Source organism: Cucumis melo, chromosome 7 (genome assembly GCF_025177605.1).
Source record: "Cucumis melo cultivar AY chromosome 7, USDA_Cmelo_AY_1.0, whole genome shotgun sequence".
NCBI lineage: Eukaryota > Viridiplantae > Streptophyta > Magnoliopsida > Cucurbitales > Cucurbitaceae > Cucumis > Cucumis melo.
The window spans coordinates 3,355,295-3,427,383 of record NC_066863.1 but is presented as its reverse complement, the minus strand read 5'-3'; the positions used below and the strand labels follow the sequence as shown (position 1 = coordinate 3,427,383).

The 72,089-nt window shown below is 39.6% G+C and overlaps 1 protein-coding gene and 1 long non-coding RNA gene across 6 annotated transcripts; both read right to left on the bottom strand.

Moving 5' to 3' along the window:
* Nucleotides 1-46,653: 46,653 nt before the first annotated feature.
* Nucleotides 46,654-50,443, bottom strand: LOC127150264 (uncharacterized). Of its 4 annotated transcripts, none has more exons than XR_007822478.1 (5): nt 49,937-50,442; nt 49,730-49,816; nt 49,027-49,171; nt 47,457-47,577; nt 46,654-46,964 (listed from the first exon to the last, which is right to left on the bottom strand). XR_007822478.1 is itself a non-coding variant. In XM_051087664.1 (5 exons), exons 1-5 carry the CDS (start codon nt 49,988-49,990, stop codon nt 46,891-46,893), a joined length of 435 nt encoding a protein of 144 aa, XP_050943621.1. In that variant the 5' UTR covers nt 49,991-50,443; the 3' UTR covers nt 46,654-46,890. The 4 variants fall into 4 exon arrangements, 1 of the variants encoding a protein (XP_050943621.1); XM_051087664.1 differs by having other exon boundaries at nt 46,654-46,956; nt 49,027-49,133; nt 49,937-50,443; XR_007822480.1 differs by lacking the exon at nt 49,730-49,816 and having other exon boundaries at nt 49,937-50,443.
* A 3,733-nt stretch (nt 50,444-54,176) lies between these two features.
* LOC127150269 (uncharacterized) lies at nt 54,177-55,342 on the bottom strand. 2 transcript variants are annotated; one of them, XR_007822495.1, is made up of 4 exons: nt 55,193-55,326; nt 55,045-55,092; nt 54,422-54,603; nt 54,177-54,330 (listed from the first exon to the last, which is right to left on the bottom strand). It is a non-coding gene; the product is annotated as an uncharacterized LOC127150269 (long non-coding RNA). The 2 variants fall into 2 exon arrangements; XR_007822494.1 differs by lacking the exon at nt 54,177-54,330 and having other exon boundaries at nt 54,372-54,603; nt 55,193-55,342.
* Between the last annotated feature and the right edge of the window lie 16,747 nt (nt 55,343-72,089).

Here is a 72,089-nt window from a genome sequence, read left to right as displayed (position 1 = left end):
GATCCTGGAACCAAAGCCCTTCTGTGGGGCAAGAGACGCGAAGGCCCTAGAAAACTATATCTTTGACCTGGAGCAGTACTTCAGGGCTACAAACACGGTTACAGAGGAAGCCAAAGTCACATTGGCGACGATGCATCTGTCTGAGGATGCCAAGTTATGGTGGAGGTCCCGATTTGTTGACATGTAGGAGGGACGTTGCATGATAGATACTTGGGACGATTTGAAGAGAGAACTTCGCTCACAATTCTTCCCTAAAAATGTCGAGATCTTGGCTCGACGAAAGTTACGTGAGCTGAAACACACCGGTAGTATTCGGGAGTATGTGAAACAGTTCGCGAGACTGATGTTGGATATACGCGATCTGTCCGAGAAAGACAAAGTTTTCTGTTTTGTCGAACAAAGAGTTCAAGACCTCACCTCTGCGTACGCTGGAGCCGAACGGCTGTTTGACCTGTCTAATGACTCTCAGGATGCGAGACGTCATCCAAGTTCCTCATCTGGAGGAAGTAGGAACAACCGCCTAAGTTCTCCTAAAACTACGGGAGGGGACAGACGCTTTAATGGAGATCGTAGGTCCCATCAATCGAATACTGGAAACTCCTGGCGAGGACCAAGTAACCAGAATGTGTCCCCAATCGTCCTCTTAGTTGCTTCATATGTAAGGGACCACACTTGGTCAGGGAATGCCCAAATAAAACTGCTTTCAATGCATTCCAGGCATCTTTAGCCTCAGATTCAGACAATCAACTAAGTCAGACCAAGAGGAAAGTAGACCAGACAGAAGAAGTTGATAACCCTCGAATGGGGGCCTTGAAATTTTTGTCCTCTCTCCAGAAAAAGGTGGGGGAGACGAACACACCAGTGGAAAGGGGCTTAATGTACGTTGACACCTGGATAAACCAGAAGCCAACCAAAAGCACTATGGTTGACTCCGGTGCCACCCACAATTTCATAACAGAAGCAGAAGCTAAACGTTTGAATCTCCCCTGGGAGAAGGATGCAGGAAGAATGAAAGCCGTGAATTCTGCTGCCCTACCTATCATCGGACTAGTGAAACGAACGATGATAAGAATGGAAGGATGGAGTGGCCTCGTAGACTTTGTAGTAGTAAAAATGGATGACTTTGATGTGGTGTTGGGAATGGAGTTCCTACTCGAACATCAGGTAATCCCAATGCCTTATGCCAAATGCTTGGTGATCACTGGATCTACCCCCTCGGTTGTACAGACTGACCTACGTCAGCTAGATGGGTTGAAAATGATCTCGGCCATGCAATTAAAGAAGGGTCTCTCTCGAGACGAACCAACGTTTATGGCCATCCCACTCAATTCGTTAGAGAACTCAGGGGAGACGGTCCCTAAAGAGATTATGTGCGTGTTAGAGAAGTACCGTGATGTGATGCCCAATAGTTTGCCAAGTCTTTGCCACCTCGGAGAATGATCGATCATGAGATCGAGTTGGTGCCAGGGGCAAAACCGCCTGCAAAGAATGCTTATCGTATGGCGCCTCCGGAGTTAGCTGAACTTCGGAAACAGTTAAATGAGTTACTGAATGCAGGGTTCATTAGGCCTGAAAAAGCTCCGTATGGGGCCCCAGTTCTTTTCCAGAAGAAGAAAGATGGGAGTTTACGATTGTGCATTGATTATCATGCCCTGAATAAGCTCACAGTTCGCAACAAGTATCCACTTCCTATAATTACTGACTTGTTCGATCGCTTACATGGGGCGAAGTATTTTTCAAAGTTAGACTTGCGGTCGGGATACTACCAAGTGAGAATTGCAGAGGGAGATGAGCCGAAGACAACCTGTGTCACCCGATATGGTGCGTTCGAATTCCTTGTAATGCCATTTGGTCTCACCAATGCCCCTTCAACCTTCTGTACGTTAATGAACCAGGTCTTCTACGAATATCTCGATAAATTCGTAGTAGTCTACCTGGATGATATAGTGGTCTATAGTACGACCATGGAGGAACATAGAGACCACCTGCAAAAGGTTTTTCAGAAATTGAAGGAGAATCAACTGTATGTCAAAAGAGAAAAATGCTCTTTTGCACAAGAGCGGATAAACTTCTTGGGCCATGTGATAGAGTATGGCCGAATTGGAATGGAAGAAGGGAAGATTGCTACGATACGCGACTGGGCAATGTCGAAATCAGTCTCGGAGTTATGCTCCTTCCTCGGACTGGTAAACTACTATAGTCAATTTGTCGAGGGATTCTCCAAACGAGCAAGCCCACTGACTAAACTACTGAAAAAAGACGTTCACTAGAATTGGAACCCCGAGTGCCAAGCCGCCTTCGACGGCCTAAAACAATCCATGATGGAGGAGCCACTTCTAGGGATTGCGGATGTGACCAAACCTTTCGAAGTCGAGACAGATGCGTCTGATTATGCGTTGAGGGGTGTGCTCCTGCAGAATGGGCACCCGATCGCATATGAAAGTCGAAAATTGAATGCAATCGAAAGGAGGTATACTGTGTCCGAAAAAGAAATGCTCGCAGTAGTACATTATTTAAGGGCCTGGAGACAATACCTACTAGGTTCGTCGTTTGTAGTTAAGACGGACAACAGTGTAACCTGCCACTTCTTTACCCAGCCAAAGTTGACTTCGAAACAAGCAAAATGGCAGGAATTTCTGGCCATGTTCGACTTTGAATTTGAACACAAGAAGGGGTCGAGCAACCAGGCTACTGGTGCCCTAAGTCGAAAACAAGAACATGTAGCCATATGCCTGTTAGCTCACCTCCGGGGGAGCGAGATTGGTGGGTCGGTTAGAGACACCTTGAGAGAGTTCCTACAGAAAGATCATGCCGCTCAGAATGTCATGAATTTAGTGAAGGCGGGCAAAACACAACAGTTTTGGGTCGAGGAAGACTTGTTAGTCACAAAGGGCAATCGGCTATATGTTCCAAAAGCAGGAGACTTAAGGAAGAAATTGTTGTATGGGTGTCACAACACTCTATGGGCTGGCCATCCTGGATGGCAGCGGACGTACGCCTTGTTGAAGAAGGGCTACTTTTGGCCGAATATGAGAGATGATGTCATGCAGTACCTACAGCCATGCCATGCCACTCTCACTCTCTCATAGCCACGATCACTTTCAGGAATTTAAAAAATATATATAAAAAAAAAAAAAAACATATGTTGATAAAAGGCAAACTGTGAAGCCAAACCAAACCACATAATGCAATTTGATTTTCGATTTTGGTCTGATTTTATTCTAGAAAACACAAGCTCCAACAAACTATAAACACACCCATATATAATAGGGTAGATTATTAGTTTAGTCTCTTTTTTTCACTTTTTTTTCAAAATATTTAATAACACATTAATGTTAACACTATTAAGCCAACCAATAATAATAACAATTAAATTTATAGCTACATGATTTTATGTATCAATACTTCATCTATCTAACTTATTTGTTCAACCATCAAATATTGCTTATGTTTATGGATGTCTCTTAGCAATTGCCAAATAACATGGCTAATTAAGCAATAATTAAAATCTCATATACTGTTCAACAAGTCACTATAATTTTGATCCCAGGGAATTTGAGACTTTGTATTGAAAAGAAACAAAGGCAGGTAAGTGTAAACGATGTATACATCGATAATTATGTAGAAAAAAAGTAGTCCATGAAACCGTTGATTAATTAAATAATTTATAAATACACTAAAGTCTAAATTGAGCTGGGCCATATATTCCAATGTTAGGGACTGCACGAAGGTTTTCATATAGATAATTCGCCAATTCTTCCTGTTAGCATACAACACCTCCTCGTCGTTAGACTAAAGTCTTAAAACTAGTAAACATATTTATCATATCATTCTGAATTTTCAGTGTTCCAGGTAACCTAGTTGATAGAAAAATAATACATAAATTCCTTGATTAAAGAAAAAAATTATATTACTAACTTACTATGAAGGTATTTATTTAGTTGATACCCTGATTTAGTTGCTTCACGCATTTTTCACCGCCCAAAAATTCTCAAACAAAGGGTATATACCAAATTTCAATCACCTCACTTCGTAACTATGAATTTTTTGCATTTCGATCCTAGATAAATAATCAATAGCAGCTCCCAAACCTATTGCTTCTCCAATTGCAGGCGTCCCAGCATCAAATCTAACGAAGGGGCTATGGATATATACATCTAACAAAGATTAATGATTTTTGTTAAAAAAAAATAATGTTATCTATTAACTAATCAAATGGTCCAAAGTTTAACATGGTATAGTTGTCAGAAAGTGAGCATCAAAATGACAGATTGTTAGATGTATATATCTCAGTAACTAAGAGTTGTTAAGAACTTCAATGTATGATCAAGCTTTTGATTTCTTATCATGCTTGCTGGGGCTATGGATATATCTTTAGCATTCGGTAGAAATTCCAAGACATGGGTGGGTAAAAAAAGTTTCCTAGTTTTATATCTGCTCTTTGTGAGAAAAAAGAAAAATGCAAGAGAGGCCTTAACTAGAAAGACAATAAAATTAAAAGTAATAGTATTAAGGGCAGAATTTTTTCATCACCTTATGAAATTGTACTTGGATTGGAAAACCACGTGAACGACTTAATTAGGACTTGAGGAATGATCTAGGATTAGGAAAACCACAAATCTTTTTCCCTTTTTTTTTCACAACCACCAACTGAACAGAACACTCTATCTCCATTAATGAGTGAATATTTATAAGGCAAAGATCTCAAACTGATGCACAGTTCATTATTTGAACTTCCTTCAAAAACTATCTACGAATCTAATCTTGCTTTTGTACTTACCATTGGATACATGTACTCCATTTGGATTTTAAACCTAATTGTCATATTAACTAGATTTTCAATCTACTATATTGTCTACAAAGATAGATTGTAAAAACTCAAAATGGATCATTTATGGGTCTACTCACTTACCTTCTCTGTATTTTGTTCATTCAAAGACAAGGGCATAACTTGTTCAACTACAATAATGTCTCTATGTTACGAGACTTATGACTAATGACAAATATTATAATTTTCTTTCTTTCTTTTTTGTTTATTGTAGTATGACTAATATTGACTTTAATAACTCTTTGCTCCACATGGGCTAATTGACTTCAAGTGTAAAGAAGTAACTAGTAGCTGGGAGGTAGTTATACATTTCATTGAATTGGGATACTTTATGTTTTTTTTTTACGGTAGGATTCTTGTACTCAAACTGATGTTTTATTGATTTTACAATATCAGATTATGTATATGACTATTTAATTCCCCAGATCATTTTCCAATAATTCAAAAGAATGTCTATTCTTGCTATTATGAATCTATAGAACGAGAAATAATTAGGGACATGCATAATAATAATAATAATGCTTCAGAACCAACTTCCTTTCTTTGTTCTTCAAGCTATGTATGACCAGCTAGTTTCGTCAAATAAATATTTTCCAACGAACATAACCAAGGTTGGGATATATGATGGAAGAAGGTGATGTTCGAAAAAAGAAAAGAAGGAAGAAGAGCATCCATAGCTACGAATTCACATGAAGAAGAGGAACTCGACAAACTCAAATGGCAAATCGGAGGAGTGGGTAGCAAATTAGAGAGATGGAGAGAGTTTTCGTGGAAGGGGAAGGGTAATTTCACAAATAATCAAAGACAAACCTTTTTTATTACCAACCAATTTTTAAAGATTTTATTAGGTATGACAAAATATAAATCTATATTGTTACCTTTATCTATTCAATTTTATTCAACTTAACTTTATGTTTTCTTTTTCTCTCCATCTAACTTTTTCGATGATCACCTCCCTCACTCACTCACACCTCACCTCACCTCCGACGATCACACCACTTTCAGTCTCTTAAATCTGGTTGTCTCCACTCCAACATCTCTCACTCTTACCGCTACCCGCCATGCCATGCCACTCTCACTCTCTCATAGCCATGATCACTTTCAGGAATTTAAAAAATATATAAAAAAAATATGTTGATAAAAGGCAAACTGTGAAGCCAAACCAAACCACATAATGCAATTTGATTTTCGATTTTGGTCTGATTCTATTCTAGAAAACACAAGCTCCAACAAACTATGAACACACCCATATATAATAGGGTAGATTATTAGTTTAGTCTCTTTTTTTCACTTTTTTTTCAAAATATTTAATAACACATTAATGTTAACACTATTAGGCCAACCAATAATAATAACAATAAAATTTATAGCTACATGATTTTATGTATCAATACTTCATCTATCTAACCTATTTGTTCAACCATCAAATATTGCTTATGTTTATGGATGTCTCTTAGCAATTGCCAAATAAGATGGCTAATTAAGCAATAATTAAAATCTCATATACTCAACAAGTCACTATAATTTTGATCCCAGGGAATTTGAGACTTTGTATTGAAAAAAAACAAAGGCAGGTAAGTGTCAACAATGTATACATCGATAACTATGTAGAAAAAATGTAGTCCATGAAACCGTTGCTTAATTAAATAATTTATAAATACACTAAAGTCTAAATTGAGTTGGGCCATATATTCGAATGTTAGGGACTGCACGAAGGTTTTCATATAGATAATTTGCCAATTCTTCCTGTTAGCATACAACACCTCCTCTTCGTTAGACTAAAGTCTTAAAACTAGTAAACATATTTATCATATCATTCTGAATTTTCAGTGTTCCAGGTAACCTAGTTGATAGAAAAATAATACATAAATTCCTTGATTAAAGAAAAAAATTCTATTACTAACTTACTATGAAGGTATGTATTTAGTTGATACCCTGATTTAGTTGCTTCACGCATTTTTCACCGCCCAAAAATTCTCAAACAAAGGGTATATACCAAATTTCAATCAACTCACTTCGTAATTATGAATTTTTTGCATTTCGATCCTAGATAAATAATCAATAGCAGCTCCCAAACCAATTGCTTCTCCAATTGCAGGCGTCCCAGCTTCAAATCTAAAACGACTTTGGAAAGGGGAGGACTCACTTATTCGGTCCATGTTGATTAATAGTATGGAACCACAGATCGACAAGCCTCTACTATCTGCTGCCACAGCAAAAGATTTATGGGATACAACTCAAACCCTTTACTCGAAACGACAGAATGCCTCTCGGTTGTATACACTGCGAAAATAGGTCCACAATTGCAAACAAGGGACTCTGAACGTGACTACCTAATTTAACAAGCTCTCTCTCCTCTGGAAAGAGATGGATTTGTGCAGAGAGACAGTTTGGGACACACCAAATGACGGTACTCAATATGCTAAACTTGAAGAGGTTGACCGTGTTTATGACTTCCTTGCAAGACTTAATCCCAAATTTGATACTGTTTGTGGTCGTATACTCGGACAAAGACCTCTTCCCTCCCTAATGGAAGTTTGTTTTGAAGTCTGCCTGGAAGAGGATCGCACTAATGCCATGGGTGTACTACTACCCCTACCATTGACTCCGCTGCCTTTAGCGCTCGGTCCTCAAATCATGACAATGACAAGAATAATGGGAAGTCAATTCCTGTGTGTAAGCACCGCAAGAAACAATGGCACACCAAGGATCAGTGTTGGAAACTCCACAGTCGTCCCCTAAGAGGTAACAAACGATCCTCCAACGAGAAACAGAACTCAGGACGTGCATACATTAGTGAGACTACCCCTGCCAGCACCTCTCAATCAACTGATCCTACTGCGAGCCAGACCAAGACTCCGACTCTGGGTGCCATTGCTCAGTCAGGTATGCCTCAGTCCCTTGGGCTTATTAGCGTTGATGGGAAGAATCCCTGGATCTTAGACTCAAGGGCTATAGATCACTTGAAAGGTTCTTTGAAACACTTTATCTCTTATGCCCCGTGTGCCGGTAATGAAAAAATTCGAATAGCTGATGGCTCTCTAGCTCTAATCGCTGACAAAGGACAAATAGTTCCCTCTGACGGTTTTACTCTCCAGAGTGTTTTGCATGTCCCTAAACTGTCTTACAATTTGTTGTCTATAAGCAAGATCACTCGTGAGTTGCATTGTAAAGCTATCTTCTTATCTGTATCGGTTTATTTTCAGGACATGAGCTCGAGGAGGACGATTGGCACTGCTTGACATAGCAGGGGACTTTACATCCTTGATGATGATACCTCCTATAGTAGTTTGTCTAGGGTTAGTTTACTGTCATCTTACTTTAGCACTTCTGAACAAGACTGTATGTTGTGGCATTTTCGACTGGGCCACCCAAACTTTACATATATGCAATATTTATTTTCCCACCTTTTTTCTTAACTTGATGTCTCTTCTCTATCTTGCGATATGTGTATCTGGGCTAAACAACATCGGGTCTCTTTTCCCTCACAACCATATAAACCTACACAACCGTCTACCCTCATCCATAGTGACCTTTGGGGTCCTTCCAAGGTCACCACCTCATCAGGAAAGCGGTGGTTTGTAACTTTCATCGATGACCATACCCGTCTTACCTGGGTCTACCTTATAACAGATAAATCCGAGGTTTCATCCATTTTCCAAAACTTCTATCATACTATTGAAACATAATTTCATAAAAAATAGCAATTCTTCGAAGTGATAATGGTCGGGAATTCCAAAACCATAACCTTAGTGAATTCCTAACCTTCAAAGGGATTGCTCACCAAACCTCATGTGCCTACACTCCTCAACAAAATGGAGTGGTCGAACAAAAAAAACCGTCACCTTGTGGAAGTAGCTCGCTCCCTTATGCTTTCCACTTCCCTTCCATCATACCTGTGGGGAAATGCTATTCTTACAGCCACTCACTTAATCAATAGAATGCCTTCTCGTATCCTCCACCTTCAGACTCCCTTAGATTGTCTTAAGGATTCTTACCCCTCTACTCGCCTTGTGTTTGAGGTTCCTCTTCGTGTGTTTGGGTGTACCACTTATGTCCATAATTTTGGCCCTAATCAGACTAAATTTACCCCTCGGGCTCAGGCCTGTGTGTTTGTTGGATATCCCATTCACCAAAGCGGGTATAAATGTTTCCACCCGCCGTTCAGAAAATACTTTGTCACTATGGATGTTACTTTCTGTGAGAACCGACCCTACTTTCCCGTTAGCCATCTTCAGGGGGAGAGTGTGAGTGAAAAGTCTAACAACACTTTCGAATTTACTGAACCTACTCCTAGTACTGTATCTGACGTTGATCCTCATCCCATAATCTTACCTGCAAACCAAGTTCCTTGGAAAACATATTACAGGAGGAATCTCATAAAGGAAGTTGGGTCCCCTACTAGTCAACCGCCGGCTCCAGTCCAAGACTTCGAACCTTCTCGAGACCAAGGTATGGAAAACCCTACAGAACCTTGTACTAATAATACGATGAGTGAGAATGACAAGTCTGATGTTGCTGTTCTTGAAAATATGGAAGAAAAGAACCGTGGTGATGACATTGAGGTTAGAATAGAAATCAGTAATGATGAAGCAGAACAGGGTCATACAAGGAAACTTGATGAGTATGATCCCTCTCTTGACATTCCCATTGCTTTGAGAAAAGGTACCAGATCCTGCACTAAACATCCCATTTGCAACTATGTTTTCTATGATAATCTCTCTTCACAGTTTAGAGCGTTTACAGCAAGCCTTGACTCTACCATAATACCGAAAAATATCTACACTGCTCTAGAGTGTCCTGAATGGAAAAATGTTGTTATGGAAGAGATGAAGGTTCTTGAAAAGAATAGAACTTGGGAGATCTGTGCTCTACCCAAGGACAAAAAACTGTAGGATGCAAATGGGTGTTTTCTCTCAAATACAAAGCAGATGGTACACTTGATAGACACAAGGCAAGGTTAGTTGCAAAAAGATTTACTCAGACCTATGATATTGACTATTCAGAAACCTTTTCTCCAGTTGCTAAGTTGAATACTGTTAGAGTCTTGCTATTTGTTGTTGTGAACAAAGATTGGCCTCTATACCAGCTAGATGTTAAGAATGCTTCTTTGAATTGAGACCTTGTGGAGGAAGTCTACATGAGCCCCCCGCCAAGATTTGAAGCCCAATTTGGTCAGTAGGTGTGTAAACTCCAAAAATCCCTATATGGTCTGAAAAAGTCTCCGAGAGCATGGTTTGACAGATTCACTATCTTTGTCAAGTCTCAAAGGTATAGACAAGGGCACTCTAATCATACTCTATTTACAAAGGTTTCCAAGACAGGAAAGATTGCTATTCTAATAGTTTATGTAGATGACATTGTTTTGACCGGAGATGATCAAACAGAAATCAATCAATTAAAACTGAGAATGGGTGATGAATTTGAAATCAAGGATTTGGGAAATCAGAAATATTTCCCTAAAAAAGCACTTCAAGACCTAGAATGCCAAGTGTGTAAGTGCAACAAACTTAGATTCAAACAAACCAAACAAACTTAGATTCAAACCAACCAAACAAACTTAAAAAGTGTTCCAACCGAGTCTACGTATCACTTGTAATTTCGTAAACCATAACCTACCAAAAAATTCAAAAAGTGTGAAAAAAGCACTTCAAGACCGAAAATGGCAACCAAGTGTGTTAGTGCCACAAACTTTGTTTCAGACCAACCTAAAAAGAGTTCAAAACGTGTGTAAGCTTTCAAAACGATCGAACAATGCTTAAGTATAAGTTCGCAAATCACAACCGACCAAAATTCCAAAAAGTGCGATAAAAGCACTCTAACACCCAACATGTCAGCCAAGTGTGCAAGTTCAACAAACTTAGTTCCAAACCAAAATAAAAAAGAGTTTAAAACCTCTGAACATTGCTTGAGTGTAAATTCGTAACTCATAACCGACTAAAAAGTTCAAAAAAGAGTGAAAAAAGCACCGAGGACCTAAAATGGCACAACCCGACCAAGCATGTAAGTGCAACAGACTTAGTCTCAAACAAACTTAAAAAGTGTTCCAACCGAGCCTACGTATCACTTGACCTTTAAAAGAAACCTCACAAAGTTTAAGTGTAAGTTTACAACTCCCAACGTACCAAAAAGTCAAGAACCGTGAAAAAAGCACTTCAAAGACCACAAAAGAAATGGCAACCAAATGTGTAAGTACAACAAACTTACCCTCAAACCAACCTTAAAAGTGTTCAAAACGAGTCTAATTATCACTTGAATTTTAGAAACGATCTAACAAAGCTTAAGCGTAAGTTGGTTACTCATAACCTAGCAAAAAGTTAAAAAAGTGAGAAAAGAGCCTTTCAAGACCCAAAATGGCAACAAAGTGCGTAAGTTCAACAAACTAAGTTTAAAACAAACCTAAAAGGTGTTGAAAACATGTCTACGTATCGCTTGGACCTTAAAAAACGACCTAAGACATCTTAAGTGTAAGTTCATAGCTCACAACCTAGCGGAAAGTTCAAAAAGTGTGAAAAAAGCACTTTAAGACCCAAAGTGGCAACCGTGTGTGTGAGTGCAACAAGCTTAGTGTCAAACCAACCTAAAACGCATTCAAAACATGTCCAAGTATCACTTGAACTTTCAAAACGATCTAACAAATCTTAACTGTAAGTTCGTAACTCACAACGTACCAAAAAGTTCAAAAAAGATTGAAAAAAAGCACTTCAAGACCTAGAATGCCAAGTGTGTAAGTGCAACAAACTTAGATTCAAACCAACCAAACAAACTTAAAAAGTGTTCCAACCGAGTCTACGTATCACTTGAACTTTAAAAGCAACCTCACAAAGTTTAAGTGTAAGTTTACAACTCCCAACGTACCAAAAAGTCAAGAACTGTGAAAAAAGCACTTCAAAGACCACAAAAGAAATGGCAACCAAATGTGTAAGTACAACAAACTTACCCTCAAACCAACCTTAAAAGTGTTCAAAACGAGTCTAATTATCACTTGAATTTTAGAAACGATCTAACAAAGCTTAAGTGTAAGTTGGTTACTCATAACCTAGCAAAAAGTTACAAAAGTGAGAAAAGAGCCTTTCAAGACCCAAAATGGCAACAAAGTGCGTAAGTTCAACAAACTAAGTTTAAAACAAACCTAAAAGGTGTTGAAAACATGTCTACGTATCGCTTGGACCTTAAAAAACGACCTAAGACATCTTAAGTGTAAGTTCATAGCTCACAACCTAGCGGAAAGTTCAAAAAGTGTGAAAAAAGCACTTTAAGACCCAAAGTGGCAACCGTGTGTGTGAGTGCAACAAACTTAGTGTCAAACCAACCTAAAACGCATTCAAAACATTTCCAAGTATCACTTGAACTTTCAAAACGATCTAACAAATCTTAACTGTAAGTTCGTAACTCACAACGTACCAAAAAGTTCAAAAAAGATTGAAAGAAAGCACTTCAAGACCTAGAATGCCAAGTGTGTAAGTGCAACAAACTTAGATTCAAACCAACCAAAAAGGCATTCGAAACACGTCTTAGCTTTCAAACGACCCAATGACACTTAAGTGTAAAAGCTTGTAAGTCATTACTTGCCAAAAAGTTCAAAAAAGTGTGGAAAAAGCCCTTCGATGGCAATCATGTCTGTATGTGCAACAAACTTAGTTCGAAACAACCTAACACCTGTTCAAAACATGTCTAAGTACCATTCGAACTTAAAAATGGCCTAACAATGCTCAAGTATAATTTCGTAACTCATCACCTACCAAAAAAATTCAAACATTGTAAAAAAAGCACTTCAAGACCCAAAATGGCAATTAAGTGTGGATGCAACAAACTGAGTCTCAAACAAACCTAAAAGGTGTTCAAATCGTGTCTAAGTATCACTTGAACTATCAAAATGACCCAACAAAACTTAAGTGTAATTTCGTAAACCATAACCTACCAAAAAATTCAAAAAGTGTGAAAAAAGCACTTCAAGACCGAAAATGGCAACCAAGTGTGTTAGTGCCACAAACGTTGTTTCAGACCAACCTAAAAAGAGGTCAAAACGTGTGTAAGCTTTCAAAACGATCGAACAATGCTTAAGTATAAGTTCGTAAATCACAACCGACCAAAATTCCAAAAAGTGCGATAAAAGCACTCTAACACCCAACATGTCAACCAAGTGTGCAAGTATAATTTCGTAACTCATAACTCATAACCTACCAACATGTCTAAGTACCATTCGAACTTAAAAAATAGCCTAACAATGCTCAAGTATAATTTCGTAAGTCATAACTTACCAAAAAAATTCAAACATTGTAAAAAAAGCACTTCAAGTCCCAAAATAGCAATTAAGTGTGTAGATGCAACAAACTGAGTCTCAAACAAACCTAAAAGGTGTTCAAAACAAACCTAAACCAAACATGGGAACAATCAAGAACAACCTCAAGATTTTCAAGAATGGCATGAAAACATGCAACAAAAACTATTAAGAAAGCAAAAATTACCTCAGGTAGTCTAGAATTTCCACCAAGAATTAAAGAACCTACAAGATTACCTCAGATGATTGGAAACAAAAAAGAAGACCTTTGTATAGATTTAGATTCTTCTAAGAAAGAGGAATTAATTCCTAAATCTTCATTCCAACATTCCTGCAAGATTTCAACCCCTAACTTTGTTTCATACCCATTCAACATTACAGAAACATGAATCAAAAAAGTTTCCAAGATTCAAAAGAAGAATCTGACTCAAACAAAAGAGAAATGCAATTTCATTCAGATTTTCAAGTAAAAAAGATAGTTGTTTCAATATCCAATCTCAAATTCAGCAGACTTTAATTTTTTTTACAAAACCAACATTAAATTAAGGACTATATCAACCTTAATTTTCATGAAGTATTCCAAACCTCTCAACTTAAACAGATTAACATTACCTGTCAAGATCGACATTACTATCGATTGCAAAAGTTAAAGAAATGGGAGCCATGGAATCTCTCGCCCATTTCTCAATGAATCCAGTGCCCCTCTTGTTATGGTTCTTCTATTCAATGTTAGCTCACCTCCTTTTCCAGCCTACATCTTTTAGAAATCAAACTTAATCATGCGATTGGAACGAACAAATTTGAATTCAATTAAGTCACTTCATTCTTAAAAATTTGAAAGCGAAATTAAATGAATTTAGAATCACATATTCACATTGAGTTTACTTGATATATGTATGAATTTAGACTCATATATGTATGTGTCTACTTGACCTAACCGGTTGGACGATAAGGGATGGGTAGGTCTGGTTTTGGTTAGGCCAAGAGTGAAGAGTTCCCCACACAAGCTCTGATACTGAGGGAGCTCAACGCATTCTACTTGACCTAACTGGCTGGAATCTAAGGGCTAGGCAGGTCTGGTTTTGGTTAGGCCAAAAGTGAAGAGTTCCCCACACAAGCTCTGATACTGAGGGAGCTCAACGCATTCTACTTGACCTAACCGGCTGGACTTTAAGGGCTAGGCAAGTCTAGTTTTGGTTAGGCGAAAAGTGAAGAGTTCCCCACACAAGCTCTGATACTGAGGGAGCTCAACGCATTCTACTTCACCTAACCGGTTGGGTTTTAAAGGCTAGGAAGGTCTGGTTTTGGTTAGGCCAAAAGTGAAGAGTTCCCCACACAAGCTCTGATACTGAGGGAGCTCAACGCATTCTACTTGACCTAACCGGCTGGACTCTAAGGGCTAGGCAGGTCTGGTTTTGGTTAGGTGAAAAGTGAAGAGTTCCCCACACAAGCTCTGATACTGAGGGAGCTCAACGCATTCTACTTCACCTAACTGGTTGGGTTTTAAAGGCTAGGAAGGTCTGGTTTTGGTTAGACCAAAAGTGAAGAGTTCCCCACACAAGCTCTGATACTGAGGGAGCTCAACACATTCTACTTGACCTAACCGGCTGGACTTTATGTGCTAGGTAGGTCTGGTTTTGGTTAGGCCAAAAGTGAAGAGTTCCCCACACAAGCTCTGATACTGAGGGAGCTCAACGCATTCTACTTGACCTAACCGGCTGGACTTTAAGGGCTAGGTAGGTCTGGTTTACGAAATTACAAGTGATATGTAAAAAGGCATCAATTAATGAATAGTTCGAATAAAATAGACATCACAAAATGTTAGCACCATTCAAGAAGTCATCTATTTAAATCTCATAATGACTTCAAAAAGATGATTTATCAAGTGTCAATTATTATGAGAACAAATGAGCAAACAAATAATGCTAAATAAACGACAGTTATTTAGGTCTCTTGCAATTCTTGAGCCCTATATATTGAACGTTTTAATTTTTCCACATCATATAAAATAAATACATTGAGAAAATTTTCATTTTAAAGTAAAAAGAAAAGGACAAAATTGCAACCATGGAGTCCACTAACCTGGAACGAGGTTGTGCAAATGTGGAATGGTCAAGAAATCTCCACCATCTAGAGCCATGTAGGACCAAATATGAAAATTAGATACTGACTTCCTAAAAACGAACTGATGCAATTTTAATTTCATAACTTATCTTCTCAAAGGACATACCTAAGAATGGAGGCATTGCAAACAATAGATCAATCTACAAGAATCCAATGCCTGTAGGCCCACACATCTGAAGCATGTTTATTCCTTATCTTCATATGCCCAAATGTAAGGCTTGCCATTTAATTAATAAGAAAACAACCTAACCTTGTGAGAAGAAGCAACAAGAAAGTCAGCATCAAGTGCCTAGATGTCGACAACCATATGAGAACACTCTAGCACGCATCTACAAGCACTTTTGCCCCAAAATGATGTGCTAAGCCAACTATTTCTTCAACTGGAAGAACATAAGTTGCAGAGAAAAAAATCAAATCATACTGAATTCCACTATTTGCGTAGAGTTATTATTAGAAAGATATCAAGAGTAACTGGACACAGATCAAGAGAAGGAAAAATGTCTGACAGTTCTTTTCATTCTTCATTCATTTGACTTTATTATTTTTATTCAGCTGCAAACCTTTCCACTAGAAGTGTGATAACTGAAGTAATATGATAACACTTCAGTTTGAAATATTCACCTACTACTTGTTTTATTTGAGTAATGTTTATAAATTGAATGGTATAAAAAGGAAATAGATTAAAAAAAATGCTAAATATCAAATAGAATGGTGTACCCAGTACATTTTGAGACATGATAAATAACCACAAGCTTTGTTTTTGTTGAAAACATTTCCTTTAACTCTAGTAAGTTTGGGACATTATGTTCACCTAAACTTACAAACTTCATAACAACACCGGTCCTTTCAGCTATAAGTTGCCAAGGAACAATGGCACTATGATGTTCAGCAACCGTAAGTATGATCTGCACTGAAAGAATAGATTGTTACAGTTTAAACTTAAAGTTAAAGCAGTATATGGCTACACATGTTTAAAAAGATAAAGGATGCAACTTCATGATGTAGGAATGTAAAACACTTTCATTAACTTAAATATGAAATCATAATCTTCACAAATAAAACCTTAAAGCCTACTGTTAGAATTAGTAGGGCTTTGTCCTTAGAGTATTTTTGGAGAGAATAATATATAAGATTTTATTTCCTAAATATTTCCTAGATCTTTTCCTTTCTTACTCCTATTGTACTATATTTATTTTCTCTATTTGTACCAATTGTATTCATAAGAAAAATAATAAAAACTAGAGTATCGTGGTTTTTCTCCCGGTTCTCTGGTTTCCACGTAAGTCTCGGGTTGTTCTTAATTGCTTTCAATATGGTATCAGAGCAAAGCAATAACAAAACCCTAGGAGAAACCCAGATCGAAATTGAACCCGTCACTGTCGTCGTTGCCGCCATGGAGAAACTGCTTCAGAACCTACAGAAACCGCCGATCTACCCAACGGGAGTGGTTTCGCAGTCGTACGAGCCACCGTTTGACCAGAAGATGCTTCACGCGCCGCTTCTCTCCAGCGCATGGGCCGTTTCATCTCACCGCCCAACCCATTCCCTTTTACGCGCCGTCGGATGTCCAACCGTCAAGCCCTTCCGGCCATTCGCATCCTCACGCGCCGCCTATGAGCTCCGGACAGCAACCCTCAACCGTAAATCTTTCAAATCTGTACAGTAAGCATCCGCTGTACGTTGACTCTTTACAGCAATCGTTGTTTTCTGGTAACGGAATTAATCAACCTCAGAACAGATCGAACATTGAAGCGGGTGAGTCTTTGATGCATTTCAAACCAACCGAGTTACCGATGTATTCCAAGAACCCGATAACTTCGTTCCCTAATTTACTGTCAAATTATATAACTGGCTCTTTGGGTTCGTCTACAGAGAATTTTTCAGGTGAAAAATTAAATGGGCAAAATTATTTTTCTTGGTCTCAATCAATAAAGATGTTCCTCGAAGGTCGCCACCAGTTCGACTTCTTAACTGGAGGGACTGTACGTCCTCTACCAGGAGACGCCTTGGAACGACTTTGGAAAGGGGAGGACTCACTTATTCGGTCCATGTTGATTAATAGTATGGAACCACAGATCGACAAGCCTCTACTATCTGCTACCACAGCAAAAGATTTGTGGGATACAACTCAAACCCTTTACTCGAAACGACAGGATGCCTCTCGGTTGTATACACTGCGAAAACAGGTCCATAATTGCAAACAAGGGACTCTGAACGTGACTACCTATTTTAACAAGCTCTCTCTCCTCTGGAAAGAGATGGATTTGTGCAGAGAGACAGTTTGGGACACACCAAATGACGATACTCAATATGCTAAACTTGAAGAGGTTGACCGTGTTTATGACTTCCTTGCAAGACTTAATCCCAAATTTGATAATGTTTGTGGTCGTATACTCGGACAAAGACCTCTTCCCTCCCTAATGGAAGTTTGTTTTGAAGTCCGCCTGGAAGAGGATCGCACTAATGCCATGGGTGTACTACTACCCCTACCATTGACTCCGCTGCCTTTAGCGCTCGGTCCTCAAATCATGACAGTGACAAGAATAATGGGAAGTCAATTCCTGTGTGTAAGCACTGCAAGAAACAATGGCACACCAAGGATCAGTGTTGGAAACTCCACAGTCGTCCCCCAAGAGGTAACAAACGGTCCTCCAACGAGAAACAGAACTCAGGACGTGCATACATTAGTGAGACTACCCCTGCCAGCACCTCTCAATCAACTGATCCTACTGCGAGCCAGACCAAGACTCCGACTCTGGGTGCCATTGCTCAGTCAGGTATGCCTCAGTCCCTTGGGCTTATTAGCGTTGATGGGAAGAATCCTTGGATCTTAGACTCAAGGGCTATAGATCACTTGAAAGGTTCTTCGAAACACTTTATTTCTTATGCCCCGTGTGCCGGTAATGAAAAAATTCGAATAGCTGATGGCTCTCTAGCTCTAATCGTTGGCAAAGGACAAATAGTTCCCTCTGACGGTTTTACTCTCCAGAGTGTTTTGCATGTCCCTAAACTGTCTTACAATTTGTTATCTATAAGCAAGATCACTCGTGAATTGCATTGTAAAGCTATCTTCTTATTTGTATCGGTTTATTTTCAGGACATGAGCTCGAGGAGGACGATTGGCACTGCTTGACATAGAAGGGGACTTTACATCCTCGATGATGATACCTCCTATAGTAGTTTGTCTAGGGTTAGTTTACTGTCATCTTACTTTAGCACTTTTGAACAAAGACTGTATGTTGTGGCATTTTCGACTGGGCCACCCAAACTTTACATATATGCAATATTTATTTCCCCACCTTTTTTCTAAACTTGATGTCTCTTCTCTATCTTGCGATATGTGTATCCGGGCTAAACAATATCGGGTCTCTTTTCCCTCACAACCATATAAACCTACACAACCGTCTACCCTCATCCATAGTGACGTTTGGGGTCCTTCCAAGGTCACCACCTCATCGGGAAAGCGGTGGTTTGTAACTTTCATCGATGACCATACCCGTCTTACCTGGGTCTACCTTATAACAGATAAATCCGAGGTTTCATCCATTTTCCAAAACTTCTATCATACTATTGAAACATAATTTCATAAAAAATTGCAATTCTTCGAAGTGATAATGGTCGGGAATTCCAAAACCATAACCTTAGTGAATTTCTAACCTCCAAAGGGATTGCTCACCAAACCTCATGTGCCTACACTCCTCAACAAAATGGAGTGGTCGAACAAAAAAACCGTCACCTTGTGGAAGTAGCTCGCTCCCTTATGCTTTCCACTTCCCTTCCATCATACCTGTGGGGAGATGTTATTCTTACAGCCACTCACTTAATCAATAGAATGCCTTCTCGTATCCTCCACCTTCAGACTCCCTTAGATTGTCTTAAGGAGTCTTACCCCTCTACTCGCCTTGTGTCTGAGGTTCCTCTTCGTGTGTTTGGGTGTAACGTCCCAACAAACTCGTTTTTGTTCATCTTACTATTAATATTTATGTATGGTCTTGGAAAAGACAAATTTATTCGGAGAACCTTATCATTTTGAATTTTTCGGTTTATTAAAGGAAAAGAATGATATTGTCTTATAAAAAGCCTTGGGTCTCGTGCGTAAATAAGAAGAGAAAAATCAAAGAAAGAAAGGGGGGGAAAAGAAAAGAGAAAAAGGGAGAAAAAAAAAGATTTATTAATAAAACCCTAGCCGCCGCCGCCGCGAACCCGAGCCGCCAAGCCTTCCCGTCTCTGTTCAGCAGCGCAGCCGAGTCTGCAGTCCACCCGAGCCGTCGCCGAGCTTCCAGCCGCGTCGGAAGAATCGTCCAAGCCGATCTGCGCACGCCGAGCGTCCGCCGGAGCAGCCGTCGCCCGAAGCCGAGCCCGCGTCACCCTTCGCGATCCGCAGCCGATCCGTCAGCCAGCCGCGTCGTGTCAAGGGCATAATTTTCCATGGTATTATTTACCGATGGTCGTATGCCCGAATACCCCCAAATCACTTTATCTTTATGTCTTGAAAGTAGTTTAGGTTAATTCTTTCGTTTAGGTGTCGCCGAGTCATAGTGTGACATTTCGGCTTTTTCATATGCAAGCCTGCCAAGGCCAAAATTCTCAATATGTACTATAGGGGGTACATGACTAAGTCCGACCCCCGCCCAAGCCTTGTCGCACTCTTTGCATGTTGAGTTATTTTCCTTGCAATTGACAGTCTTCAATGCTTTCTTTATGACGTTTTCAACTATTTACTTTCTCTCTCCCGTTTTATAAAAACATTTTTCCAAGAACGGGAAGGGAGGCTACGTCATACCGCGAGTTTGACCGCGGATTCCGATTTTCGAACGGCTGACTTGCTGATTGAGCTAAGCAAGTGCCGCACAATCGTGTCGAGAAGTTACGATTGTGACAAGTGGTATCAGAGCCAAATTGGCTAATTGACGATAAGACCGAAACATGTCGTCGTCGAATCCATCGGGCAAGGCCCAGAAAGACCGACTAGTAGAGCTAGAAGAACAGATGCTCTACCTAGTCGAAGTTCCCGACTCCATCCGCTACTTGGAGTCTCGTCTCGAAGAAATTTCCGAGAAAACTAATACGATCGATGCGGTAGCTGGCCGTGTCGAAGGGTTTCCGATACAAGAGTTGATGACAAGGGTCGACGCCCTGGAAACAACTATAAACATCGGAAGAACTGTCAACTACGAGCGTGGAGATAGTTCGACGGGCTCTGTTGCCCATATTGAAGAGCGTGTTCAAGAGCTGGATAGCTCTCAAAAGACGCTGTTAGAGATGATAAACGGCATGTCAGAGGACTTCCGAGCTACCCTCGATGTCGTCAGAAATGAAATCGCAGATGTGAATGCGAGACTGAGCCTCGCAATGCGAGCAATGGCAAATCAAGCTCCCGCTGGGGGAGCCATTCCGGTTAGTAGAGTGAAGATACCGAAACCAAAGCCCTTCTGTGGGGCAAGAGACGCGAAGGCCCTAGAAAACTATATCTTTGACCTGGAGCAGTACTTCAGGGCCACAAACACGATTACAGAGGAAGCCAAAGTCACGTTGGCGATGATGCATCTGTCTGAGGATGCCAAGTTATGGTGGAGGTCCCGATTTGTTGACATCCATGAGGGACGTTGCACAATAGATACTTGGGACGCTTTGAAGAGAGAGCTTCGCTCACAATTCTTCCCTGAAAATGTCGAGATCTTGGCTCGACGGAAGTTACGCGAGCTGAAACACACCGGTAGTATTCGGGAGTATGTGAAGCAGTTCGCAGGACTGATGTTGGATATACGCGATATGTCCGAGAAAGACAAAGTTTTCTGTTTTGTCGAAGGATTGAAGCCGTGGGCGAAGACGAAGCTATATGAACAAAGAGTTCAAGACCTCACGTCCGCGTACGCTGCAGCCGAACGGCTGTTTGACCTGTCTAACGACTCTTAAGATACGAGACGTCATCCAAGTTCCTCATCTGGAGGAAGTAGGAACAACCGCCCAAGTTCTCCTAAAACTACAGGAGGGGACAGACGCTTTAATGGAGATCGTAGATCCCATCAATCGAATACTGGAAACTTCTGGCGAGGATCAAGTAACCAGAATCTGTCCAATCGTCCTCTTAGTTGCTTCATACGTAAGGGACCACACATGGCCAGGGAATGCCCGAAAAAAACTGCTTTCAATGCATTCCAGGCATCTTTAACCTCAGATTCAGACAATCAACAAAGTCAGACCGAGAGAGAAGTAGATCAGACAGAAGAAGTTGATAACCCTCGAATGGGGGCCTTGAAATTTCTGTCATCTCTCCAGAAAAAGGTGGGGGAGACGAACACGTCAGTGGAAAGGGGCTTAATGTACGTTGACACCTGGATCAACCAAAAGGCAACCAAAAGCACTATGGTTAACTCCGGTGCCACCCACAATTTCATAACAGAAGTAGAAGCTAAACGTTTGAATCTCCGCTGGGAGAAGGATGCTGGAAGAATGAAAGCCGTGAATTCTGCTGCCCTACCTATCATCGGACTGGTGAAACGAACGATGATAAGATTGGGAGGATGGAGTGGCCTCGTAGACTTTGTAGTAGTAAAAATGGACGACTTTGATGTGGTACTGGGAATGGAGTTCCTACTTGAACATCAGGTAATCCCAATGCCTTTGGCCAAATGCTTGGTGATCACTGGACCTACACCCTCGGTTGTACAGACTGACCTACGTCAACCAGATGGATTGAAAATGATCTCGGCCATGCAATTAAAGAAGGGTCTCTCTCGAGACGAACCAACATTTATGGCCATCCCACTCAAATCGTCAGAGAACTCAGGGGAGACAGTCCCTAAGGAGATCATGCGCGTGCTAGAGAAATACCGTGATGTGATGCCCGATAGTTTGCCCAAGTCTTTGCCACCTCGAAGAATGATTGATCATGAGATCAAGTTAGTGCCAGGGGCAAAACCGCCTGCGAAGAATGCTTATCGTATGGTGCCTCCGGAGTTAGCTGAACTTCAGAAACAGTTAGATGAACTACTGAATGCAGGGTTTATCAGGCCTGCAAAAGCTCCGTATGGGGCCCCAGTTCTTTTCCAAAGGAAGAAAGATGGGAGTTTACGACTGTGCATTGATTATCGCGCCCTAAATAAGCTCACAGTCCGTAACAAGTATCCACTTCCCATAATTACTGACTTGTTCGACCGCTTACATGGGGCAAAGTATTTTTCAAAGTTAGACTTGCGGTCGGGATACTACCAAGTGAGAATTGCAGAGGGAGATGAACCGAAGACAACCTGTGTCACCCGATATGGTGCGTTCGAATTCCTCGTAATGCCATTTGGTCTCACCAATGCCCCTGCCACCTTCTGCACGTTGATGAACCAGGTCTTCCACGAATATCTCGATAAATTCGTAGTAGTCTACCTGGAGGATATAGTGGTCTATAGTACGACCATGGAGGAACATAGGGACCACCTACAAAAGGTTTTTCAGAAATTGAAGGGGAATCAACTGTACGTCAAAAGAGAAAAATGCTCTTTTGCACAAGAGCGGATAAACTTCTTGGGCCATGTGATAGAGTGGGCCGAATTGGAATGGAAGAAGGGAAGATTGCTGCGATACGCGACTGGGCAATGCCGAAATCAGTCTCAGAGTTACGCTCCTTCCTCGGGTTGGCAAATTACTATCGTCGATTTGTCGAGGGATTCTCGAAACGAGCAAGCCCGCTGACTGAGCTACTGAAAAAAGACGTTCACTGGAATTGGGACCCCGAGTGCCAAGCCGCCTTCGACGGCCTAAAGCAAGCCTTGATGGAGGGGCCACTTCTAGGGATTGCGGATGTGACCAAACCTTTCGAAGTCGAGACAGATGCGTCTGATTATGCGTTAGGGGGTGTGCTCCTACAGAATGGGCACCCGATCGCATACGAAAGTCGAAAATTGAATGCAGCCGAAAGGAGGTATACTGTGTCCGAAAAAGAAATGCTCGCAGTAGTACATTGTTTGAGGGCCTGGAGACAATACCTACTAGGGTCGTCGTTTGTAGTGAAGATGGACAACAGTGCAACTTGCCACTTCTTTACCCAGCCAAAGTTGACTTCGAAACAAGCAAGATGGCAGGAATTTCTGGCCGAGTTCGACTTCGAATTTGAGCACAAGAAGGGGTCGAGCAACCACGCTGCGGATGCCCTAAGTCGAAAACAAGAACATGCAGCCATATGCCTGTTAGCTCACCTCCAGGGGAGCGAGATTGGTGGGTCGATCAGAGACACCTTGAGAGAGTTCCTACAGAAAGATCATGCCGCTCAGAATGTCATGAATTTAGCGAAGGCGGGCAAAACACGACAGTTTTGGGTCGAGGAAGACTTGTTAGTCACAAAGGGCAATCGACTATATGTTCCAAGAGCAGGGGACTTAAGGAAGAAATTGTTGTACGAATGTCACGACACTCTATGGGCTGGCCATCCCGGATGGCAACGGACGTACGCCCTGTTGAAGAAGGGTTACTTTTGGCCGAATATGAGAGATGATGTCATGCAGTACACTAAGACGTGTCTCATCTGCCAACAAGATAAGGTAGAGAAAGTGAAGGTTGCTGGACTTCTTGACCCTCTACCGGTTCCAACAAGACCTTGGGAGAGTGTCTCTATGGACTTCATCACCCATCTCCCTAAGGTAGGCGACTTTGAAGCCATTTTAGTCATCATTGATCGTTTTTCAAAGTACGCCACCTTCATCCCCGCCACCAAGCAGTGTTCAGCAGAAACAACAGCTCAATTGTTCTTTAAGCATGTTGTTAAATTGTGGGGAGTCCCGACAAGTATAGTGAGCGACAGAGATGGTAGATTCATTGGCTCCTTCTGGACGGAGTTATTTTCCTTCTTGGGGACGAGTCTGAACATATCATCAAGCTACCATCCCCAAACTGACGGCCAGACTGAGCGATTCAACAGCATGCTCGAGGAATACTTGCGCCATTTTGTAAACGCAAGGCAAAAGAATTGGGTCCAGCTGTTGGACGTAGCCCAATTATGTTTCAACGCTCAGACAAGTTCATCTACAGGGAGAAGCCCATTTGAGATTGTTTCTGAGAGGCAACCAGTACTGCCACACCTTGTTGATCATCCTTTTGCAGGGAAGAACCCTCAAGCCCTCAATTTCACGAAGGAGTGGAGACAGACAAACGACATCGCCCGAGCGTACTTAGAAAAAGCATCGAGGCGGATGAAGAAGTGGACAGATAAGAAGCGACGGCCCCTTAAGTTTAGAGCGGGAGACCAGGTACTCATCAAACTACGACCAGAGCAAGTCAGGTTTCGAGGACGCAAAGACCAACGTCTCGTCAGGAAGTACGAAGGACCAGTTGAAGTGCTGAAAAAGGTAGGGAATACTTCTTACAGAGTAGCGTTGCCCACATGGATGAAAATCTACCCAGTAATTCATGTTAGCAACCTGAAGCCGTACCACCAAGACACAGAAGACCTGCAGCGGAATATCGTAACTCGCCCAATTATCGACCTTAGTCAGAAGGAAGACAAAGATGTTGAAGAAATTCTGGCCGAGCGAGTAAGGAGGGGCAGAAGACCCGCACGAAGGATCCACGAGTATCTGGTAAAGTGGAAGAACCTTCCTGTGGAGGAGACCAGCTGGGAACGTGTCGAAGATCTTGAAGCGTGGAAGCAGAAGATAGAAGATTTCAAGCTTCGCCAGTTGACGGGGACGTCAACCATTTAGGTGGGGGAGAATGTCAAGGGCATAATTGTCCATGGTATTATTTACCGATGGTCGTATGCCCGAATACCCCCAAATCACTTTATCTTTATGTCTTGAAAGTAGTTTAGGTTAATTCTTTCGTTTAGGTGTCGCCGAGTCATAGTGTGACATTTCGGCTTTTTCATATGCAAGCCTGCCAAGGCCAAAATTCTCAATATGTACTATAGGGGGTACATGACTAAGTCCGACCCCCGCCCAAGCCTTGTCGCACTCTTTGCATGTTGAGTTATTTTCCTTGCAATTGACAGTCTTCAATGCTTTCTTTATGACGTTTTCAACTATTTACTTTCTCTCTCCCGTTTTATAAAAACATTTTTCCAAGAACGGGAAGGGAGGCTACGTCATACCGCGAGTTTGACCGCGGATTCCGATTTTCGAACGGCTGACTTGCTGATTGAGCTAAGCAAGTGCCGCATAATCGTGTCGAGAAGTTACGATTGTGACACGTCGCGCCGCTTCGATCCGACGCAGCGCAACCGAAACGTCCGTCTGCAGCCGTCGCCGAGCGAAGCCGTGGTGTAGCCAGACCACCCGGATCCGGAAGCCAGCGCCTCGTCGCGTGAGGACCCGACCCGGCCGAAGCCCCGCTCCGTGACCCGAAGCCCGGCCCGCGCCGCGTACCTCCGACCCGGAACCCGAGCCGCGTGCACCCGCGAGCCGAGCAGCGCCCGCGTGCGAGCCGCACGTGCGTAGCCGCTGTACCAAGCCGACGCCTGTCTGCACCACGAGCCACGCCAGTCTGCGCCGCGAGCCGAGCCGATCTTCAACCTCCAAGCCGAGCCGGTCCCTGTTCTCTTTCCAGCCGAGCCGCCAAGCCTAATTTGGCTCCTGCCATCCAATTTTCGGTAATTAAACTAATTATTTTGGCATTACCCAGTAAGACTCAATGACTTTGGACACTAAATAATTTAATTTGGAATTAAATTAAATTATTTTCCTTAAGGGACGTCTTGGACCAAGTAACTGCTGCAGCGTGGGATTTCTTCAGTAGGGGCTCAGCATTGCAACCTCTTTCTAGGGTAAGTCATTTCAACTGAATTTTGAACCGTTAGTCGTTGGTGACTTAATTACGAATTTTGGCGTATTAAACAGTTAGGACCTCGTTGCTTGGAAAGCACACTTGCCTCGCGGTTAGAACTCGCCAAGTAAATCTCCAGGTAAGAGATTTCTACTACTAGCTCCATGTTTAGAATTATGAGGTCACGTATACCTTCAATTGTGCATGTCGAGGTCTAGACTGTACGATGCATGAAATTAATGATAGTATGATGCGATTGATGATATGGTTATATTATAGCATGATGTTGTGATGACGAGAACTGTTATGGCTGTACGACGGGTGTCGAGATGGAAAGTGTAATGATGATTTATCTGTTATGTCATATGATGACGCCATGTGCATGTATACTGCGATTAGGGTACCTGTTAGCTTAACCTGTTAGCTTAACCTGTTAGAGTCGTACCTGCATGGGTGTCCTTCGGGATCACCACATATTTAGGACTGTGCGGTCCGACGGAACACCAGTCTAACATGGATATAGATATGACTCGACGGGGTCCTCGCATCCCGATTGTCCTAGGTGTCCCCCGGGGCACCGAAGACCAGAGTTACGTTCCTACGGGAGCGCATGTTGCACGTGTTCGGGAACGTGCCAGCGATTGGGTACCAGTTACAGGACTCTGACAGGAAGCTAACAGGCACCTAGTGGGACTAGTAGTGGGTCCCTTACTGAGTATTTTGTACTCACTCTTTTCATGTCATGTTTTCAGGTAGAGGACGAGGTAAGGGCAAAGGCAAGCTGGCAAGCGACCAGAAGTGACCGTGGCAAGTCATAGGGATTTCTGCTTCCGCCTATTCTTGTTTTTGACTTTAGTACCTGAGTTTGAGTATTCTTCACTATTTACCATTTCGTTTTAGATAGGGCCCGAGTAGGACTTTAGAACGAAACATCATTTTTTTTTTTTTGCATGTTACCTTGTTGGATTTTCATAAATAAATTTCTAAAACCTTATACGTTTTTACTAAATTTTGTCCTAAACCACTTGTCCTATATTTAGTAATGACTTCGACTCAGTATAAGGAGTTGGGCCGTTACATTGGGTGTACCACTTATGTCCATAATTTTGGCCCTAATCAGACTAAATTTACCCCTCGGGCTCAGGCCTGTGTGTTTGTTGGATATCCCATTCACCAAAGCGGGTATAAATGTTTTCACCCGCCGTTCAGAAAATACTTTGTCACTATGGATGTTACTTTCTGTGAGAACCGACCCTACTTTCCCGTTAGCCATCTTCAGGGGGAGAGTGTGAGTGAAAAGTCTAACAACACTTTCGAATTTACTGAACCTACTCCTAGTACTGTATCTGACGTTGATCCTCATCCCATAATCTTACCTGCAAACCAAGTTCCTTGGAAAACATATTACAGGAGGAATCTCATAAAGGAAGTTGGGTCCCCTACTAGTCAACCGCCGGCTCCAGTCCAAGACTTCGAACCTCCTCAAGACCAAGGTATGGAAAACCCTACAGAACCTTGTACTAATAATACGATGAGTGAGAATGACAAGTCTGATGTTGCTGTTCTTGAAAATATGGAAGAAAAGAACCATGGTGATGACATTGAGGTTAGAATAGAAATCAGTAATGATGAAGCAGAACAGGGTCATACAAGGAAACTTGATGAGTATGATCCCTCTCTTGACATTCCCATTGCTTTGAGAAAAGGTACCAGATCCTGCACTAAACATCCCATTTGCAACTATGTTTTCTATGATAATCTCTCTTCATAGTTTAGAGCGTTTACAGCAAGCCTTGACTCTACCATAATACCGAAAAATACCTACACTGCTCTAGAGTGTCCTGAATGGAAAAATGTTGTTATGGAAGAGATGAAGGTTCTTGAAAAGAATAGAACTTGGGAGATCTGTGCTCTACCCAAGGACATAAAACTGTAGGATGCAAATGAGTGTTTTCTCTCAAATACAAAGCAGATGGTACACTTGATAGACACAAGGCAAGGTTAGTTGCAAAAAGATTTACTCAGACCTATGATATTGACTATTCAGAAACCTTTTCTCCAGTTGCTAAGTTGAATACTGTTAGAGTCTTGCTATTTGTTGTTGTGAACAAAGATTGGCCTCTATACCAGCTAGATGTTAAGAATGCTTCTTTGAATCGAGACCTTGTGGAGGAAGTCTACATGAGCCCCCCGCCAAGATTTGAAGCCCAATTTGGTCAGTAGGTGTGTAAACTCCAAAAATACATATATGGTCTGAAAAAGTCTCAGAGAGCATGGTTTGACAGATTCACTATCTTTGTCAAGTCCCAAGGGTATAGTCAAGGGCACTCTAATCATACTCTATTTACAAAGGTTTCCAAGACAGGAAAGATTGCTATTCTAATAGTTTATGTACATGACATTGTTTTGACCGGAGACGATCAAACAGAAATCAATCAATTAAAACTGAGAATGGGTGATGAATTTGAAATCAAGAATTTGGGAAATCAGAAATATTTCCCTAAAAAAGCACTTCAAGACCTAGAATGCCAAGTGTGTAAGTGCAACAAACTTAAATTCAAACCAACCAAACAAACTTAGATTCAAACCAACCAAACAAACTTAAAAAGTGTTCCAACCGAGTCTACGTATCACTTGAACTTTAAAAGCAACCTCACAAAGTTTAAGTGTAAGTTTACAACTCTCAACGTACCAAAAAGTCAAGAACCGTGAAAAAAGCACTTCAAAGACCACAAAAGAAATGGCAACCAAATGTGTAAGTACAACAAACTTACCCTCAAACCAACCTTAAAAGTGTTCAAAACGAGTCTAATTATCACTTGAATTTTAGAAACGATCTAACAAAGCTTAAGTGTAAGTTGGTTACTCATAACCTAGCAAAAAGTTAAAAAAGTGAGAAAAGAGCCTTTCAAGACCCAAAATGGCAACAAAGTGCGTAAGTTCAACAAACTAAGTTTAAAACAAACCTAAAAGGTGTTGAAAACATGTCTACGTATCGCTTGGACCTTAAAAAACGACCTAAGACATCTTAAGTGTAAGTTCATAGCTCACAACCTAGCGGAAAGTTCAAAAAGTGTGAAAAAAGCACTTTAAGACCCAAAGTGGCAACCGTGTGTGTGAGTGCAACAAACTTAGTGTCAAACCAACCTAAAACGCATTCAAAACATGTCCAAGTATCACTTGAACTTTCAAAACGATCTAACAAATCTTAACTGTAAGTCCGTAACTCACAACGTACCAAAAAGTTCAAAAAAGATTGAAAGAAAGCACTTCAAGACCTAGAATGCCAAGTGTGTAAGTGCAACAAACTTAGATTCAAACCAACCAAAAAGGCATTCGAAACACGTCTTAGCTTTCAAACGACCCAATGACGCTTAAGTGTAAAAGCTTGTAACTCGTAACTTGCCAAAAAGTTCAAAAAAGTGTGGAAAAAGCCCTTCGATGGCAATCATGTCTGTATGTGCAACAAACTTAGTTCGAAACAACCTAACACCTGTTCAAAACATGTCTAAGTACCATTCGAACTTAAAAAATGGCCTAACAATGCTCAAGTATAATTTCGTAACTCATAACCTACCAAAAAAATTCAAACATTGTAAAAAAAGCACTTCAAGACCCAAAATGGCAATTAAGTGTGTGGATGCAACAAACTGAGTCTCAAACAAACCTAAAAGGTGTTCAAATCGTGTCTAAGTATCACTTGAACTATCAAAATGACCCAACAAAACTTAAGTGTAATTTCGTAAACCATAACCTACCAAAAAATTCAAAAAGTGTGAAAAAAGCACTTCAAGACCGAAAATGGCAACCAAGTGTGTTAGTGCCACAAACTTTGTTTCAGACCAACCTAAAAAGAGTTCAAAACGTGTGTAAGCTTTCAAAACGATCGAACAATGCTTAAGTATAAGTTCGCAAATCACAACCGACCAAAATTCCAAAAAGTGCGATAAAAGCACTCTAACACCCAACATGTCAGCCAAGTGTGCAAGTTCAACAAACTTAGTTCCAAACCAAAATAAAAAAGAGTTTAAAACCTCTGAACATTGCTTGAGTGTAAATTCGTAACTCATAACCGACTAAAAAGTTCAAAAAAGAGTGAAAAAAGCACCGAGGACCTAAAATGGCACAACCCGACCAAGCATGTAAGTGCAACAGACTTAGTCTCAAACAAACTTAAAAAGTGTTCCAACCGAGCCTACGTATCACTTGACCTTTAAAAGCAACCTCACAAAGTTTAAGTGTAAGTTTACAACTCCCAACGTACCAAAAAGTCAAGAACCGTGAAAAAAGCACTTCAAAGACCACAAAAGAAATGGCAACCAAATGTGTAAGTACAACAAACTTACCCTCAAACCAACCTTAAAAGTGTTCAAAACGAGTCTAATTATCACTTGAATTTTAGAAACGATCTAACAAAGCTTAAGTGTAAGTTGGTTACTCATAACCTAGCAAAAAGTTAAAAAGGTGAGAAAAGAGCCTTTCAAGACCCAAAATGGCAACAAAGTGCGTAAGTTCGACAAACTAAGTTTAAAACAAACCTAAAAGGTGTTGAAAACATGTCTACGTATCGCTTGGACCTTAAAAAACGACCTAAGACATCTTAAGTGTAAGTTCATAGCTCACAACCTAGCGGAAAGTTCAAAAAGTGTGAAAAAAGCACTTTAAGACCCAAAGTGGCAACCGTGTGTGTGAGTGCAACAAACTTAGTGTCAAACCAACCTAAAACGCATTCAAAACATGTCCAAGTATCACTTGAACTTTCAAAACGATCTAACAAATCTTAACTGTAAGTCCGTAACTCACAACGTACCAAAAAGTTCAAAAAAGATTGAAAGAAAGCACTTCAAGACCTAGAATGCCAAGTGTGTAAGTGCAACAAACTTAGATTCAAACCAACCAAAAAGGCATTCGAAACACGTCTTAGCTTTCAAACGACCCAATGACGCTTAAGTGTAAAAGCTTGTAACTCGTAACTTGCCAAAAAGTTCAAAAAAGTGTGGAAAAAGCCCTTCGATGGCAATCATGTCTGTATGTGCAACAAACTTAGTTCGAAACAACCTAACACCTGTTCAAAACATGTCTAAGTACCATTCGAACTTAAAAAATGGCCTAACAATGCTCAAGTATAATTTCGTAACTCATAACCTACCAAAAAAATTCAAACATTGTAAAAAAAGCACTTCAAGACCCAAAATGGCAATTAAGTGTGTGGATGCAACAAACTGAGTCTCAAACAAACCTAAAAGGTGTTCAAATCGTGTCTAAGTATCACTTGAACTATCAAAATGACCCAACAAAACTTAAGTGTAATTTCGTAAACCATAACCTACCAAAAAATTCAAAAAGTGTGAAAAAAGCACTTCAAGACCGAAAATGGCAACCAAGTGTGTTAGTGCCACAAACTTTGTTTCAGACCAACCTAAAAAGAGTTCAAAACGTGTGTAAGCTTTCAAAACGATCGAACAATGCTTAAGTATAAGTTCGCAAATCACAACCGACCAAAATTCCAAAAAGTGCGATAAAAGCACTCTAACACCCAACATGTCAGCCAAGTGTGCAAGTTCAACAAACTTAGTTCCAAACCAAAATAAAAAAGAGTTTAAAACCTCTGAACATTGCTTGAGTGTAAATTCGTAACTCATAACCGACTAAAAAGTTCAAAAAAGAGTGAAAAAAGCACCGAGGACCTAAAATGGCACAACCCGACCAAGCATGTAAGTGCAACAGACTTAGTCTCAAACAAACTTAAAAAGTGTTCCAACCGAGCCTACGTATCACTTGACCTTTAAAAGCAACCTCACAAAGTTTAAGTGTAAGTTTACAACTCCCAACGTACCAAAAAGTCAAGAACCGTGAAAAAAGCACTTCAAAGACCACAAAAGAAATGGCAACCAAATGTGTAAGTACAACAAACTTACCCTCAAACCAACCTTAAAAGTGTTCAAAACGAGTCTAATTATCACTTGAATTTTAGAAACGATCTAACAAAGCTTAAGTGTAAGTTGGTTACTCATAACCTAGCAAAAAGTTAAAAAAGTGAGAAAAGAGCCTTTCAAGACCCAAAATGGCAACAAAGTGCGTAAGTTCGACAAACTAAGTTTAAAACAAACCTAAAAGGTGTTGAAAACATGTCTACGTATCGCTTGGACCTTAAAAAACGACCTAAGACATCTTAAGTGTAAGTTCATAGCTCACAACCTAGCGGAAAGTTCAAAAAGTGTGAAAAAAGCACTTTAAGACCCAAAGTGGCAACCGTGTGTGTGAGTGCAACAAACTTAGTGTCAAACCAACCTAAAACGCATTCAAAACATGTCCAAGTATCACTTGAACTTTCAAAACGATCTAACAAATCTTAACTGTAAGTCCGTAACTCACAACGTACCAAAAAGTTCAAAAAAGATTAAAAGAAAGCACTTCAAGACCTAGAATGCCAAGTGTGTAAGTGCAACAAACTTAGATTCAAACCAACCAAAAAGGCATTCGAAACACGTCTTAGCTTTCAAACGACCCAATGACGCTTAAGTGTAAAAGCTTGTAACTCGTAACTTGCCAAAAAGTTCAAAAAAGTGTGGAAAAAGCCCTTCGATGGCAATCATGTCTGTATGTGCAACAAACTTAGTTCGAAACAACCTAACACCTGTTCAAAACATGTCTAAGTACCATTCGAACTTAAAAAATGGCCTAACAATGCTCAAGTATAATTTCGTAACTCATAACCTACCAAAAAAATTCAAACATTGTAAAAAAAGCACTTCAAGACCCAAAATGGCAATTAAGTGTGTGGATGCAACAAACTGAGTCTCAAACAAACCTAAAAGGTGTTCAAATCGTGTCTAAGTATCACTTGAACTATCAAAATGACCCAACAAAACTTAAGTGTAATTTCGTAAACCATAACCTACCAAAAAATTCAAAAAGTGTGAAAAAAGCACTTCAAGACCGAAAATGGCAACCAAGTGTGTTAGTGCCACAAACTTTGTTTCAGACCAACCTAAAAAGAGTTCAAAACGTGTGTAAGCTTTCAAAACGATCGAACAATGCTTAAGTATAAGTTCGCAAATCACAACCGACCAAAATTCCAAAAAGTGCGATAAAAGCACTCTAACACCCAACATGTCAGCCAAGTGTGCAAGTTCAACAAACTTAGTTCCAAACCAAAATAAAAAAGAGTTTAAAACCTCTGAACATTGCTTGAGTGTAAATTCGTAACTCATAACCGACTAAAAAGTTCAAAAAAGAGTGAAAAAAGCACCGAGGACCTAAAATGGCACAACCCGACCAAGCATGTAAGTGCAACAGACTTAGTCTCAAACAAACTTAAAAAGTGTTCCAACCGAGCCTACGTATCACTTGACCTTTAAAAGCAACCTCACAAAGTTTAAGTGTAAGTTTACAACTTCCAACGTACCAAAAAGTCAAGAACCGTGAAAAAAGCACTTCAAAGACCACAAAAGAAATGGCAACCAAATGTGTAAGTACAACAAACTTACCCTCAAACCAACCTTAAAAGTGTTCAAAACGAGTCTAATTATCACTTGAATTTTAGAAACGATCTAACAAAGCTTAAGTGTAAGTTGGTTACTCATAACCTAGCAAAAAGTTAAAAAAGTGAGAAAAGAGCCTTTCAAGACCCAAAATGGCAACAAAGTGCGTAAGTTCGACAAACTAAGTCTAAAACAAACCTAAAAGGTGTTGAAAACATGTCTACGTATCGCTTGGACCTTAAAAAACGACCTAAGACATCTTAAGTGTAAGTTCATAGCTCACAACCTAGCGGAAAGTTCAAAAAGTGTGAAAAAAGCACTTTAAGACCCAAAGTGGCAACCGTGTGTGTGAGTGCAACAAACTTAGTGTCAAACCAACCTAAAACGCATTCAAAACATGTCCAAGTATCACTTGAACTTTCAAAACGATCTAACAAATCTTAACTGTAAGTTCGTAACTCACAACGTACCAAAAAGTTCAAAAAAGATTGAAAGAAAGCACTTCAAGACCTAGAATGCCAAGTGTGTAAGTGCAACAAACTTAGATTCAAACCAACCAAAAAGGCATTCGAAACACGTCTTAGCTTTCAAACGACCCAATGACGCTTAAGTGTAAAAGCTTGTAACTCGTAACTTGCCAAAAAGTTCAAAAAAGTGTGGAAAAAGCCCTTCGATGGCAATCATGTCTGTATGTGCAACAAACTTAGTTCGAAACAACCTAACACCTGTTCAAAACATGTCTAAGTACCATTCGAACTTAAAAAATGGCCTAACAATGCTCAAGTATAATTTCGTAACTCATAACCTACCAAAAAAATTCAAACATTGTAAAAAAAGCACTTCAAGACCCAAAATGGCAATTAAGTGTGTGGATGCAACAAACTGAGTCTCAAACAAACCTAAAAGGTGTTCAAATCGTGTCTAAGTATCACTTGAACTATCAAAATGACCCAACAAAACTTAAGTGTAATTTCGTAAACCATAACCTACCAAAAAATTCAAAAAGTGTGAAAAAAGCACTTCAAGACCGAAAATGGCAACCAAGTGTGTTAGTGCCACAAACTTTGTTTCAGACCAACCTAAAAAGAGTTCAAAACGTGTGTAAGCTTTCAAAACGATCGAACAATGCTTAAGTATAAGTTCGCAAATCACAACCGACCAAAATTCCAAAAAGTGCGATAAAAGCACTCTAACACCCAACATGTCAGCCAAGTGTGCAAGTTCAACAAACTTAGTTCCAAACCAAAATAAAAAAGAGTTTAAAACCTCTGAACATTGCTTGAGTGTAAATTCGTAACTCATAACCGACTAAAAAGTTCAAAAAAGAGTGAAAAAAGCACCGAGGACCTAAAATGGCACAACCCGACCAAGCATGTAAGTGCAACAGACTTAGTCTCAAACAAACTTAAAAAGTGTTCCAACCGAGCCTACGTATCACTTGACCTTTAAAAGCAACCTCACAAAGTTTAAGTGTAAGTTTACAACTCCCAACGTACCAAAAAGTCAAGAACCGTGAAAAAAGCACTTCAAAGACCACAAAAGAAATGGCAACCAAATGTGTAAGTACAACAAACTTACCCTCAAACCAACCTTAAAAGTGTTCAAAACGAGTCTAATTATCACTTGAATTTTAGAAACGATCTAACAAAGCTTAAGTGTAAGTTGGTTACTCATAACCTAGCAAAAAGTTAAAAAAGTGAGAAAAGAGCCTTTCAAGACCCAAAATGGCAACAAAGTGCGTAAGTTCAACAAACTAAGTTTAAAACAAACCTAAAAGGTGTTGAAAACATGTCTACGTATCGCTTGGACCTTAAAAAACGACCTAAGACATCTTAAGTGTAAGTTCATAGCTCACAACCTAGCGGAAAGTTCAAAAAGTGTGAAAAAAGCACTTTAAGACCCAAAGTGGCAACCGTGTGTGTGAGTGCAACAAACTTAGTGTCAAACCAACCTAAAACGCATTCAAAACATGTCCAAGTATCACTTGAACTTTCAAAACGATCTAACAAATCTTAACTGTAAGTCCGTAACTCACAACGTACCAAAAAGTTCAAAAAAGATTGAAAGAAAGCACTTCAAGACCTAGAATGCCAAGTGTGTAAGTGCAACAAACTTAGATTCAAACCAACCAAAAAGGCATTCGAAACACGTCTTAGCTTTCAAACGACCCAATGACGCTTAAGTGTAAAAGCTTGTAACTCGTAACTTGCCAAAAAGTTCAAAAAAGTGTGGAAAAAGCCCTTCGATGGCAATCATGTCTGTATGTGCAACAAACTTAGTTCGAAACAACCTAACACCTGTTCAAAACATGTCTAAGTACCATTCGAACTTAAAAAATGGCCTAACAATGCTCAAGTATAATTTCGTAACTCATAACCTACCAAAAAAATTCAAACATTGTAAAAAAAGCACTTCAAGACCCAAAATGGCAATTAAGTGTGTGGATGCAACAAACTGAGTCTCAAACAAACCTAAAAGGTGTTCAAATCGTGTCTAAGTATCACTTGAACTATCAAAATGACCCAACAAAACTTAAGTGTAATTTCGTAAACCATAACCTACCAAAAAATTCAAAAAGTGTGAAAAAAGCACTTCAAGACCGAAAATGGCAACCAAGTGTGTTAGTGCCACAAACTTTGTTTCAGACCAACCTAAAAAGAGTTCAAAACGTGTGTAAGCTTTCAAAACGATCGAACAATGCTTAAGTATAAGTTCGCAAATCACAACCGACCAAAATTCCAAAAAGTGCGATAAAAGCACTCTAACACCCAACATGTCAGCCAAGTGTGCAAGTTCAACAAACTTAGTTCCAAACCAAAATAAAAAAGAGTTTAAAACCTCTGAACATTGCTTGAGTGTAAATTCGTAACTCATAACCGACTAAAAAGTTCAAAAAAGAGTGAAAAAAGCACCGAGGACCTAAAATGGCACAACCCGACCAAGCATGTAAGTGCAACAGACTTAGTCTCAAACAAACTTAAAAAGTGTTCCAACCGAGCCTACGTATCACTTGACCTTTAAAAGCAACCTCACAAAGTTTAAGTGTAAGTTTACAACTCCCAACGTACCAAAAAGTCAAGAACCGTGAAAAAAGCACTTCAAAGACCACAAAAGAAATGGCAACCAAATGTGTAAGTACAACAAACTTACCCTCAAACCAACCTTAAAAGTGTTCAAAACGAGTCTAATTATCACTTGAATTTTAGAAACGATCTAACAAAGCTTAAGTGTAAGTTGGTTACTCATAACCTAGCAAAAAGTTAAAAAAGTGAGAAAAGAGCCTTTCAAGACCCAAAATGGCAACAAAGTGCGTAAGTTCGACAAACTAAGTCTAAAACAAACCTAAAAGGTGTTGAAAACATGTCTACGTATCGCTTGGACCTTAAAAAACGACCTAAGACATCTTAAGTGTAAGTTCATAGCTCACAACCTAGCGGAAAGTTCAAAAAGTGTGAAAAAAGCACTTTAAGACCCAAAGTGGCAACCGTGTGTGTGAGTGCAACAAACTTAGTGTCAAACCAACCTAAAACGCATTCAAAACATGTCCAAGTATCACTTGAACTTTCAAAACGATCTAACAAATCTTAACTGTAAGTTCGTAACTCACAACGTACCAAAAAGTTCAAAAAAGATTGAAAGAAAGCACTTCAAGACCTAGAATGCCAAGTGTGTAAGTGCAACAAACTTAGATTCAAACCAACCAAAAAGGCATTCGAAACACGTCTTAGCTTTCAAACGACCCAATGACGCTTAAGTGTAAAAGCTTGTAACTCGTAACTTGCCAAAAAGTTCAAAAAAGTGTGGAAAAAGCCCTTCGATGGCAATCATGTCTGTATGTGCAACAAACTTAGTTCGAAACAACCTAACACCTGTTCAAAACATGTCTAAGTACCATTCGAACTTAAAAAATGGCCTAACAATGCTCAAGTATAATTTCGTAACTCATAACCTACCAAAAAAATTCAAACATTGTAAAAAAAGCACTTCAAGACCCAAAATGGCAATTAAGTGTGTGGATGCAACAAACTGAGTCTCAAACAAACCTAAAAGGTGTTCAAATCGTGTCTAAGTATCACTTGAACTATCAAAATGACCCAACAAAACTTAAGTGTAATTTCGTAAACCATAACCTACCAAAAAATTCAAAAAGTGTGAAAAAAGCACTTCAAGACCGAAAATGGCAACCAAGTGTGTTAGTGCCACAAACTTTGTTTCAGACCAACCTAAAAAGAGTTCAAAACGTGTGTAAGCTTTCAAAACGATCGAACAATGCTTAAGTATAAGTTCGCAAATCACAACCGACCAAAATTCCAAAAAGTGCGATAAAAGCACTCTAACACCCAACATGTCAGCCAAGTGTGCAAGTTCAACAAACTTAGTTCCAAACCAAAATAAAAAAGAGTTTAAAACCTCTGAACATTGCTTGAGTGTAAATTCGTAACTCATAACCGACTAAAAAGTTCAAAAAAGAGTGAAAAAAGCACCGAGGACCTAAAATGGCACAACCCGACCAAGCATGTAAGTGCAACAGACTTAGTCTCAAACAAACTTAAAAAGTGTTCCAACCGAGCCTACGTATCACTTGACCTTTAAAAGCAACCTCACAAAGTTTAAGTGTAAGTTTACAACTCCCAACGTACCAAAAAGTCAAGAACCGTGAAAAAAGCACTTCAAAGACCACAAAAGAAATGGCAACCAAATGTGTAAGTACAACAAACTTACCCTCAAACCAACCTTAAAAGTGTTCAAAACGAGTCTAATTATCACTTGAATTTTAGAAACGATCTAACAAAGCTTAAGTGTAAGTTGGTTACTCATAACCTAGCAAAAAGTTAAAAAGGTGAGAAAAGAGCCTTTCAAGACCCAAAATGGCAACAAAGTGCGTAAGTTCAACAAACTAAGTTTAAAACAAACCTAAAAGGTGTTGAAAACATGTCTACGTATCGCTTGGACCTTAAAAAACGACCTAAGACATCTTAAGTGTAAGTTCATAGCTCACAACCTAGCGGAAAGTTCAAAAAGTGTGAAAAAAGCACTTTAAGACCCAAAGTGGCAACCGTGTGTGTGAGTGCAACAAACTTAGTGTCAAACCAACCTAAAACGCATTCAAAACATGTCCAAGTATCACTTGAACTTTCAAAACGATCTAACAAATCTTAACTGTAAGTCCGTAACTCACAACGTACCAAAAAGTTCAAAAAAGATTGAAAGAAAGCACTTCAAGACCTAGAATGCCAAGTGTGTAAGTGCAACAAACTTAGATTCAAACCAACCAAAAAGGCATTCGAAACACGTCTTAGCTTTCAAACGACCCAATGACGCTTAAGTGTAAAAGCTTGTAACTCGTAACTTGCCAAAAAGTTCAAAAAAGTGTGGAAAAAGCCCTTCGATGGCAATCATGTCTGTATGTGCAACAAACTTAGTTCGAAACAACCTAACACCTGTTCAAAACATGTCTAAGTACCATTCGAACTTAAAAAATGGCCTAACAATGCTCAAGTATAATTTCGTAACTCATAACCTACCAAAAAAATTCAAACATTGTAAAAAAAGCACTTCAAGACCCAAAATGGCAATTAAGTGTGTGGATGCAACAAACTGAGTCTCAAACAAACCTAAAAGGTGTTCAAATCGTGTCTAAGTATCACTTGAACTATCAAAATGACCCAACAAAACTTAAGTGTAATTTCGTAAACCATAACCTACCAAAAAATTCAAAAAGTGTGAAAAAAGCACTTCAAGACCGAAAATGGCAACCAAGTGTGTTAGTGCCACAAACTTTGTTTCAGACCAACCTAAAAAGAGTTCAAAACGTGTGTAAGCTTTCAAAACGATCGAACAATGCTTAAGTATAAGTTCGCAAATCACAACCGACCAAAATTCCAAAAAGTGCGATAAAAGCACTCTAACACCCAACATGTCAGCCAAGTGTGCAAGTTCAACAAACTTAGTTCCAAACCAAAATAAAAAAGAGTTTAAAACCTCTGAACATTGCTTGAGTGTAAATTCGTAACTCATAACCGACTAAAAAGTTCAAAAAAGAGTGAAAAAAGCACCGAGGACCTAAAATGGCACAACCCGACCAAGCATGTAAGTGCAACAGACTTAGTCTCAAACAAACTTAAAAAGTGTTCCAACCGAGCCTACGTATCACTTGACCTTTAAAAGCAACCTCACAAAGTTTAAGTGTAAGTTTACAACTCCCAACGTACCAAAAAGTCAAGAACCGTGAAAAAAGCACTTCAAAGACCACAAAAGAAATGGCAACCAAATGTGTAAGTACAACAAACTTACCCTCAAACCAACCTTAAAAGTGTTCAAAACGAGTCTAATTATCACTTGAATTTTAGAAACGATCTAACAAAGCTTAAGTGTAAGTTGGTTACTCATAACCTAGCAAAAAGTTAAAAAAGTGAGAAAAGAGCCTTTCAAGACCCAAAATGGCAACAAAGTGCGTAAGTTCGACAAACTAAGTTTAAAACAAACCTAAAAGGTGTTGAAAACATGTCTACGTATCGCTTGGACCTTAAAAAACGACCTAAGACATCTTAAGTGTAAGTTCATAGCTCACAACCTAGCGGAAAGTTCAAAAAGTGTGAAAAAAGCACTTTAAGACCCAAAGTGGCAACCGTGTGTGTGAGTGCAACAAACTTAGTGTCAAACCAACCTAAAACGCATTCAAAACATGTCCAAGTATCACTTGAACTTTCAAAACGATCTAACAAATCTTAACTGTAAGTCCGTAACTCACAACGTACCAAAAAGTTCAAAAAAGATTGAAAGAAAGCACTTCAAGACCTAGAATGCCAAGTGTGTAAGTGCAACAAACTTAGATTCAAACCAACCAAAAAGGCATTCGAAACACGTCTTAGCTTTCAAACGACCCAATGACGCTTAAGTGTAAAAGCTTGTAACTCGTAACTTGCCAAAAAGTTCAAAAAAGTGTGGAAAAAGCCCTTCGATGGCAATCATGTCTGTATGTGCAACAAACTTAGTTCGAAACAACCTAACACCTGTTCAAAACATGTCTAAGTACCATTCGAACTTAAAAAATGGCCTAACAATGCTCAAGTATAATTTCGTAACTCATAACCTACCAAAAAAATTCAAACATTGTAAAAAAAGCACTTCAAGACCCAAAATGGCAATTAAGTGTGTGGATGCAACAAACTGAGTCTCAAACAAACCTAAAAGGTGTTCAAATCGTGTCTAAGTATCACTTGAACTATCAAAATGACCCAACAAAACTTAAGTGTAATTTCGTAAACCATAACCTACCAAAAAATTCAAAAAGTGTGAAAAAAGCACTTCAAGACCGAAAATGGCAACCAAGTGTGTTAGTGCCACAAACTTTGTTTCAGACCAACCTAAAAAGAGTTCAAAACGTGTGTAAGCTTTCAAAACGATCGAACAATGCTTAAGTATAAGTTCGCAAATCACAACCGACCAAAATTCCAAAAAGTGCGATAAAAGCACTCTAACACCCAACATGTCAGCCAAGTGTGCAAGTTCAACAAACTTAGTTCCAAACCAAAATAAAAAAGAGTTTAAAACCTCTGAACATTGCTTGAGTGTAAATTCGTAACTCATAACCGACTAAAAAGTTCAAAAAAGAGTGAAAAAAGCACCGAGGACCTAAAATGGCACAACCCGACCAAGCATGTAAGTGCAACAGACTTAGTCTCAAACAAACTTAAAAAGTGTTCCAACCGAGCCTACGTATCACTTGACCTTTAAAAGCAACCTCACAAAGTTTAAGTGTAAGTTTACAACTCCCAACGTACCAAAAAGTCAAGAACCGTGAAAAAAGCACTTCAAAGACCACAAAAGAAATGGCAACCAAATGTGTAAGTACAACAAACTTACCCTCAAACCAACCTTAAAAGTGTTCAAAACGAGTCTAATTATCACTTGAATTTTAGAAACGATCTAACAAAGCTTAAGTGTAAGTTGGTTACTCATAACCTAGCAAAAAGTTAAAAAAGTGAGAAAAGAGCCTTTCAAGACCCAAAATGGCAACAAAGTGCGTAAGTTCGACAAACTAAGTCTAAAACAAACCTAAAAGGTGTTGAAAACATGTCTACGTATCGCTTGGACCTTAAAAAACGACCTAAGACATCTTAAGTGTAAGTTCATAGCTCACAACCTAGCGGAAAGTTCAAAAAGTGTGAAAAAAGCACTTTAAGACCCAAAGTGGCAACCGTGTGTGTGAGTGCAACAAACTTAGTGTCAAACCAACCTAAAACGCATTCAAAACATGTCCAAGTATCACTTGAACTTTCAAAACGATCTAACAAATCTTAACTGTAAGTTCGTAACTCACAACGTACCAAAAAGTTCAAAAAAGATTGAAAGAAAGCACTTCAAGACCTAGAATGCCAAGTGTGTAAGTGCAACAAACTTAGATTCAAACCAACCAAAAAGGCATTCGAAACACGTCTTAGCTTTCAAACGACCCAATGACGCTTAAGTGTAAAAGCTTGTAACTCGTAACTTGCCAAAAAGTTCAAAAAAGTGTGGAAAAAGCCCTTCGATGGCAATCATGTCTGTATGTGCAACAAACTTAGTTCGAAACAACCTAACACCTGTTCAAAACATGTCTAAGTACCATTCGAACTTAAAAAATGGCCTAACAATGCTCAAGTATAATTTCGTAACTCATAACCTACCAAAAAAATTCAAACATTGTAAAAAAAGCACTTCAAGACCCAAAATGGCAATTAAGTGTGTGGATGCAACAAACTGAGTCTCAAACAAACCTAAAAGGTGTTCAAATCGTGTCTAAGTATCACTTGAACTATCAAAATGACCCAACAAAACTTAAGTGTAATTTCGTAAACCATAACCTACCAAAAAATTCAAAAAGTGTGAAAAAAGCACTTCAAGACCGAAAATGGCAACCAAGTGTGTTAGTGCCACAAACTTTGTTTCAGACCAACCTAAAAAGAGTTCAAAACGTGTGTAAGCTTTCAAAACGATCGAACAATGCTTAAGTATAAGTTCGCAAATCACAACCGACCAAAATTCCAAAAAGTGCGATAAAAGCACTCTAACACCCAACATGTCAGCCAAGTGTGCAAGTTCAACAAACTTAGTTCCAAACCAAAATAAAAAAGAGTTTAAAACCTCTGAACATTGCTTGAGTGTAAATTCGTAACTCATAACCGACTAAAAAGTTCAAAAAAGAGTGAAAAAAGCACCGAGGACCTAAAATGGCACAACCCGACCAAGCATGTAAGTGCAACAGACTTAGTCTCAAACAAACTTAAAAAGTGTTCCAACCGAGCCTACGTATCACTTGACCTTTAAAAGCAACTCACAAATTTTCATGAAGTATTCCAAACCTCTCAACTTAAACAGATTAACATTACCTGTCAAGATCGACATTACTATCGATTGCAAAAGTTAAAGAAATGGGAGCCATGGAATCTCTCGCCCATTTCTCAATGAATCCAGTGCCCCTCTTGTTATGGTTCTTCTATTCAATGTTAGCTCACCTCCTTTTCCAGCCTACATCTTTTAGAAATCAAACTTAATCATGCGATTGGAACGAACAAAATTGAATTCAATTAAGTCACTTCATTCTTAAAAATTTGAAAGCGAAATTAAATGAATTTAGAATCACATATTCACATTGAGTTTACTTGATATATGTATGAATTTAGACTCATATATGTATGTGTCTACTTGACCTAACCGGTTGGACGATAAGGGATGGGTAGGTCTGGTTTTGGTTAGGCCAAGAGTGAAGAGTTCCCCACACAAGCTCTGATACTGAGGGAGCTCAACGCATTCTACTTGACCTAACTGGCTGGAATCTAAGGGCTAGGCAGGTCTGGTTTTGGTTATGCCAAAAGTGAAGAGTTCCCCACACAAGCTCTGATACTGAGGGAGCTCAACGCATTCTACTTGACCTAACCGGCTGGACTCTAAGGGCTAGGCAAGTCTGGTTTTGGTTAGGCGAAAAGTGAAGAGTTCCCCACACAAGCTCTGATACTGAGGGAGCTCAACGCATTCTACTTCACCTAACCGGTTGGGTTTTAAAGGCTAGGAAGGTCTGGTTTTGGTTAGGCCAAAAGTGAAGAGTTCCCCACACAAGCTCTGATACTGAGGGAGCTCAACGCATTCTACTTGACCTAACCGGCTGGACTCTAAGGGCTAGGCAGGTCTGGTTTTGGTTAGGTGAAAAGTGAAGAGTTCCCCACACAAGCTCTGATACTGAGGGAGCTCAACGCATTCTACTTCACCTAACTGGTTGGGTTTTAAAGGCTAGGAAGGTCTGGTTTTGGTTAGGCCAAAAGTGAAGAGTTCCCCACACAAGCTCTGATACTGAGGGAGCTCAACGCATTCTACTTGACCTAACCGGCTGGACTTTATGTACTAGGTAGGTCTGGTTTTGGTTAGGCCAAAAGTGAAGAGTTCCCCACACAAGCTCTGATACTGAGGGAGCTCAACGCATTCTACTTGACCTAACCGGCTGGACTTTAAGGGCTAGGTAGGTCTGGTTTTGGTTAGGCGAAAAGTGAAGAGTTCCCCACACAAGCTCTGATACTGAGGGAGCTCAACGCATTCTACTTCACCTAACCGGTTGGGTTTTAAAGGCTAGGAAGGTCTGGTTTTGGTTAGGCCAAAAGTGAAGAGTTCCCCACACAAGCTCTGATACTGAGGGAGCTCAACGCATTCTACTTGACCTAACCGGCTGGACTTTAAGGGCTAGGTAGGTCTGGTTTTGGTTAGGCGAAAAGTGAAGAGTTCCCCACACAAGCTCTGATACTGAGGGAGCTCAACGCATTCTACTTCACCTAACCGGTTGGGTTTTAAAGGCTAGGAAGGTCTGGTTTTGGTTAGGCCAAAAGTGAAGAGTTCCCCACACAAGCTCTGATACTGAGGGAGCTCAACGCATTCTACTTGACCTAACCGGCTGGACTCTAAGGGCTAGGCAGGTCTGGTTTTGGTTAGGTGAAAAGTGAAGAGTTCCCCACACAAGCTCTGATACTGAGGGAGCTCAACGCATTCTACTTCACCTAACTGGTTGGGTTTTAAAGGCTAGAAAGGTCTGGTTTTGGTTAGGCCAAAAGTGAAGAGTTCCCCACACAAGCTCTGATACTGAGGGAGCTCAACGCATTCTACTTGACCTAACCGGCTGGACTCTAAGGGCTAGGCAGGTCTGGTTTTGGTTAGGCCAAAAGTGAAGAGTTCCCCACACAAGCTCTGATACTGAGGGAGCTCAACGCATTCTACTTGACCTAACCGGCTGGACTCTAAGGGCTAGGCAGGTCTGGTTTTGGTTAGGCGAAAAGTGAAAGAGTTCCCCACACAAGCTCTGATACTGAGGGAGCTCAACGCATTCTACTTCACCTAACCGGTTGGGTTTTAAAGGCTAGGAAGGTCTGGTTTTGGTTAGGCCAAAAGTGAAGAGTTCCCCACACAAGCTCTGATACTGAGGGAGCTCAACGCATTCTACTTGACCTAACCGGCTGGACTCTAAGGGCTAGGCAGATCTGGTTTTGGTTAGGCCATGTTTTCAACAACACATGTTTTCAACACATTATTAAGTATGTACAGTATTTACAATATTTAGAAAATGAATAGCATGTCTTCTACGCATTTCTAAGCTATCAAAGAATGCATTTTCAACATATTTAAGATATTCAAATGACAAACACAATCACAAACCCGAGCTCCATGCTCAAGGGTTAGGCAGACATGCTTGTGTAAACTAGAAAGCAAATTAGACATGGTATTTATTTTAAGAATAAAGACATTGAAAAAGTTTAAAATTTGAACATTTTTGGCAAAATGAAAATTTCCCAAAGGACATAGAACATGCAAAGCTACAACCCTACCCCCCACTTAAAACTTTAATTTGTCTTCAAAGCATTTTAAGCAAGATTGTAAGGATCGAAAAAAGAGATAGGGAACAGAAAACTTCCCCTTGCTTGCAAAGGTTCCAAATTCAATTATACTCCATTTTTTCCTTTATTCCTACAAAAAGAAAACAAGATTTTCTATCAAATTTTATTAAAGAGGTTAAACTAAAAATTTATGGATATCTAGGATGTTAAAATCAGCGAGAAAAATAAGTTCTCCTGCCTTAATAAGAACATCCTCAACTATGCCTAAGGGGCTAACATATAGGACCTATCCACTAATTGGATGCTTACATTGGTCTTTTGCAAATTATTTAACCCCTAGTTCTTTTCCCACATACCCCACAAATCATCAATTGATGGGTATCTAAATCCATATCCTCTTAAGCTTGGAATGAGAACTAAAACCACCGCCTACACACGAGTATTTTTCACATGCATCAGAATAATACCATCACCCTAAATAAATAAAAAGGCTACGATCTTGGGTCTACATATAATCTATCAATTCCAATTCCTTGAAAGTTAAATTCTTCCATCTATTACAGCGAGGAAAAGGGATACTAAACATCCAAGTACAACGAAACATCCATCATACGTTCCACAATTTAATTATAGATCAAATATCATCCCAAATTCGTTAATTTGTATGCACTTCAAAATTTTAGACTACTTGCTTAGTTGCTTTCACATGGGAGACTTCAGCAGCTGGTTTTTAAATGTTTGCATGTGGAAAAACTTCATAGCATCTATGAAATATCTATTCAAGATACTTTCATTGGCCACTCTCTAATCTACTTTTTCTGTGATTTTATTATGTCAAAAGAATGGAACGATCTAGAGTTTCACTAGCGGTGCATTAAGGATCCCATCCGAAACGAGATGCATAAAAGTGGACAGACAGAAAAGACAAGCATACCAGTCCAAAAGCTGGTGGCATTCCATATTCCAAAGCAGTAAGAAAATCATCATCAAGTGTCACTTCATAAGAATCATCCTCATCTTTTTGGCAATTGAAGTCCAAAGAGTCATTACATAAGAAACGAGATACATAAGAAACAGCTGAGCCATGCTTCTCATTGTGTTGCCTGATCTGGTCTTCTAATCATCCTCTGTGTCAATTTTGTTTGTTTTAAAAGAAAAAGATCATTACAACCATTCCAATTATCATGGAACCGGAACACTAAAACGTTCCAATAGAAACTATTATTTCTTGACATGGCACATAAACCAATAATGCACAAGTATACCAAGCAAGAAGAATAGAATGCTCATGTAGAGCTTCGACGCACATTGTTATGGAGTTAAGCACATAACACATAACAAAAACGATTCCTTTGGTAACCTTTCGACTGAAAGGGTCTATACAAGATGGAACAAAGTACAGGAAAGTTATCTTCCAAAAGGTGATAGACTATCCAGTTTAACTTGAGTTCAATACTAATGTACTTTCTCTCTTTCAAATGCCATGAAATTGGCTAAAAAGTTTCATCATCTGTGCACCCTTCTAACATTAATGATTGATATAATCACCTCTTACCTGATAAATACGATCGATCAATTCGAAAAATGCATTGGCCAGCTCACGACCACAAATGAAAAGTTCAAATCTTTCTGTAAACCCTGCATGGCTAATAATCCACAAGAAATGAAAATTTTTAACCCCTCCCAGGTAAGAAGAAAGAAAAGATAGAAAAGACATTCAAACAGCTGTTGGTGTAAAGATTTGAGATCTCAATCATGGTCATCCTCCAATAATTTCCCAAAGAGAATAATTGAATATTTTAGGATGGAAAACAAAATTGATAATGACCCAGAGCTTATTTCTTTGAAGTTCTTGTAGATTACTAAAGGGATTAGACAATACGACTTTGTGTTTTAACATCAAGAGTGGATATCTTGTTATAGCACAAACTTAACTTAGGACAGTATGCTCCGTAAATTATGCTTTTATGTTTCTGCTTGAATAATTAGTTGTTTTTGTGTGTGCACTCTCACATATATATTCTAAATGATGATTATCTTTCTTGTCCTACAAATGAATCCTTGGTTACAAATGGAATGGACAAATTTGACAATAAGATTGATAGAATCTAAGCGAGCAAAAGGCTGAAGTTTCATACCTGGGGGAGTGGAAGAACTGAAAGAACGTCAATTGTGAAGTAAGATAAAAAGAATCTCCAAGCTCTTGTGCAAACACCATCATCGGCTTCATCAGGTTTTGCATTATAAAATTTGGAATATCTAAAATGAAAATGACAGACTATAAGAATTATGTAGAGGAAGTCTATGATTGAGCTAACAATTACAACTACTATTCTCATCTTGTTGTCAAATCCAACACATCTTTTGCCTTAATCAACCAACAAGGTGTAACAGAACAAAGGATCCAACAAGGTAGCAATCACACACAACATGACAAGTATTTCATTCCACAAATGAAGAAATACCGGGTTTCTATCACCCAAACATTTAAGATATCCCAAACCTTTACTCCTAACTTCTCGATCAAATCTTATGTTTCCAAAACTCGTAAGCCTATCAAAACTAGTAGTAAAGCTTGTTGAAATTGATCTCAATGTGCTCAGTGAGCATGTTTCTCCAATATACAAAGGTTTACTCCTGGACAGGGGACAAAGCAAGTGGAACAAATGAACCAACAGATACTTCTACTATTTGATTTTGAAGAAAAGAATCACAGGAGATGGGGGACATCAGAAGAATTTCAACCGCACACAGAAAACAAATAAAAAATAGTATAGTTGACAACCCAACAACCATTTAACTGCAATACTTCCTAAATGATTAGCTGGTAATTATTTAATCTTAGAAGAGAACTAGAAATCGCCCTGGTCTATAGACAATACATAGAGAAATGACAATGATGTGAGTGATTGTTACTAAAGGAAAAAAATAGTTTACTGGTGATGAATTGAAGTAGCCTTTCCTTTGTAATTGAATGATTTAAAGAGTGATCTAATGAATGTTATAAAAAATAAATGAGGGGAGAAACTCAACCATGGAGAGAAAATGGATGGTGAATGAAGTACCAAAAAACAAACTAGCAAATGCAGTCATAGTTAAAATAAAACCATCTTCAAAAGTAGTCATAACTCAACCAAATGGCACTTATTTTCTACAAACCCAACTTCTTTTCACTTTTTAAATATTCAATTTGTGTTAGTTCCTACACACAAAAAGATCACAAACTCCTGAAATGGATAGAATTACAGGGCTACAGGTTATAGTATTTTTGTGAATCTAAAGCAATTATGAAGCATAACCAAGTAGCAAACACAAACACTTGATGAAACTACCAACAGTCACAAAAACTTTGGAAGTTAGAAGTGCAGAGAAAGAAAGTGAGAGAAGTCAATTCTGGCAAAGTGAGAGAAGTCAGTTTTGGCTTAAAAAATCCCTTTTGACTCCTTCCCAACTTCCCAGATGCAGTTGAACCCCTTCAAAATGACCACAACTGACTCAACTTACAGTAAAAAATCAAATTGAGTGAACATATGGCAAGTGGGTCCAATTCCTTTTACCACAGAAAACTATAATACAAGTTCTTTCACTACCTAAAACCCAAATTCCACAACCACAGTTATGCAAGAAGAAGAACAACAACAAAAATGCCTCTCAAACTCCAACAAGAAGTACAGAAGAACTTGAATTCCAAAAGGGAACTTTACTTACCTCCGTACTTCCATGGCTGAATTGAGTGAGCTAGAAATTAGAAAACACAAAGAATGAAGCTGATTTTGAGGTGCATCCGGAAGGCAATTTAAAGCTTTTGGCAGTAGCTATGTAACAAGTTTCCAAAGTGAGCCACCATAATCGACTAAAAATGGAAACCAAAATGAATGAGCAATCAATGAAATATTAAGTATATCTGAAGAAACAAACATATTATTCTGATAAACCCTGCATAATTATTCTGAGATTATAAAGATGGTGTTTAAAATTGTATTCAATTCATTTTAAAAGGTTAACCATGAAAAGGAAGAACAGTGGAGACCATGAACTACTAAAGGCATGCAATTTTTCACAATATCATGATGAGAGACTTCATGCTTTAAGTAGTCTTTGACACAAATCAAGACTATAAAGTGTCGAACATTTTCTAATCTTTATTAAAGTTTATCTTTTTTCATGCTTTAGTAATAGAACTAATTTCACTTAACAAGGTCCAAAACTTGATGATTAATCTTGAGTTTATGATTTCAACCGCATACTGAAGTCAGTTCAACCAATCTACGAAATTACAAAATTAAAAATATAAAGGATGGCATACAAATTATATATAGACATTTTGGACAACTGCAACTTTTTTTTAGTACACGGTTGCAGGGATAGGGGTGCACTCAGGTGCGCATATTAGCACGAGGAAGATAAAAACCTTCATTAGAAGCCGAGTAACGGCTGCCATTGTGGATACACACTCCTCTGTTAAATTTTCTACACCAGATTTTACATCTTCTCTAATCTGTGAGATGATTCAACATAAGACCAAATTAATTTTTCATATTACAGGAAAATATCATTTCACCACACAAATTAAGAAAAAAATATACCAAAACATCCATAATCACACCACGTAAACTACCTTAACAACAGAATCAGACAACCCAGGGATGGAATTCTCAGGAACGGTCTCCATACTGAGCTTCCGCTTAAGTGGGTTAGAAGATGGAGCAGGCTCTTCAACTTAGTCGGCGAGGGTTTGGAATCGGGAACCATGGAGTTGGGAATTTGGGATCTGACGGTGAAGCATTTTCTTTGGAAGACGACATAGGCTTCCGAGGGGTCTTCCGCCCTTGATTCCGGCGCCGTTAGCGCATGGAATAGAAAATGACAGTGGATCGGCGAGATGGGTATTTAGCAAGATAGGGTTTCTTGGGTGGATGCTTCATTTTAGAGAATAGAAATTGAGAGAAAGGAAGAGTGAAGATTCTGAGGAAGACGAAGGAGACAAGAGATCGAGAGAGAAGGGGAGGCGGAGAGAGGGGGAAGAGGAGGGAGATAGTTGCCGTTGAGAAGAAAGATGAAGAAATTTAGAAATGAGAGAGAAGCTGCGAAGGGAAGTTGTTTTTTGAAATTTGAAATGAAATGAAATGAAACCTTTTAATTTTTAACTAAGTTATTAGAGATTTTGAATTAAAAAAATAATATATAATTAAAGTTAAAAGAATGTATACGTGCATACACATTTTTTGCAAAAGAATACTTAATGCACTTGTTTTTTTAAAATAGTTTTTAGACAAACTATTATAAATAGTGATACTATTTTACTAATAGACATTATTTAATAGAATCTAAAAATTTAATATATTTAAAAACGACTCTAATTTTTAAAACAACTCTATTTTTATATTAATAAAAATAATAAAACAGATAAAATATTTTTCTATCAAGTATAAAAAAATTTATCTCGGAGAGGTTTCTTATTAAACATAAATAACTATATGTCATTAAAATATTTTATTTATAAATATTTTAAAAAATAAATTCTGTTATTTAAAATAATTTCTCCAGAACTTTTCATCAAACTATGTTTTTTCCATAAATGATTTATTTTGTATTTTTATAGCCACGTGGAGAAAAAAACAAAAGGTGTGGAAATGTGTCCTATCGAGCGCCGATTCGATGTTTCGTTTTAGTGCCCGAAATTCAACCATTTATCTATTTAACTACAATTTACAATAAATCACAACTCATTCTTATTTCTTAATTCTCCCTATTTAAGTATTCCGTAATTAGTTATAAGTTTCCACCATATAATTTGATCACAATTGAGTCTTATCATATTTCATGACTTTAGTTTAATATTTATGGGGAAAATATAAAAAAGTACATGGTCATTTCTATATAAAAAAAATAAATAAATAAAGAAACCTAAATTCTTTTGAAACGTTACAATATTGTTATTATTGTTTACTTTGGAAATAGTTGCAAAATTAAAATTAGATTCAATAGAATCTTGAAGAAATTTCTAATACCAGGATAGCAAGAGATTCATAAATTATTTATAGTACCTTTATTGGCTATATCTAAGCATTGCTTAAAAATTGTAAAAGAGCGCTTAAGCTCCCTTTTTTAAATAGCTATCTATGTCGCAAAAATGTGAGCGTTCAAGGCATTGTGGAAATGGCTCGAAGTTGGAATACAAAGAAGGTCCACCCATAGCTGCTGCTTGCTGACGTAGATTCTCAATCACACTTAATTATCTAATGTATAAAATTTTCAAAATTTTATTTATTTGTTTTTCCTTTTCAATATTTGGTAATCTCCTTTAACCAAGGAACAAATTAACCCCCACCCTCTGGACCAACAAATTTTGACAGAACACAATAAACTCTTCTTTACCCATTTCTCATTTTTCAACCTCCTGCCTACTCTTTTTACCCAAAAATAAAAGCTGTAACTCTCTTTTATATAACCTCTTCTCTAACTTTTTCAAGAAAGTTCTTAAGCTGTATTGTAAGATTAATGATTTTTGTTAAAAAAAAAAAATAATGTTATCTATTAACTAATCAAATGGTCCAAAGTTTAACATGGTATAGTTGTCAGAAAGTGAGCATCAAAATGACAGATTGTTAGATGTATATATTTCATTAACTAAGAGTTGTTAAGAACTTCAATGTACGATCAAGCTTTTGATTTCTTATCATGCTTGCTGGGGCTATGGATATATCTTTAGCATTCGGTAGAAATTCCAGGACATGGGTGGGTAAAAAAAGTTTCCTAGTTTTATATCTGCTCTTTGTGAGAAAAAAGAAAAATGCAAGAGAGGCCTTAACTAGAAAGACAATAAAATTAAAAGTAATAGTATTAAGGGCAGAATTTGTTCATCACCTTATGAAATTGTACTTGGATTGGAAAACCACGTGAACGACTTAATTAGGACTTGAGGAATGATCTAGGATTAGGAAAACCACAAATCTTTTTCCCTTCTTTTTTCACAACCACCAACTGAACATAACACTCTATCTCCATTAATGAGTGAATATTTATAAGGCAAAGATCTCAAACTGATGCACAATTCATTATTTGAACTTCCTTAAAAAACAATCTACGAATCTAATCTTGCTTTTGTACTTACCATTGGATACATGTACTCCATTTGGATTTTAAACCTAATTGTCATATTAACTAGATTTTCAATCTACTATATTGTCTACAAAGATAGATTGTAAAAACTCAAAATGGATCATTTATGGGTCTACTCACTTACCTTCTCTGTATTTTGTTCATTCAAAGACAAGGGCCAAACTTGTTCAACTACAATAATGTCTCTATGTTACGAGACTTATGACTAATGACAAATATTATAATTTTATTTCTTTCTTTTTTGTTTATTGTAGTATGACGAATATTGACTTTAATAACTCTTTGCTCCACAAGGGCTAAGTGACTTCAAGTGTAAAAAAGTAACTATTAGCTGGGAGGTAGTTATACATTTCATTGAATTGGGATACTTTATGTTTTTTTTTTACGGTAGGATTCTTGTACTCAAACTGATGTTTTATTGATTTTACAATATCAGATTATGTATATGACTATTTAATTCCCCAGATCATTTTCCAATAATTCAAAAGAATGTCTATTCTTGCTATTATGAATCTATAGAACGAGAAATAATTAGGGACATGCATAATAATAATAATAATGCTTCAGAACCAACTTCCTTTCTTTGTTCTTCAAGCTATGTATGACCAGCTAGTTTCGTCAAATAAATATTTTCCAACGAACATAACCAAGGTTGGGATATATGATGGAAGAAGGTGATGTTCGAAAAAAGAAAAGAAGGAAGAAGAGCATCCATAGCTACAAATTCACATGAAGAAGAGGAACTCGACGAACTCAAATGGCAAATCGGAGGAGTGGGTAGCAAATTAGAGAGATGGAGAGAGTTTTCGTGGATAGGGAAGGGTAATTTCACAAATAATCAAAGACAAACCTTTTTTATTACCAACCAATTTTTAAAGATTTTATTAGGTATGACAAAATATAAATCTATATTGTTACCTTTATCTATTCAATTTTATTCAACTTAACTTTATGTTTTCTTTTTCTCTCCATCTAACTTTTTCGATGATCACCTCCCTCCCTCACTCGCACCTCACCTCACCTCCGACGGTCACACCACTTTCAGTCTCTTAAATCTGGTTGTCTCCACTCCAACATCTCTCACTCTTACCGCTACCGCCATGCCATGCCACTCTCACTCTCTCATAGCCACGATCACTTTCAGAAATTTAAAAAATATATATAAAAAAAACATATGTTGATAAAAGGCAAACTGTGAAGCCAAACCAAACCACATAATGCAATTTGATTTTCGATTTTGGTCTGATTCTATTCTAGAAAGCACAAGCTCCAACAAACTATGAACACACCCATATATAATAGGGTAGATTATTAGTTTAGTCTCTTTTTTTCACTTTTTTTTCAAAATATTTAATAACACATTAATGTTAACACTATTAGGCCAACCAATAATAATAACAATAAAATTTATAGCTACATGATTTTATGTATCAATACTTCATCTATCTAACCTATTTGTTCAACCATCAAATATTGCTTATGTTTATGGATGTCTCTTAGCAATTGCCAAATAACATGGCTAATTAAGCAATAATTAAAATCTCATATACTAGTTCAACGAGTCACTATAATTTTGATCCCAGGGAATTTGAGACTTTGTATTGAAAAAAAACAAAGGCAGGTAAGTGTCAACAATGTATACATCGATAATTATGTAGAAAAAATGTAGTCCATGAAACCGTTGCTTAATTAAATAATTTATAAATACACTAAAGTCTAAATTGAGTTGGGCCATATATTCGAATGTTAGGGACTGCACGAAGGTTTTCATATAGATAATTCGCCAATTCTTCTTGTTAGCATACAACACCTCCTCGTCGTTAGACTAAAGTCTTAAAACTAGTAAACATATTTATCATATCATTCTGAATTTTCAGTGTTCCAGGTAACCTAGTTGATAGAAAAATAATACATAAATTCCTTGATTAAAGAAAAAAATTCTATTACTAACTTACTATGAAGGTATTTATTTAGTTGATACCCTGATTTAGTTGCTTCACGCATTTTTCACCGCCCAAAAATTCTCAAACAAAGGGTATATACCAAATTTCAATCAACTCACTTCGTAACTATGAATTTTTTGCATTTCGATCCTAGATAAATAATCAATAGCAGCTCCCCAAACCAATTGCTTCTCCAATTGTAGGCGTCCCAGCTTCAAATCTAACGAAGGGGGATATGAGTAATTAGTAGAATTAAGGACAATATTGTCCACCAAAAAGACTTCTTAATGCAAATATCAAAAGGCATTTGGGTAGGAAGAGAATACATAGAAGAGATGAAAGGATATGTAAAAAGGCATCAATTAATGAATAGTTCGAATAAAATAGACATCACAAAATGTTAGCACCATTCAAGAAGTCATCTATTTAAATCTCATAATGACTTCAAAAAGATGATTTATCAAGTGTCAATTATTATGAGAACAAATGAGCAAACAAATAATGCTAAATAAACGACAGTTATTTAGGTCTCTTGCAATTCTTGAGCCCTATATATTGAACGTTTTAATTTTTCCACATCATATAAAATAAATACATTGAGAAAATTTTCATTTTAAAGTAAAAAGAAAAGGACAAAATTGCAACCATGGAGTCCACTAACCTGGAACGAGGTTGTGCAAATGTGGAATGGTCAAGAAATCTCCACCATCTAGAGCCATGTAGGACCAAATATGAAAATTAGATACTGACTTCCTAAAAACGAACTGATGCAATTTTAATTTCATAACTTATCTTCTCAAAGGACATACCTAAGAATGGAGGCATTGCAAACAATAGATCAATCTACAAGAATCCAATGCCTGTAGGCCCACACATCTGAAGCATGTTTATTCCTTATCTTCATATGCCCAAATGTAAGGCTTGCCATTTAATTAATAAGAAAACAACCTAACCTTGTGAGAAGAAGCAACAAGAAAGTCAGCATCAAGTGCCTAGATGTCGACAACCATATGTAGAACACTCTAGCACGCATCTACAAGCACTTTTGCCCCAAAATGATGTGCTAAGCCAACTATTTCTTCAATTGGAAGAACATAAGTTGCAGAGAAAAAAATCAAATCATACTGAATTCCACTATTTGCGTAGAGTTATTATTAGAAAGATATCAAGAGTAACTGGACACAGATCAAGAGAAGGAAAAATGTCTGACAGTTCTTTTCATTCTTCATTCATTTGACTTTATTATTTTTATTCAGCTGCAAACCTTTCCACTAGAAGTGTGATAACTGAAGTAATATGATAACACTTCAGTTTGAAATATTCACCTACTACTTGTTTTATTTGAGTAATGTTTATAAATTGAATGGTATAAAAAGGAAATAGATTAAAAAAAATGCTAAATATCAAATAGAATGGTGTACCCAGTACATTTTGAGACATGATAGGTAACCACAAGCTTTGTTTTTGTTGAAAACATTTCCTTTAACTCTAGTAAGTTTGGGACATTATGTTCACCTAAACTTACAAACTTCATAACAACACCGGTCCTTTCAGCTATAAGTTGCCAAGGAACAATGGCACTATGATGTTCAGCAACCGTAAGTATGATCTGCACTGAAAGAATAGATTGTTACAGTTTAAACTTAAAGTTAAAGCAGTATATGGCTACACATGTTTAAAAAGATAAAGGATGCAACTTCATGATGTAGGAATGTAAAACACTTTCATTAACTTAAATATGAAATCATAATCTTCACAAATAAAACCTTAAAGCCTACTGTTAGAATTAGTAGGGCTTTGTCCTTAGAGTATTTTTGGAGAGAATAATATATAAGATTTTATTTCCTAAATATTTCCTAGATCTTTTCCTTTCTTACTCCTATTGTACTATATTTATTTTCTCTATTTGTACCAATTGTATTCATAAGAAAAATAATAAAAACTAAAGTATCGTGGTTTTTCTCCCGGTTCTCTGGTTTCCACGTAAGTCTCGGGTTGTTGTTAATTGCTTTCAATATGGTATCAGAGCAAAGCAATAACAAAACCCTAGGAGGAACCCAGATCGAAATTGAACCCGTCACTGTCGTCGTTGCCGCCATGGAGAAACTGCTTCAGAACCTACAGAAACCGCCGATCTACCCAACGGGAGTGGTTTCGCAGTCGTACGAGCCACCGTCTGACCAGAAGATGCTTCACGCGCCGCTTCTCTCCAGCGCATGGGCCGTTTCATCTCACCGCCCAACCCATTCCCTTTTACGCGCCGTCGGATGTCCAACCGTCAAGCCCTTCCGGCCATTCGCATCCTCACGCGCCGCCTATGAGCTCCGGACAGCAACCCTCAACCGTAAATCTTTCAAATCTGTACAGTAAGCATCCGCTGTACGTTGACTCTTTACAGCAATCGTTGTTTTCTGGTAACGGAATTAATCAACCTCAGAACAGATCGAACATTGAAGCGGGTGAGTCTTTGATGCATCTCAAACCAACCGAGTTACCGATGTATTCCAAGAACCCGATAACTTCGTTCCCTAATTTACTGTCAAATTATATAACTGGCTCTTTGGGTTCGTCTACAGAGAATTTTTCAGGTGAAAAATTAAATGGGCAAAATTATTTTTCTTGGTCTCAATCAATAAAGATGTTCCTCGAAGGTCGCCACCAGTTCGACTTCTTAACTGGAGGGACTGTACGTCCTCTACCAGGAGACGCCTTGGAACGACTTTGGAAAGGGGAGGACTCACTTATTCGGTCCATGTTGATTAATAGTATGGAACCACAGATCGACAAGCCTCTACTATCTGCTACCACAGCAAAAGATTTGTGGGATACAACTCAAACCCTTTACTCGAAACGACAGAATGCCTCTCGGTTGTATACACTGCGAAAACAGGTCCATAATTGCAAACAAGGGACTCTGAACGTGACTACCTATTTTAACAAGCTCTCTCTCCTCTGGAAAGAGATGGATTTGTGCAGAGAGACAGTTTGGGACACACCAAATGACGATACTCAATATGCTAAACTTGAAGAGGTTGACCGTGTTTATGACTTCCTTGCAAGACTTAATCCCAAATTTGATACTGTTTGTGGTCGTATACTCGGACAAAGACCTCTTCCCTCCCTAATGGAAGTTTGTTTTGAAGTCCGCCTGGAAGAGGATCGCACTAATGCCATAGGTGTACTACTACCCCTACCATTGACTCCGCTGCCTTTAGCGCTCGGTCCTCAAATCATGACAGTGACAAGAATAATGGGAAGTCAATTCCTGTGTGTAAGCACTGCAAGAAACAATGGCACACCAAGGATCAGTGTTGGAAACTCCACAGTCGTCCCCCAAGAGGTAACAAACGGTCCTCCAACGAGAAACAGAACTCAGGACGTGCATACATTAGTGAGACTACCCCTGCCAGCACCTCTCAATCAACTGATCCTACTGCGAGCCAGACCAAGACTCCGACTCTGGGTGCCATTGCTCAGTCAGGTATACCTCAGTCCCTTGGGCTTATTAGCGTTGATGGGAAGAATCCTTGGATCTTAGACTCAAGGGCTATAGATCACTTGAAAGGTTCTTCGAAACACTTTATTTCTTATGCCCCGTGTGCCGGTAATGAAAAAATTCGAATAGCTGATGGCTCTCTAGCTCTAATCGTTGGCAAAGGACAAATAGTTCCCTCTGACGGTTTTACTCTCCAGAGTGTTTTGCATGTCCCTAAACTGTCTTACAATTTGTTATCTATAAGCAAGATCACTCGTGAATTGCATTGTAAAGCTATCTTCTTATTTGTATCGGTTTATTTTCAGGACATGAGCTCGAGGAGGACGATTGGCACTGCTTGACATAGAAGGGGACTTTACATCCTCGATGATGATACCTCCTATAGTAGTTTGTCTAGGGTTAGTTTACTGTCATCTTACTTTAGCACTTTTGAACAAAGACTGTATGTTGTGGCATTTTCGACTGGGCCACCCAAACTTTACATATATGCAATATTTATTTCCCCACCTTTTTTCTAAACTTGATGTCTCTTCTCTATCTTGCGATATGTGTATCCGGGCTAAACAATATCGGGTCTCTTTTCCCTCACAACCATATAAACCTACACAACCGTCTACCCTCATCCATAGTGACGTTTGGGGTCCTTCCAAGGTCACCACCTCATCGGGAAAGCGGTGGTTTGTAACTTTCATCAATGACCATACCCGTCTTACCTGGGTCTACCTTATAACAGATAAATCCGAGGTTTCATCCATTTTCCAAAACTTCTATCATACTATTGAAACATAATTTCATAAAAAATTGCAATTCTTCGAAGTGATAATGGTCGGGAATTCCAAAACCATAACCTTAGTGAATTTCTAACCTCCAAAGGGATTGCTCACCAAACCTCATGTGCCTACACTCCTCAACAAAATGGAGTGGTCGAACAAAAAAAACCGTCACCTTGTGGAAGTAGCTCGCTCCCTTATGCTTTCCACTTCCCTTCCATCATACCTGTGGGGAGATGTTATTCTTACAGCCACTCACTTAATCAATAGAATGCCTTCTCGTATCCTCCACCTTCAGACTCCCTTAGATTGTCTTAAGGAGTCTTACCCCTCTACTCGCCTTGTGTCTGAGGTTCCTCTTCGTGTGTTTGGGTGTAACGTCCCAACAAACTCGTTTTTGTTCATCTTACTATTAATATTTATGTATGGTCTTGGAAAAGACAAATTTATTGGGAGAACCTTATCATTTTGAATTTTCCGGTTTATTAAAGTTGGGTTTTCCACTTTTTTTATTATTAAGTATTTTTCTATTATGTTACCTATTTTAGTATTTAGAAATTATTTAGTGAGTTATTGCTAATTGAAAGGAGGGTTGGTTGAGTTTGGTGAGATTTGGAGAGAGAGAGAAGATGGTTGGTTTGGGTTATTTAAAGGAAAAGAAAAGAGATATTGTCTTATAAAAAGCCTTGGGTCTCGTGCGTAAATAAGAAGAGAAAAATCAAAGAAAGAAAGGGGGGAAAAGAAAAGAGAAAAAGGGAGAAAAAAAAGATTTATTAATAAAACCCTAGCCGCCGCCGCCGCGAACTCGAGCCGCCAAGCCTTCCCCTCTCTGTTCAGCAGCGCAGCCGAGTCTGCAGTCCACCCGAGCCGTCGCCGAGCTTCCAGCCGCGTCGGAAGAATCGTCCAAGCCGATCTGCGCACGCCGAGCGTCCGCCGGAGCAGCCGTCGCCCGAAGCCGAGCCCGCGTCACCCTTCGCGATCCGCAGCCGATCCGTCAGCCAGCCGCGTCGTGTCAAGGGCATAATTTTCCATGGTATTATTTACCGATGGTCGTATGCCCGAATACCCCCAAATCACTTTATCTTTATGTCTTGAAAGTAGTTTAGGTTAATTCTTTCGTTTAGGTGTCGCCGAGTCATAGTGTGACATTTCGGCTTTTTCATATGCAAGCCTGCCAAGGCCAAAATTCTCAATATGTACTATAGGGGGTACATGACTAAGTCCGACCCCCGCCCAAGCCTTGTCGCACTCTTTGCATGTTGAGTTATTTTCCTTGCAATTGACAGTCTTCAATGCTTTCTTTATGACGTTTTCAACTATTTACTTTCTCTCTCCCGTTTTATAAAAACATTTTTCCAAGAACGGGAAGGGAGGCTACGTCATACCGCGAGTTTGACCGCGGATTCCGATTTTCGAACGGCTGACTTGCTGATTGAGCTAAGCAAGTGCCGCACAATCGTGTCGAGAAGTTACGATTGTGACAAGTGGTATCAGAGCCAAATTGGCTAATTGACGATAAGACCGAAACATGTCGTCGTCGAATCCATCGGGCAAGGCCCAGAAAGACCGACTAGTAGAGCTAGAAGAACAGATGCTCTACCTAGTCGAAGTTCCCGACTCCATCCGCTACTTGGAGTCTCGTCTCGAAGAAATTTCCGAGAAAACTAATACGATCGATGCGGTAGCTGGCCGTGTCGAAGGGTTTCCGATACAAGAGTTGATGACAAGGGTCGACGCCCTGGAAACAACTATAAACATCGGAAGAACTGTCAACTACGAGCGTGGAGATAGTTCGACGGGCTCTGTTGCCCATATTGAAGAGCGTGTTCAAGAGCTGGATAGCTCTCAAAAGACGCTGTTAGAGATGATAAACGGCATGTCAGAGGACTTCCGAGCTACCCTCGATGTCGTCAGAAATGAAATCGCAGATGTGAATGCGAGACTGAGCCTCGCAATGCGAGCAATGGCAAATCAAGCTCCCGCTGGGGGAGCCATTCCGGTTAGTAGAGTGAAGATACCGAAACCGAAGCCCTTCTGTGGGGCAAGAGACGCGAAGGCCCTAGAAAACTATATCTTTGACCTGGAGCAGTACTTCAGGGCCACAAACACGATTACAGAGGAAGCCAAAGTCACGTTGGCGATGATGCATCTGTCTGAGGATGCCAAGTTATGGTGGAGGTCCCGATTTGTTGACATCCATGAGGGACGTTGCACAATAGATACTTGGGACGCTTTGAAGAGAGAGCTTCGCTCACAATTCTTCCCTGAAAATGTCGAGATCTTGGCTCGACGGAAGTTACGCGAGCTGAAACACACCGGTAGTATTCGGGAGTATGTGAAGCAGTTCGCAGGACTGATGTTGGATATACGCGATATGTCCGAGAAAGACAAAGTTTTCTGTTTTGTCGAAGGATTGAAGCCGTGGGCGAAGACGAAGCTATATGAACAAAGAGTTCAAGACCTCACGTCCGCGTACGCTGCAGCCGAACGGCTGTTTGACCTGTCTAACGACTCTCAAGATACGAGACGTCATCCAAGTTCCTCATCTGGAGGAAGTAGGAACAACCGCCCAAGTTCTCCTAAAACTACAGGAGGGGACAGACGCTTTAATGGAGATCGTAGATCCCATCAATCGAATACTGGAAACTTCTGGCGAGGATCAAGTAACCAGAATCTGTCCAATCGTCCTCTTAGTTGCTTCATACGTAAGGGACCACACATGGCCAGGGAATGCCCGAAAAAAACTGCTTTCAATGCATTCCAGGCATCTTTAACCTCAGATTCAGACAATCAACAAAGTCAGACCGAGAGAGAAGTAGATCAGACAGAAGAAGTTGATAACCCTCGAATGGGGGCCTTGAAATTTCTGTCATCTCTCCAGAAAAAGGTGGGGGAGACGAACACGTCAGTGGAAAGGGGCTTAATGTACGTTGACACCTGGATCAACCAAAAGGCAACCAAAAGCACTATGGTTAACTCCGGTGCCACCCACAATTTCATAACAGAAGTAGAAGCTAAACGTTTGAATCTCCGCTGGGAGAAGGATGCTGGAAGAATGAAAGCCGTGAATTCTGCTGCCCTACCTATCATCGGACTGGTGAAACGAACGATGATAAGATTGGGAGGATGGAGTGGCCTCGTAGACTTTGTAGTAGTAAAAATGGACGACTTTGATGTGGTACTGGGAATGGAGTTCCTACTTGAACATCAGGTAATCCCAATGCCTTTGGCCAAATGCTTGGTGATCACTGGACCTACACCCTCGGTTGTACAGACTGACCTACGTCAACCAGATGGATTGAAAATGATCTCGGCCATGCAATTAAAGAAGGGTCTCTCTCGAGACGAACCAACATTTATGGCCATCCCACTCAAATCGTCAGAGAACTCAGGGGAGACAGTCCCTAAGGAGATCATGCGCGTGCTAGAGAAATACCGTGATGTGATGCCCGATAGTTTGCCCAAGTCTTTGCCACCTCGAAGAATGATTGATCATGAGATCAAGTTAGTGCCAGGGGCAAAACCGCCTGCGAAGAATGCTTATCGTATGGTGCCTCCGGAGTTAGCTGAACTTCGGAAACAGTTAGATGAACTACTGAATGCAGGGTTTATCAGGCCTGCAAAAGCTCCGTATGGGGCCCCAGTTCTTTTCCAAAGGAAGAAAGATGGGAGTTTACGACTGTGCATTGATTATCGCGCCCTAAATAAGCTCACAGTCCGTAACAAGTATCCACTTCCCATAATTACTGACTTGTTCGACCGCTTACATGGGGCAAAGTATTTTTCAAAGTTAGACTTGCGGTCGGGATACTACCAAGTGAGAATTGCAGAGGGAGATGAACCGAAGAAAACCTGTGTCACCCGATATGGTGCGTTCGAATTCCTCGTAATGCCATTTGGTCTCACCAATGCCCCTGCCACCTTCTGCACGTTGATGAACCAGGTCTTCCACGAATATCTCGATAAATTCGTAGTAGTCTACCTGGACGATATAGTGGTCTATAGTACGACCATGGAGGAACATAGGGACCACCTACAAAAGGTTTTTCAGAAATTGAAGGAGAATCAACTGTACGTCAAAAGAGAAAAATGCTCTTTTGCACAAGAGCGGATAAACTTCTTGGGCCATGTGATAGAGTGGGCCGAATTGGAATGGAAGAAGGGAAGATTGCTGCGATACGCGACTGGGCAATGCCGAAATCAGTCTCAGAGTTACGCTCCTTCCTCGGGTTGGCAAATTACTATCGTCGATTTGTCGAGGGATTCTCGAAACGAGCAAGCCCGCTGACTGAGCTACTGAAAAAAGACGTTCACTGGAATTGGGACCCCGAGTGCCAAGCCGCCTTCGACGGCCTAAAGCAAGCCTTGATGGAGGGGCCACTTCTAGGGATTGCGGATGTGACCAAACCTTTCGAAGTCGAGACAGATGCGTCTGATTATGCGTTAGGGGGTGTGCTCCTACAGAATGGGCACCCGATCGCATACGAAAGTCGAAAATTGAATGCAGCCGAAAGGAGGTATACTGTGTCCGAAAAAGAAATGCTCGCAGTAGTACATTGTTTGAGGGCCTGGAGACAATACCTACTAGGGTCGTCGTTTGTAGTGAAGATGGACAACAGTGCAACTTGCCACTTCTTTACCCAGCCAAAGTTGACTTCGAAACAAGCAAGATGGCAGGAATTTCTGGCCGAGTTCGACTTCGAATTTGAGCACAAGAAGGGGTCGAGCAACCAGGCTGCGGATGCCCTAAGTCGAAAACAAGAACATGCAGCCATATGCCTGTTAGCTCACCTCCAGGGGAGCGAGATTGGTGGGTCGATCAGAGACACCTTGAGAGAGTTCCTACAGAAAGATCATGCCGCTCAGAATGTCATGAATTTAGCGAAGGCGGGCAAAACACGACAGTTTTGGGTCGAGGAAGACTTGTTAGTCACAAAGGGCAATCGACTATATGTTCCAAGAGCAGGGGGCTTAAGGAAGAAATTGTTGTACGAATGTCACGACACTCTATGGGCTGGCCATCCCGGATGGCAGCGGACGTACGCCCTGTTGAAGAAGGGTTACTTTTGGCCGAATATGAGAGATGATGTCATGCAGTACACTAAGACGTGTCTCATCTGCCAACAAGATAAGGTAGAGAAAGTGAAGGTTGCTGGACTTCTTGACCCTCTACCGGTTCCAACAAGACCTTGGGAGAGTGTCTCTATGGACTTCATCACCCATCTCCCTAAGGTAGGCGACTTTGAAGCCATTTTAGTCATCATTGATCGTTTTTCAAAGTACGCCACCTTCATCCCCGCCACCAAGCAGTGTTCAGCAGAAACAACAGCTCAATTGTTCTTTAAGCATGTTGTTAAATTGTGGGGAGTCCCGACAAGTATAGTGAGCGACAGAGATGGTAGATTCATTGGCTCCTTCTGGACGGAGTTATTTTCCTTCTTGGGGACGAGTCTGAACATATCATCAAGCTACCATCCCCAAACTGACGGCCAGACTGAGCGATTCAACAGCATGCTCGAGGAATACTTGCGCCATTTTGTAAACGCAAGGCAAAAGAATTGGGTCCAGCTGTTGGACGTAGCCCAATTATGTTTCAACGCTCAGACAAGTTCATCTACAGGGAGAAGCCCATTTGAGATTGTTTCTGGGAGGCAACCAGTACTGCCACACCTTGTTGATCATCCTTTTGCAGGGAAGAACCCTCAAGCCCTCAATTTCACGAAGGAGTGGAGACAGACAAACGACATCGCCCGAGCGTACTTAGAAAAAGCATCGAGGCGGATGAAGAAGTGGACAGATAAGAAGCGACGGCCCCTTAAGTTTAGAGCGGGAGACCAGGTACTCATCAAACTACGACCAGAGCAAGTCAGGTTTCGAGGACGCAAAGACCAACGTCTCGTCAGGAAGTACGAAGGACCAGTTGAAGTGCTGAAAAAGGTAGGGAATACTTCTTACAGAGTAGCGTTGCCCACATGGATGAAAATCTACCCAGTAATTCATGTTAGCAACCTGAAGCCGTACCACCAAGACACAGAAGACCTGCAGCGGAATATCGTAACTCGCCCAATTATCGACCTTAGTCAGAAGGAAGACAAAGATGTTGAAGAAATTCTGGCCGAGCGAGTAAGGAGGGGCAGAAGACCCGCACGAAGGATCCACGAGTATCTGGTAAAGTGGAAGAACCTTCCTGTGGAGGAGACCAGCTGGGAACGTGTCGAAGATCTTGAAGCGTGGAAGCAGAAGATAGAAGATTTCAAGCTTCGCCAGTTGACGGGGACGTCAACCATTTAGGTGGGGGAGAATGTCAAGGGCATAATTGTCCATGGTATTATTTACCGATGGTCGTATGCCCGAATACCCCCAAATCACTTTATCTTTATGTCTTGAAAGTAGTTTAGGTTAATTCTTTCGTTTAGGTGTCGCCGAGTCATAGTGTGACATTTCGGCTTTTTCATATGCAAGCCTGCCAAGGCCAAAATTCTCAATATGTACTATAGGGGGTACATGACTAAGTCCGACCCCCGCCCAAGCCTTGTCGCACTCTTTGCATGTTGAGTTATTTTCCTTGCAATTGACAGTCTTCAATGCTTTCTTTATGACGTTTTCAACTATTTACTTTCTCTCTCCCGTTTTATAAAAACATTTTTCCAAGAACGGGAAGGGAGGCTACGTCATACCGCGAGTTTGACCGCGGATTCCGATTTTCGAACGGCTGACTTGCTGATTGAGCTAAGCAAGTGCCGCATAATCGTGTCGAGAAGTTACGATTGTGACACGTCGCGCCGCTTCGATCCGACGCAGCGCAACCGAAACGTCCGTCTGCAGCCGTCGCCGAGCGAAGCCGTGGTGTAGCCAGACCACCCGGATCCGGAAGCCAGCGCCTCGTCGCGTGAGGACCCGACCCGGCCGAAGCCCCGCTCCGTGACCCGAAGCCCGGCCCGCGCCGCGTGCCTCCGACCCGGAACCCGAGCCGCGTGCACCCGCGAGCCGAGCAGCGCCCGCGTGCGAGCCGCACGTGCGTAGCCGCTGTACCAAGCCGACGCCTGTCTGCACCACGAGCCACGCCAGTCTGCGCCGCGAGCCGAGCCGATCTTCAACCTCCAAGCCGAGCCGGTCCCTGTTCTCTTTCCAGCCGAGCCGCCAAGCCTAATTTGGCTCCTGCCATCCAATTTTCGGTAATTAAACTAATTATTTTGGCATTACCCAGTAAGACTCAATGACTTTGGACACTAAATAATTTAATTTGGAATTAAATTAAATTATTTTCCTTAAGGGACGTCTTGGACCAAGTAACTGCTGCAGCGTGGGATTTCTTCAGTAGGGGCTCAGCATTGCAACCTCTTTCTAGGGTAAGTCATTTCAACTGAATTTTGAACCGTTAGTCGTTGGTGACTTAATTACGAATTTTGGCGTATTAAACAGTTAGGACCTCGTTGCTTGGAAAGCACACTTGCCTCGCGGTTAGAACTCGCCAAGTAAATCTCCAGGTAAGAGATTTCTACTACTAGCTCCATGTTTAGAATTATGAGGTCACGTATACCTTCAATTGTGCATGTCGAGGACTAGACTGTACGATGCATGAAATTAATGATAGTATGATGCGATTGATGATATGGTTATATTATAGCATGATGTTGTGATGACGAGAACTGTTATGGCTGTACGACGGGTGTCGAGATGGAAAGTGTAATGATGATTTATCTGTTATGTCATATGATGACGCCATGTGCATGTATACTGCGATTAGGGTACCTGTTAGCTTAACCTGTTAGCTTAACCTGTTAGAGTCGTACCTGCATGGGTGTCCTTCGGGATCACCACATATTTAGGACTGTGCGGTCCGACGGAACACCAGTCTAACATGGATATAGATATGACTCGACGGGGTCCTCGCATCCCGATTGTCCTAGGTGTCCCCCGGGGCACCGAAGACCAGAGTTACGTTCCTACGGGAGCGCATGTTGCACGTGTTCGGGAACGTGCCAGCGATTGGGTACCAGTTACAGGACTCTGACAGGAAGCTAACAGGCACCTAGTGGGACTAGTAGTGGGTCCCTTACTGAGTATTTTGTACTCACTCTTTTCATGTCATGTTTTCAGGTAGAGGACGAGGTAAGGGCAAAGGCAAGCTGGCAAGCGACCAGAAGTGACCGTGGCAAGCCATAGGGATTTCTGCTTCCGCCTATTCTTGTTTTTGACTTTAGTACCTGAGTTTGAGTATTCTTCACTATTTACCATTTCGTTTTAGATAGGGCCCGAGTAGGACTTTAGAACGAAACATCATTTTTTTTTTTTTTGCATGTTACCTTGTTGGATTTTCATAAATAAATTTCTAAAACCTTATACGTTTTTACTAAATTTTGTCCTAAACCACTTGTCCTATATTTAGTAATGACTTCGACTCAGTATAAGAAGTTGGGCCGTTACATTGGGTGTACCACTTATGTCCATAATTTTGGCCCTAATCAGACTAAATTTACCCCTCGGGCTCAGGCCTGTGTGTTTGTTGGATATCCCATTCACCAAAGCGGGTATAAATGTTTTCACCCGCCGTTCAGAAAATACTTTGTCACTATGGATGTTACTTTCTGTGAGAACCGACCCTACTTTCCCGTTAGCCATCTTCAGGGGGAGAGTGTGAGTGAAAAGTCTAACAACACTTTCGAATTTACTGAACCTACTCCTAGTACTGTATCTGACGTTGATCCTCATCCCATAATCTTACCTGCAAACCAAGTTCCTTGGAAAACATATTACAGGAGGAATCTCATAAAGGAAGTTGGGTCCCCTACTAGTCAACCGCCGGCTCCAGTCCAAGACTTCGAACCTCCTCAAGACCAAGGTATGGAAAACCCTACAGAACCTTGTACTAATAATACGATGAGTGAGAATGACAAGTCTGATGTTGCTGTTCTTGAAAATATGGAAGAAAAGAACCATGGTGATGACATTGAGGTTAGAATAGAAATCAGTAATGATGAAGCAGAACAGGGTCATACAAGGAAACTTGATGAGTATGATCCCTCTCTTGACATTCCCATTGCTTTGAGAAAAGGTACCAGATCCTGCACTAAACATCCCATTTGCAACTATGTTTTCTATGATAATCTCTCTTCATAGTTTAGAGCGTTTACAGCAAGCCTTGACTCTACCATAATACCGAAAAATACCTACACTGCTCTAGAGTGTCCTGAATGGAAAAATGTTGTTATGGAAGAGATGAAGGTTCTTGAAAAGAATAGAACTTGGGAGATCTGTGCTCTACCCAAGGACATAAAACTGTAGGATGCAAATGAGTGTTTTCTCTCAAATACAAAGCAGATGGTACACTTGATAGACACAAGGCAAGGTTAGTTGCAAAAAGATTTACTCAGACCTATGATATTGACTATTCAGAAACCTTTTCTCCAGTTGCTAAGTTGAATACTGTTAGAGTCTTGCTATTTGTTGTTGTGAACAAAGATTGGCCTCTATACCAGCTAGATGTTAAGAATGCTTCTTTGAATCGAGACCTTGTGGAGGAAGTCTACATGAGCCCCCCGCCAAGATTTGAAGCCCAATTTGGTCAGTAGGTGTGTAAACTCCAAAAATCCATATATGGTCTGAAAAAGTCTCCGAGAGCATGGTTTGACAGATTCACTATCTTTGCCAAGTCCCAAGGGTATAGTCAAGGGCACTCTAATCATACTCTATTTACAAAGGTTTCCAAGACAGGAAAGATTGCTATTCTAATAGTTTATGTACATGACATTGTTTTGACCGGAGACGATCAAACAGAAATCAATCAATTAAAACTGAGAATGGGTGATGAATTTGAAATCAAGAATTTGGGAAATCAGAAATATTTCCCTAAAAAAGCACTTCAAGACCTAGAATGCCAAGTGTGTAAGTGCAACAAACTTAAATTCAAACCAACCAAACAAACTTAGATTCAAACCAACCAAACAAACTTAAAAAGTGTTCCAACCGAGTCTACGTATCACTTGAACTTTAAAAGCAACCTCACAAAGTTTAAGTGTAAGTTTACAACTCCCAACGTACCAAAAAGTCAAGAACCGTGAAAAATGCACTTCAAAGACCACAAAAGAAATGGCAACCAAATGTGTAAGTACAACAAACTTACCCTCAAACCAACCTTAAAAGTGTTCAAAACGAGTCTAATTATCACTTGAATTTTAGAAACGATCTAACAAAGCTTAAGTGTAAGTTGGTTACTCATAACCTAGCAAAAAGTTAAAAAAGTGAGAAAAGAGCCTTTCAAGACCCAAAATGGCAACAAAGTGCGTAAGTTCGACAAACTAAGTCTAAAACAAACCTAAAAGGTGTTGAAAACATGTCTACGTATCGCTTGGACCTTAAAAAACGACCTAAGACATCTTAAGTGTAAGTTCATAGCTCACAACCTAGCGGAAAGTTCAAAAAGTGTGAAAAAAGCACTTTAAGACCCAAAGTGGCAACCGTGTGTGTGAGTGCAACAAACTTAGTGTCAAACCAACCTAAAACGCATTCAAAACATGTCCAAGTATCACTTGAACTTTCAAAACGATCTAACAAATCTTAACTGTAAGTTCGTAACTCACAACGTACCAAAAAGTTCAAAAAAGATTGAAAGAAAGCACTTCAAGACCTAGAATGCCAAGTGTGTAAGTGCAACAAACTTAGATTCAAACCAACCAAAAAGGCATTCGAAACACGTCTTAGCTTTCAAACGACCCAATGACGCTTAAGTGTAAAAGCTTGTAACTCGTAACTTGCCAAAAAGTTCAAAAAAGTGTGGAAAAAGCCCTTCGATGGCAATCATGTCTGTATGTGCAACAAACTTAGTTCGAAACAACCTAACACCTGTTCAAAACATGTCTAAGTACCATTCGAACTTAAAAAATGGCCTAACAATGCTCAAGTATAATTTCGTAACTCATAACCTACCAAAAAAATTCAAACATTGTAAAAAAAGCACTTCAAGACCCAAAATGGCAATTAAGTGTGTGGATGCAACAAACTGAGTCTCAAACAAACCTAAAAGGTGTTCAAATCGTGTCTAAGTATCACTTGAACTATCAAAATGACCCAACAAAACTTAAGTGTAATTTCGTAAACCATAACCTACCAAAAAATTCAAAAAGTGTGAAAAAAGCACTTCAAGACCGAAAATGGCAACCAAGTGTGTTAGTGCCACAAACTTTGTTTCAGACCAACCTAAAAAGAGTTCAAAACGTGTGTAAGCTTTCAAAACGATCGAACAATGCTTAAGTATAAGTTCGCAAATCACAACCGACCAAAATTCCAAAAAGTGCGATAAAAGCACTCTAACACCCAACATGTCAGCCAAGTGTGCAAGTTCAACAAACTTAGTTCCAAACCAAAATAAAAAAGAGTTTAAAACCTCTGAACATTGCTTGAGTGTAAATTCGTAACTCATAACCGACTAAAAAGTTCAAAAAAGAGTGAAAAAAGCACCGAGGACCTAAAATGGCACAACCCGACCAAGCATGTAAGTGCAACAGACTTAGTCTCAAACAAACTTAAAAAGTGTTCCAACCGAGCCTACGTATCACTTGACCTTTAAAAGCAACCTCACAAAGTTTAAGTGTAAGTTTACAACTCCCAACGTACCAAAAAGTCAAGAACCGTGAAAAAAGCACTTCAAAGACCACAAAAGAAATGGCAACCAAATGTGTAAGTACAACAAACTTACCCTCAAACCAACCTTAAAAGTGTTCAAAACGAGTCTAATTATCACTTGAATTTTAGAAACGATCTAACAAAGCTTAAGTGTAAGTTGGTTACTCATAACCTAGCAAAAAGTTAAAAAAGTGAGAAAAGAGCCTTTCAAGACCCAAAATGGCAACAAAGTGCGTAAGTTCGACAAACTAAGTCTAAAACAAACCTAAAAGGTGTTGAAAACATGTCTACGTATCGCTTGGACCTTAAAAAACGACCTAAGACATCTTAAGTGTAAGTTCATAGCTCACAACCTAGCGGAAAGTTCAAAAAGTGTGAAAAAAGCACTTTAAGACCCAAAGTGGCAACCGTGTGTGTGAGTGCAACAAACTTAGTGTCAAACCAACCTAAAACGCATTCAAAACATGTCCAAGTATCACTTGAACTTTCAAAACGATCTAACAAATCTTAACTGTAAGTTCGTAACTCACAACGTACCAAAAAGTTCAAAAAAGATTGAAAGAAAGCACTTCAAGACCTAGAATGCCAAGTGTGTAAGTGCAACAAACTTAGATTCAAACCAACCAAAAAGGCATTCGAAACACGTCTTAGCTTTCAAACGACCCAATGACGCTTAAGTGTAAAAGCTTGTAACTCGTAACTTGCCAAAAAGTTCAAAAAAGTGTGGAAAAAGCCCTTCGATGGCAATCATGTCTGTATGTGCAACAAACTTAGTTCGAAACAACCTAACACCTGTTCAAAACATGTCTAAGTACCATTCGAACTTAAAAAATGGCCTAACAATGCTCAAGTATAATTTCGTAACTCATAACCTACCAAAAAAATTCAAACATTGTAAAAAAAGCACTTCAAGACCCAAAATGGCAATTAAGTGTGTGGATGCAACAAACTGAGTCTCAAACAAACCTAAAAGGTGTTCAAATCGTGTCTAAGTATCACTTGAACTATCAAAATGACCCAACAAAACTTAAGTGTAATTTCGTAAACCATAACCTACCAAAAAATTCAAAAAGTGTGAAAAAAGCACTTCAAGACCGAAAATGGCAACCAAGTGTGTTAGTGCCACAAACTTTGTTTCAGACCAACCTAAAAAGAGTTCAAAACGTGTGTAAGCTTTCAAAACGATCGAACAATGCTTAAGTATAAGTTCGCAAATCACAACCGACCAAAATTCCAAAAAGTGCGATAAAAGCACTCTAACACCCAACATGTCAGCCAAGTGTGCAAGTTCAACAAACTTAGTTCCAAACCAAAATAAAAAAGAGTTTAAAACCTCTGAACATTGCTTGAGTGTAAATTCGTAACTCATAACCGACTAAAAAGTTCAAAAAAGAGTGAAAAAAGCACCGAGGACCTAAAATGGCACAACCCGACCAAGCATGTAAGTGCAACAGACTTAGTCTCAAACAAACTTAAAAAGTGTTCCAACCGAGCCTACGTATCACTTGACCTTTAAAAGCAACCTCACAAAGTTTAAGTGTAAGTTTACAACTCCCAACGTACCAAAAAGTCAAGAACCGTGAAAAAAGCACTTCAAAGACCACAAAAGAAATGGCAACCAAATGTGTAAGTACAACAAACTTACCCTCAAACCAACCTTAAAAGTGTTCAAAACGAGTCTAATTATCACTTGAATTTTAGAAACGATCTAACAAAGCTTAAGTGTAAGTTGGTTACTCATAACCTAGCAAAAAGTTAAAAAAGTGAGAAAAGAGCCTTTCAAGACCCAAAATGGCAACAAAGTGCGTAAGTTCGACA

What these genes read in the sequence shown, in the direction of transcription:
- LOC127150264 (XM_051087664.1), bottom strand. Translation starts at nt 49,990, where the DNA reads ATGGAGACCGTTCCTGAGAATTCCATCCCTGGGTTGTCTGATTCTGTT. An exon ending in TGTCTGATTCTGTTGTTAAG is followed by an intron (nt 49,817 to 49,936) that starts GTAGTTTACGTG and finishes ATCATCTCACAG; the next exon opens with ATTAGAGAAGATGTAAAATC. An exon ending in TTACTCGGCTTCTAATGAAG is followed by an intron (nt 49,134 to 49,729) that starts GTTTTTATCTTC and finishes CTTGTTACATAG; the next exon opens with CTACTGCCAAAAGCTTTAAA.